Source organism: Mustelus asterias, chromosome 30 (genome assembly GCF_964213995.1).
Source record: "Mustelus asterias chromosome 30, sMusAst1.hap1.1, whole genome shotgun sequence".
Taxonomy (NCBI): Eukaryota; Metazoa; Chordata; class Chondrichthyes; order Carcharhiniformes; family Triakidae; genus Mustelus; species Mustelus asterias.
In genome coordinates, this window is record NC_135830.1 from 2024452 (window position 1) to 2078044 (window position 53593).

Consider the following 53593-nt stretch of genomic DNA (forward strand, 5'->3'; position numbering starts at 1 on the left):
TGAATGACTCGAATCGTTAAATCGTGTTGGATGACAGCCTTTGGAAATATATTTCTGTTCACTGAAAGTGCAACTCACAGAATCATTGATGCAAATTTCAAATTGAACGGATTCCGGTTAATTCTGCGCTTGAACACACGGCCCCATTTTGCAGCCCTGGCTGCCAGACTTCCAGATGGAGCAAATATTCCTCAAATGGCAATGCATCCAGTGTGCAATATGGCAACATGTTGACAATATTCCGACTGGATTTCGCACCATATTTTACTATTTTAGCAGAAAACAATATTTCAAATAAAACCGGGGGAGGTGAACATCAAATGCACGTTGTGATTGCCCCAGCCAAATCCCATGAATGTCATTTAAAAAGAAAATGCCATTCCATCAGGTTGAAGATGCGCGATCAGTCAGCAGTGAAAAATTTAAACTTCTGCACTGAATGATGCAACTCAATAGAAAAAAGCAGTTGCTCATCGTGGGCTTCGCTTGCGACGTCGGCCGGTTAGCTCAGGTGGTTAGAGCGTGGTGCTAATAACGCCAAGGTCGCGAGTTCAATCCCCGTACTGGCCACATGCGATTACCCGTGTGGGCAGTTTCTCTTGTCTTTTCGTCGGCAGAGGCTGATTCGCTTCGCGTTCTTCCACACCGGCTTTTTTCCTCCTTGACAACTTTTAAACTGGGACAATTTCTTCCAACCGTTCTGACAAATTGCCCATCTTTTCAAACTTCTGTGCCACAAACCGGACGGACGAGTCTGGAAGGTTACTCGGCGGGAAAGGCGTCTTCTTTGCAAAGAGTGGACCGGCGGAGAAAGATTGAGCTTCATCTAATTAAATTCACAACGGAGTGTTGACATAATGTCCTTCATTTGGTTACGAAATCGTTTATAAAAGCACTGGGATCATGCTCAGGTGGTCACATCTGCAGTTTGACCTCAGTACGGAGCCTTACGGCTGATGCTGGCTGGTCACCACTCTTCAGAAAAGACATTAGGAAGGGGACAGGTGACACTGCCTGGGAGGTTTACAATGATAAAATAAGTCCGTTATGAGGCGGTGTTGGAGACGTTCGGGTAGTTCCAAGTCGAACATAGAAACTTCGAAGATGTCCCAAATGTGATTTTCAAGATGATACGGGATTTCGACAGAGTGAACAGTCAAAATACTCCCTCTCCGCGCAGGAGGATAACTGAAGTTGTCAGGTGCAAATTTGTTGAGAAAACATCTGGAGAGGACAGGCGGATCGGCATCAACTTCACGCAAATTGGTGGGATCCGTAACCATTCCACAGGGAATAAGGATTGAAGATGCCATCCTTTCCATCGAGTCGTCGTGAAATGGAAATGAGGAGTCAGCAGGCGTCGAACCTGAGCGGGGATACCCCAATGGACTTCTAGTCCATCGCCTTAACCACTCGGCCATAGCTACACTGTCAAACGCGTCAGAAATCATACTGATACCCACTCAATAATTCTTATAGCCGGCCTCCTTGAAGTGATGCTGACCTCTTGTGTTGGATACAAATGCGATTAATTTCTCTGCTGATGTCATGCGTCTGTCTTCTTTCCCCATGTCGGCTCAATTTCATCTGTCGTCTAACGTCCTTTTCATTCGGATACAGCACATGGGTGGATTGAAACAAACATTTGCAAACATTCGATATCTGTCCATACACTCAGAACTGGATGGAACACAAACTTTACATCCCAAAATAGCTCCCTTCAAGGCGCCTGAGGAAAACGAGCTCTTGAATGAGCAAAACTAATGCAGATATATAGAGTATGTGCGGATTCGGAATCCAATCCGGCTCTCCCACATGGTGGTGACATTTGCCGTTTCTGAATCACCAGTGGACAAATTTGAATTGAGCCCTTCGAGAATATCTTTCTGTTCACTGAAGATGCAACTCCCGCAATCATTGATCCAAAATTTAAGATGAACTGGGGCCGGTTAGTTTATACGGCTGGAGCATGTTGCTAATAACGCTGCGACTGAGGCTTCAATCCTCGTACTGTCCAAATGCGGTAACCTCTGTCTGTGGAGCCCGGGTTCACGTTATGCTCAGTGGCAATGGCTTTTTCGAACAGCCTGAGTCGCTTCGCGTACTTCTGTACACTCACGATGCCGTTGACAAGTTTTCAACTAGGAAAAAGTCTGCCTCCCGTCCTGACAAATTGTCCATCTTTTCACACTTCTGTGCCACAAATCGGTCGATGACATTTGAACAAACCTTGACCGCTCTACAGCGAAACACATACGGACGACCGGTCAGCTGGATGTCAACTGTGATCATTCCTCTCATTCGCTTCAATGCTTTGTCAATATTCACGTCAGCCAACCTTGTTGCAAGAAATCATACCAGCTTACTTTGACGCACTGCATTCAACCGATCAACACATCGCTTCACACGAATTGATAATGCGCTTCACACCTAATTTCCGCAAATACTGAGTTTTTTCAGAAGAACAGCTATTCGTCTGGAAATCTCGAAACTGGCGGTTAGTTGGTCGTCACGCTCAACACATTAACCGCTAATCATTGTCTTTAAGATGTGGCAGAAGGGTGTCTAATGTGTTGCTGATGACAGCGAAAAAGTCGGGATCGGAAGGAAATTCCTTCAGCAAGCATGGATGGAAACTTCATTGAGGAGCCGCCGTGAGGCAACGTATAATATCCCTCGCAACGAGCACGATGCTTTCTCCACATTTTTATGTCATTCCAATTCCCACTGTGTGCCTCGTTATGAAGCGTCGCACGAGAGAGTAAGCAAAAGATAAAATACCAATTGGCTCTCCCCAGTGTGAAGCGGGACCTGTGACATGGGGCTGCTGTGTGACTGTTACTGACAGAAAGAGTTGGATCACAAGGGCAGTTGGGCTGTGTTTTGTTCAGCCTTACAAATCTTGATGAATTACTCGAACAGTTAAATCGTGTTGAATGACAGCCGTTGGAAATATATTTCTGTTCACTGAAGGTGCAACTCACAGAATCATTGATGCAAAAATCAAATTGAACGGATTCCGGTTCATTCTGCGCTTGAACACACGCCCCCATTTTGCAGCCCTGGCTGCCAGTCTTCCAGGCGGAGCAAATATTCCACCAATGGCAAATGCATCCAGTCTGCAAAATGGCAACATGAAGACAATATTCCGACTGAATTTCGCAACATATTTTACGATTTTAGCAGAAAACAATATTTCAAATAAAACCGGGGCGGGGCGGGGGGGGGGGGGGTGAACATCAAATGCACGTTGTTATTGCCCCAGCCAAATCCCATGAAAGTTATTTAACAAGAAAATGCCATTCCATCAGGTTGAAGATGCGCGATCAGTCAGCAGTGAAAAATGGAAACTTCTGCACTTAATGATGGAACTCAATAGAAACAAGCAGTGGCTCATCGTGGGGTTTGCAGGCGGCGTCGGCCGGTTAGCTCAGGTGGTTAGAGCGTGGTGTTAATAATGCCAAGGTCGCGTGTTTAATCCCCGTACTGGCCGCATGCGATTACCCGTGTGGGCGGTTTCTGCCGTCTTTTCGTCGACGCAGGGTGATTAACTTCGCGTACTGGCATGGTGCAGCTTTTTTTCTCCTTGATAACTTTTAACGTGGGAAATTTCCTTCCAACCATTCTGGCAAATTGCCCATCTTTTCAAAGTTCAGTGCCAAAAACCGGGAGGACGAATGTGGAAGGTTACGAATGTGGAAGGCGGGAAAGGCGTTTTCTTTGCAAAGAGTGGACTGGGGAGAAAGATTGAGCTCCATCGAATTAAATTCACAACGGAGTGCTGACATAATGTTCTTCATTTGGCTACGAAATCGTTTATGAAAGCACTGGGATCATGCTCAGGTGGTAACATCTGCAGTTTGACCTCAGTACGGAGCTTTACGGCTGATGCTGGCTGGTCACCACTCTTCAGAAAAGACATGAGGAACGGGACAGGTGACACTGCCTGGGAGGTTTACAATGAAAAAATAATTCCGTTATGAGGCGGTGTTGGAGAAGTTCGGGTAGTTCCACGAAGAACATAGAAAATCGAAGATGTCCCAACTGTTATTTTCAAGCTGATACGGGATTTCGACAGAGTAAACAGTCAAAATACTCACTCTCCGCGCAGGTGAAGAACTGAAGTTGTCAGATGCAAATTTGTTGAGAAAACATCGGGAGAGGACAGGCGGATCGGCATCAACTTCACGCATAGTTGGTGGGATATGTAACCATTCCACAGGGAAAAACGAGTGAAGGTGCCATCCTTTCCAACGAGGGGCAGGGAAACGGAAATGAGAAAGACGTAGTCATCAGGATTCGAACCGACGCAGGAATACCCCAATGGATTTCTAGTCCATCGCCTTAACCACTCGGCCATGACAACACGGCCGCACTCGTCAAAAATCATAGTGATACCCACTCAATAATTCTTACAGCCGGCCTCCTTGATGTGATATTGACCTCTTGTGATGGATACAAATGCGATTAATTTCTTTGCTGATGTCATGCGTCTGTGTTCTTTCCCCATGTCGGCACAATTTCATCTGTCGTCTAACGTCCTTTTCATTCGGATACAGCAGATGGGTGGATTGAATCAAACATTTGCAAGCATTCTATATGTTTCCATAAACTCAGAACGAGATGGAACACAAACATTCCATCCCAAAATAGCTCCCTTCAAGGCGCGTTCGGAAAACAAGCTTTTCAATGCGCATAACTAATGCAGATATATTAGAGTATGTGCGGATTCGGAATCCAATCCGGCTCTCCCACATGGTGGTGACATTTGCCGTTTCTGAATCACCAGTGGGCAAATTTGAATTGCGCCCTTCGGGAATATCTTTCTGTTCACTGAAGATGCAACTCCCGCAATCATTGATCCAAAATTTAAGATGAGCTGGGGCCGGTTGGTTTATACGGCTGGAACGTGTTGCTATGAACGGTGCGACTGAGAGTTCAATCCTCGTACTGTCCAAATGCGGTTACCTCTGTCTGTGGAGCCCGGTTTACGTTCTGCTCAATGGCAATGGCTTTTTCGAACAGGCTGAGTCGCTTCGCGTACTTCTGTACAGTCACGATGCCGTTGACAATTTTTCAACTGGGAAAAAGTCTGCCTCCCATCCTGACAAATTGTCCATCTTTTCACACTTCTGTGCCACAAATTTGTCGGCAACATTTGAGCAAACCGTGGCCGCTCTACAGCGATTCACATACGGACGACCAGTCACCTGGATGTCAACTGTGATCATTCCTCCCATTCGCTTCAATGTTTTGTCAATATTCACGTCAGCCAACCTTGTTACAACAAATCATACCAGCTTACTTTGAAGCACTGTATTCAACCGATCAACACATCGCTTCACACGAATTAATAATGCGTTTCACACCAAATTTACGCAAATACTGAGTCTTTTCAGAAGAACACCTGTTCGTCTGGAAATTTCGAAACTGGCAGTTAGTTGGTCGTCACGCTCAACACATTAACCGCTCAACATTGTCTTTAAGATGTGGCAGAAGGGTGTCTCATGTGGTACTGATGACAGCGAAACACGTCTGGATCGGAAGAAAATTCCTTCAGCAAGCATGGATGGAAACTTCATTGAGGAGCCGCCGTGAGGCAACGTATAATATCCCTCGCAACGAGCACGATGCTTTCTCCACATTTTTATGTCATTCCAATTCCCACAGTGTGCCTCGTTATGAAGTCTCGCACGAGACAGTAAGCAAAAGATAAAATACCAATTCGCTCTCCCCAGTGTGAAGCGGGACCTGTGACATGGGGCTGTGTGACTGTTACTGATAGAAAGAGTTGGATCACAAGGGCAGTTGGGCTGTGTTTTGTTCAGCCTTTCAAATCTTGATGAATGACTCGAATCGTTAAATCGTGTTGGATGACAGCCTTTGGAAATATATTTCTGTTCACTGAAAGTGCAACTCACAGAATCATTGATGCAAATTTCAAATTGAACGGATTCCGGTTAATTCTGCGCTTGAACACACGGCCCCATTTTGCAGCCCTGGCTGCCAGACTTCCAGATGGAGCAAATATTCCTCAAATGGCAATGCATCCAGTGTGCAATATGGCAACATGTTGACAATATTCCGACTGGATTTCGCACCATATTTTACTATTTTAGCAGAAAACAATATTTCAAATAAAACCGGGGGAGGTGAACATCAAATGCACGTTGTGATTGCCCCAGCCAAATCCCATGAATGTCATTTAAAAAGAAAATGCCATTCCATCAGGTTGAAGATGCGCGATCAGTCAGCAGTGAAAAATTTAAACTTCTGCACTGAATGATGCAACTCAATAGAAAAAAGCAGTTGCTCATCGTGGGCTTCGCTTGCGACGTCGGCCGGTTAGCTCAGGTGGTTAGAGCGTGGTGCTAATAACGCCAAGGTCGCGGGTTCAATCCCCGTACTGGCCACATGCGATTACCCGTGTGGGCAGTTTCTCTTGTCTTTTCGTCGGCAGAGGCTGATTCGCTTCGCGTTCTTCCACACCGGCTTTTTTCCTCCTTGACAACTTTTAAACTGGGACAATTTCTTCCAACCGTTCTGACAAATTGCCCATCTTTTCAAACTTCTGTGCCACAAACCGGACGGACGAGTCTGGAAGGTTACTCGGCGGGAAAGGCGTTTTCTTTGCAAAGAGTGGACCGGCGGAGAAAGATTGAGCTTCATCTAATTAAATTCACAACGGAGTGTTGACATAATGTCCTTCATTTGGTTACGAAATCGTTTATAAAAGCACTGGGATCATGCTCAGGTGGTCACATCTGCAGTTTGACCTCAGTACGGAGCCTTACGGCTGATGCTGGCTGGTCACCACTCTTCAGAAAAGACATTAGGAAGGGGACAGGTGACACTGCCTGGGAGGTTTACAATGATAAAATAAGTCCGTTATGAGGCGGTGTTGGAGACGTTCGGGTAGTTCCAAGTCGAACATAGAAACTTCGAAGATGTCCCAAATGTGATTTTCAAGATGATACGGGATTTCGACAGAGTGAACAGTCAAAATACTCCCTCTCCGCGCAGGAGGATAACTGAAGTTGTCAGGTGCAAATTTGTTGAGAAAACATCTGGAGAGGACAGGCGGATCGGCATCAACTTCACGCAAATTGGTGGGATATGTAACCATTCCACAGGGAAAAATGATTGAAGATGCCACCCTTTCCAACGAGTCGCCGTGACACGGCAATGAGAAATGCGTCGTCAGCAGCATTCGAAACTGCGCGGGGCCGGTTAGTTTGTACGGCTGGAGCATGTTGTTCATAACGCTGCGACTGAGGGTTCAATCCTCGTACTGTCCAAATGCGGTTACCTCTGTCTGTGGAGCCCGGTTTACGTTACGCTCAGTGGCAATGGCTTTTTCGAACAGCCTGAGTCGCTTCGCGTACTTCTGTACACTCACGATGCCGTTGACAATTTTTCAACTGGGAAAAAGTCTGCCTCCCATCCTGACAAATTGTCCATCTTTTCACACTTCTGTGCCACAAATCGGTCGGTGACATTTGAGCAAACCTTGACCGCTCTACAGCGAAACACATACGGACGACCGGTCAGCTGGATGTCAACTGTGATCATTCCTCTCATTCGCTTCAATGTTTTGTCAATATTCACGTCAGCCAACCTTGTTGCAAGAAATCATACCAGCTTACTTTGACGCACTGCATTCAACCGATGAACACTTCGCTTCACACGAATTGATAATGCGCTTCACACCTAATTTACGCAAATACTGAGTTTTTTCGGAAGAACAGCTATTCGTCTGGAAATCTCGAAACTGGCAGTAAGTTGGTCGTCACGCTCAACACATTAACCGCTAAACATTGTCTTTAAGATGTGGCAGAAGGGTGTCTAATGTGTTGCTTTTGACAGCGAAACTGGGATCGGAAGAAAATTCCTTCAGCAAGCATGGATGGAAACTTCATTGAGGAGCCGCCGTGAGGCAACGTATAATATCCCTCGCAACGAGCACGATGCTTTCTCCACATTTGTATCTCATTCCAATTCCCACAGTGTGCCTCGTTATGAAGCGTCGCACGAGAGAGTAAGCAAAAGATAAAATACCAATTCGCTCTCCCCAGTGTGAAGCGGGACCTGTGACATGGGGCTGCTGTGTGACTGTTACTGATAGAAAGAGTTGGATCACAAGGGCAGTTGGGCTGTGTTTTGTTCAGCCTTTCAAATCTTGATGAATTACTCGAACCGTTAAATCGTGTTGAATGACAGCCTTTGGAAATATATTTCTGTTCTCTGAAGGTGCAACTCAGAATTATTGATGCCAAAATTAAATTGAACGGATTCCGGTTAATTCTGCGCTTGAACACACGCCCCCATTTTGCAGCCCTGGCTGACAGACTTCCAGATGGAGCAAATATTCCACAAATGGCAAATGCATCCAGTCTGCAAAATGGCAACATGTTGACAATATTCCGACTGAATTTCGCAACATATTTTACTATTTTAGCAGAAAAAAATATTTCAAATAAAACAGCGGGGGGGAGGGGGGGGGGCGGTGAACATCAAGTGCACGTTGTGATTGCCCCAACCAAATCCCATGAAAGTCATTTAAAACGAAAATGCCAGTCCATCAGGTTGAAGATGCGTGATCAGTCAGCAGTCAAAAATTTCAACTTCAGCACTTAATGATGCAACTCAGTAGAAAAACGCAGTTGCTCATCGTGGGCCACGTTAGTGACGTCGGTCGGTTAGCTCAGGTGGTTAGAGCGTGGTGCTCATAACGCACAGGTCGCGGGTTCAATCCCCGTGCTGGCCGCATGCGATTACCCGTGTGGGCAGAACCTGCCGTCTTTTCGTCGGCAGAGGCTGATCCGCTTCGCGTTCTTCCACACCGGCCAAGTGCAGTTGTCCTTGACAACTTTTAAACTGGGAAAATTTCTTCCAACTGTTCTGACACATTGCCCATCTTTTCAAACTTCTGTGCCACAAACCGAAAGGGCGAATGTGGAAGGTTACGAGACGGGAAAGGAGTTTTCATTGCAAAGAGTAGACTGGCGGAGAAAGATCTAATTAAATTCACAACGGAGTGCTGACATAATGTCCTTCATTTGGCGACGAAATTGTTGAGAAAACATCTGGAGAGGACAGGCGGACCGGCATCAACTTCACGCAATTGGTGGGATATGAAAGTATTCCACATGGAAAAACGAATGAAGATGCCATCCTTTCCAGCGAGTCGTCGTGAAAGGGCAATGAGTCGCCAGCAGGATTCGAACCTGCGCGGGAAAACCCCAGTGGATTTCTAATCCACCGCCTTAACCACTCGGCCATGACTACACAGTCAAGCGCGTCAGAAATCATACTGATACCCACTCAATAATTCTTATAGCCGGCCTCCTTGAAGTGATGCTGACCTCTTGTGATGGATACGAATGCGATTAATTTCTCTGCTGATGTCATGCTTCTGTCTTCTTTCCCCATGTCGGCTCAATTCCATCTGCCGTCTAACGTCCTTTTCATTCGGATACAGCACATGGGTGGATTGAAACAAACATTTGCAAGCATTCTATATCTGTCCATACACTCAGAACTGGATGGAACACAAACTTTACATCCCAAAATAGCTCCCTTCAATGCGCCTTAGGAAAACATAGAACATAGAACATAGAACATTACAGCGCAGAACAGGCCCTTCGGCCCACGATGTTGCACCGACCAGTTAAAAAAAAAACTGTGACCCTCCAACCTAAACCAATTTCTTTTCGTCCATGAACCTATCTACGGATCTCTTAAACGCCCCCAAACTAGGCGCATTTACAACTGATGCTGGCAGGGCATTCCAAACCCTCACCACCCTCTGGGTAAAGAACCTACCCCTGACATCGGTTCTATAACTCCCCCCCCTCAATTTAAAGCCATGCCCCCTCGTGCTGGATTTCTCCATCAGAGGAAAAAGGCTATCACTATCCACCCTATCTAAACCTCTAATCATCTTATATGTTTCAATAAGATCCCCTCTTAGCCGCCGCCTTTCCAGCGAAAACAATCCCAAATCCCTCAGCCTCTCCTCATAGGATCTCCCCTCCATACCAGGCAACATCCTGGTAAACCTCCTCTGCACCCTCTCCAAAGCCTCCACATCCTTCCTGTAATGTGGGGACCAGAACTGCACACAGTACTCCAAGTGCGGCCGCACCAGAGTTGTGTACAGTTGCAACATAACGCTACGACTCCTAAATTCAATCCCCCTACCAATAAACGCCAAGACACCATATGCCTTCTTAACAACCTTATCTACTTGATTCCCAACTTTCAGGGATCTATGCACACATACACCTAGATCCCTCTGCTCCTCCACACTATTCAAAGTCCTCCCGTTAGCCCTATACTCAACACATCTGTTATTCCTACCAAAGTGAATTACCTCACACTTCTCCGCATTAAACTCCATCCGCCACCTCTCGGCCCAACTTTGCAACCTGTCTAAGTCTTCCTGCAAACTACGACACCCTTCCTCACTGTCTACCACACCACCGACTTTGGTGTCATCAGCAAATTTGCTAATCCACCCAACTATACCCTCATCCAGATCATTAATAAATATTACAAACAGCAGTGGCCCCAAAACAGATCCCTGAGGTACACCACTTGTAACCGCACTCCATGATGAATATTTACTATCAACCACCACCCTCTGTTTCCTATCCGCTAGCCAATTCCTGATCCAATTTCCTAGATCACCCCCAATCCCATACATCTGCATTTTCTGCAGAAGCCTACCATGGTGAACCTTATCAAACGCCTTACTAAAATCCATATATACCACGTCCACTGCCTTGCCCCCATCCACCTCCTTGGTCACTTTCTCAAAAAACTCAATAAGGTTAGTAAGGCACGACCTACCTGCCACAAAACCATGCTGACTATCACCTATCAATTCATTACTCTCCAAATAACTATAAATCCTATCCCTTATAATTTTTTCCAACATCTTGCCGACAACAGAAGTGAGACTCACCGGTCTATAATTCCCGGGGAAGTCTCTGTTCCCCTTCTTAAACAATGGGACAACATTCGCTAACCTCCAATCTTCTGGTACTATACCAGAGGCCAACGACGACCTGAAGATCAGAGCCAGAGGCTCTGCAATCACTTCTCTTGCCTCCCAGAGAATCCTTGGATAAATCCCATCCGGACCAGGGGATTTATCTATTTTCAGACCCTCCAGAATATCCTGCACATCCTCCTTATCAACTGTAATACTGTCTATTCTAGATAACGAGCTCTTGAATGCGCAAAACTAATGCAGATATATTAGAGTATGTGCGGAATCGGAATCCAACCCGGCTCTCCCACATTGTGGTGACATTTGCCGTTTCTGAATCACCAGTGGACAAATTTGAATTGAGTCCTTCGAGAATATCTTTCTGTTCACTGAAGATGCAACTCCCGCAATCATTGATCCAAAATTTAAGATGCACTGGGGCCGGTTAGTTTATACGGCTGGAGCATGTTGCTAATAACGCTGCGACTGAGGGTTCAATCCTCGTACTGTCCAAATGCTGTTACCTCTGTCTGTGGAGCCCGGTTTACGTTATGCTCAGTGGCAATGGCTTTTTCGAACAGCCTGAGTCGCTTCGCGTACTTCTGTACACTCACGATGCCGTTGACAATTTTTCAACTGGGAAAAAGTCTGCCTCCCATCCTGACAAATTGTCCATCTTTTCACACTTCTGTGCCACAAATCGGTCGGTGACATTTGAGCAAACCTTGACCGCTCTACAGCGAAACACAGACGGACGACCGGTCAGCTGGATGTCAACTGTGATCATTCCTATCATTCGCTTCAATGTTTTGTCAATATTCACGTCAGCCAAACTTGTTGCAAGAAATCATAACAGCTTACTTTGACGCACTGCATTCAACCGATCAACACATCGCTTCACACGAATTGATAATGCGCTTCACACCTAATTTCCGCAAATACTGAGTTTTTTCAGAAGAACAGCTATTCGTCTGGAAATCTCGAAACTGGCAGTTAGTTGGTCGTCACGCTCAACACATTAACCGCTAAACATTGTCTTTAAGATGTGGCAGAAGGGTGTCTAATGTGTTGCTGATGACAGCGAAAAAGTCGGGATCGGAAGGAAATTCCTTCAGCAAGCATGGATGGAAACTTCATTGAGGAGCCGCCGTGAGGCAACCTATAATATCCCTCGCAACGAGCACGATGCTTTCTCCACATTTTTATGTCATTCCAATTCCCACAGTGTGCCTCGTTATGAAGCGTCGCACGAGAGAGGAAGCAAAAGATAAAATACCAATTCGCTCTCCCCAGTGTGAAGCGGGACCTGTGACATGGGGCTGCTGTGTGACTGTTACTGATAGAAAGAGTTGGATCACAAGCGCAGTTGGGCTGTGTTTTGTTCAGCCTTTCAAATCTTGATGAATTACTCGAACCGTTAAATCGTGTTGAATGACAGCCGTTGTAAATATATTTCTGTTCACTGAAGGTGCAGCTCACAGAATCATTGATGCAAAAATCAAATTGAACGGATTCCGGTTAATTCTGCGCTTGAACACAGGCCCCCATTTTGGAGCCCTGGCTGCCAGACTTCCAGGTGGAGCAAATATTCCACCAATGGCAAATGCATCCAGTCTGCAAAATGGCAACATGAAGACAATATTCCGACTGAATTTCGCAACATATTTTACGATTTTAGCAGAACAAAATATTTCAAATAAAACCGGGGGGGCGGGGGGGGGGCGGGGGGGGGGGGGTGAACATCAAATGCACGTTGTGATTTCCCCAGCCAAATCCCATGAAAGTTATTTAACAAGAAAATGCCATTCCATCAGGTTGAAGATGCGCGATCAGTCAGCAGTGAAAAATGGAAACTTCTGCACTTAATGATGGAACTCAATAGAAACAAGCAGTGGCTCATCGTGGGGTTGGCAGGCGGCGTCGGCCGGTTAGCTCAGGTGGTTAGAGCGTGGTGTTAATAACGCCAAGGTCGCGTGTTCAATCCCCGTACTGGCCGCATGCGATTACCCGTGTGGGTGGTTTCTGCCGTCTTTTCGTCGACACAGGGTGATTAACTTCGCATGGTGCAGCTTTTTTTCTCCTTGATAACTTTTAACGTGGGAAATTTCCTTCCAACCATTCTGGCAAATTGCCCATCTTTTCAAAGTTCAGTGCCAAAAACCGGGAGGACGAATGTGGAAGGTTACGAATGTGGAAGGCGGGAAAGGCGTTTTCTTTGCAAAGAGTGGACTGGGGAGAAAGATTGAGCTTCATCTAATTAAATTCACAACGGAGTGCTGACATAATGTCCTTCATTTGGCTACGAAATCGTTTATGAAAGCACTGGGATCATGCTCAGGTGGTAACATCTGCAGTTTGACCTCAGGACGGAGCTTTACGGCTGATGCTGGTTGGTCACCACTCTTCAGAAAAGACATGAGGAACGGGACAGGTGACACTGCCTGGGAGGTTTACAATGAAAAAATAATTCCGTTATGAGGCGGTGTTGGAGAAGTTCGGGTAGTTCCACGAAGAACATAGAAAATCGAAGATGTCCCAACTGTGATTTTGCAGCTGATACGGGATTTCGAAAGAGTAAACAGTCAAAATACTCCCTCTCCGCGCAGGTGAAGAAATGAAGTTGTCAGATGCAAATCTGTTGAGAAAACATCTGGAGTGGACAGGCGTATCGGCATCAACTTCACGTATAGTTGGTAGGAGATGTAACCATTCCACAGGGAAAAACGATTGAAGGTGCCATCCTTTCCAACGAGGGGTAGTGAAACGGAAATGAGAAATACGTAGTCAGCAAGATTCGAACCTGCGCGGGGATACCCCAATGGGTTTCTAGTCCATCGCCTTAACCACTCGGCCATGACGACACGGCTGCGCTCGTCAAAAATCATACTGATATCCACTCAATAACTCTTACACGCGGCCTCCTTGATGTGCTATTGACCTCTTGTGATGGATACAAATGCGATTAATTTCTTTGCTGATGTCATGCGTCTGTCTTCTTTCCCCATGTCGGCTCAATTTCATCTGTGGTCTAAAGTCCTTTTCATTCGGATACAGCAGATGGGTGTATTGAATCAAACATTTGCAAGCATTCTATATATATCCATACACTCAGAACTCGATGGAACACAAACTTTCCATCTCAAAATAGCTCACTTCAAGGCGCGTTAGGAAAACAAGCTTTTGAATGCGCATAACTAATGTAGATATATTAGAGTATGTGCGGATTCGGAATCCAATCCGGCTCTCCACATGGTGGTGACATTTGCCGTTTCTGAATCACCAATGGACAAATTTGAATTGAGCCCTTCGGGAATATCTTTCTGTTCACTGAAGGTGCAACTCCCGCAATTATTGATCCAAAATTTAAGATGAGCTGGGGCCGATTTGTTTATACGGCTGGAACGTGTTGCTATTAACGCTGCGACTGAGAGTTCAATCCTCGAACTGTCCAAATGAGCTTACCTCTGTCTGTGGAGCCCGGGTTTACGTTATGCTCAGTGGCAATGGCTGTATCGAACAGCCTGAGTCGCTTCGCGTACTTCTGCACGGTCATGATGCCGTTGACAATTTTTCAACTGGGAAAAAGTCGGCCTCCCATCCTGACGAATTGTCCATCTGTTCACACTTCTGTTCCACAAATCTGTCGGGAAGATTTGAGCAAACTTTGGCAGCTCTACAGCGAAACATATACGGACGACCAGTCACCTGTACGTCAACTGTGATCCTTCCTCTCATTCGCTTCAATGTTTTGTCAATATTCACGTCTGCCAACCTTGTTACAGCAAATCATACCAGCTTACTTTGAAGCACTGTATTCAACCGATCAACACATCGCTTCACACGAATTAATCATGCGCTTCACACCTAATTTACGCAAATACTGAGTTTTTTCAGAAGAACAGCTATTCGTCTGGAAATTTCGAAACTGGCAGTTAGCTGGTCGTCACGCTCAACACATGCACTGCTAAACATTGTTTTTAAGATGTGGCAGAATGATGTCTCATGTGTTGCTGCTGACAGCGAAACACGTCTGGATCGGAAGAAAATTCCTTCAGCGAGCATGGATGGAAACTTCATTGAGGAGCCGCGGTGAGGCAACGCATAATATCCCTGGCAACGAGCACGATGCTTTCTTCAAATTTATTCTCATTCCAATTCCCACAGAGAGCCTCGTTATGAAGTCACGCACGAGAGAATAAGCAAAAGATTAAATACCAATTCGCTCTCCCCAGTGTTCACCGGGACCTGTGACATGGGGCTGCTGTGTGACTGTTACTGATAGAAAGAGGTGGATCCCAAGGGCAGTTGGGCTGTGTTTTGTTCAGCCTTTCAAAACTTGATGAATTACTCGAACCGTTCAATCGTGTTGAATGACAGCCTTTCGGGAATATATTTCTGTTCACTGAAGGTGGAATTCACAGAATCATTGATCCAAATTTCAAATTGAAAGGATTCCGGTTAATTCTGCGCTGAAACACACGCCCCCATTTTGCAGCCCTGGCTGCCAGACTTCCAGATGGAACAAATATTCCACAAATGGCAAATGCATCCAGTCTGCAAAACGGTACCACGTTGACAATATTCCGACTGAATTTCGCAACATATTTTACGATTTTAGCAGAACAAAATATTTCAAATAAAACCGGGGGGTGCACATCAAATGCACGTTGTGATTGCCCCAGCCAGATCCCATGAATGTCATTTAAAAAGAATATGCCATTCCATCAGGTTGAAGATGCGCGATCAGTCAGCAGTGAAAAATGTAAACTTCTGCACTGAATGATGGAACTGAATAGAAACAAGCAGTGGCTCATCGTGGGGTCTGCTTGCGACGTCGGCCGGTTAGCTCAGGTGGTTAGAGCGTCGTGCTCATAACGCCAAGTTCGCGGGTGCAATCCCAGTACTGGCCGCATGCGATTCCCCGTGTGGGCAGTTTCTGCCGTCTTGTCGTCGACACGGGCTGATTCACTTCGCGTACTTGCACAATGGCAAGGTGCAGCTTTTTTTCTCCTTGATAACTTTTAAAGTGGGAAAATTTCTTCCAACCATTCTGGCAAATTGCCCATCTTTTCAAACTTCTGTGCCACAAACCGGGAGGACGAATGTGGGAGGTTACGAATGTGGAAGGCGGGAAAGGAGTTTTCTTTGCAAAGAGTGGACTGGGGAGAAAGATTGAGCTTCATCTCATTAAATTCACAACGGAGTGCTGATATAATGTTCTTCATTTGGCTAAGAAATCTTCTATGAAAGCACTGGGATCATGCTCAGGTGGTAACATCTACAGTTTGACCTCAGTACGGAGCGTTACGGCTGATGCTGGCTGGTCACCACTCTTCAGAAAAGATATGAGGAACTGGACAGGTGACACTGCCTGGGAGGTTTACAATGAAAAAGTAATTCCGTTATGAGGCGGTGTCGGAGAAGTTCGGTTATTTCCACGAACAACAGAGAAAATCGAAGATGTCCCAACTGTGATTTCGCAGCTGATACGGGATTTCGACAGAGTAAACAGTCAAAATACTCCCTCTCCGCGCAGGTGAAGAAATGAAGTTGTCAGATGCAAATTTGTTGAGAAAACATCTGGAGAGGACAGGCGGATCGGTATCAACCTCACGCATAGTTGGTGGGATATGTAACCATTCCACAGGGAAAAACGATTGAAGGTGCCATCCTTTCCAACGAGGCGTTTTGAAACGGAAATGAGAAATACGTAGAGAAACCTCATTCAGGAGCCGCCGTGTGGCAACGTATAATATCCCTCGCAACGAGCACGATGCATTCTCCACATTTTTTATCTCATTCCAATTCCCACAGTGTGCCTCGTTATGAAGTCTCGCACCAGAGAGGAAACAAAAGATAAAAGCAAAAGCTCTCCCCAGTGTGAAGCGGGACCTGTGACATGGGGCTGCTGTGTGACTGTTACTGATAGAAAGAGTTGGATCACAAGGGCAGTTGGGCTGTGTTTTGTTCAGTCTTTCAAATCTTGATTAATTACTCGAACCGTTAAATCGAGTTGAATGACAGCCTTTGGAAATATATTTCTGTTCACTGAAGGTGCAACTCACAGAATCATTGATCCAAATTTCAAATTGAACGGATTCCGGTTAATTCCGCGCTTGAACACACACCCCCATTTTGCAGCCCTGGCTGCCAGACTTCCAGATGGAGCAAATATTCCACAAATGGCAAATGCATCCAGTCTGCAAAATGGCACCGTGTTGACAATATCCCGACTGACTTTCGCAACAGATTTTACTATTTTAGCAGAACAAAATATTTCAAATAAAACCGGGGGGTGAACATCAAATGCACGTTGTGATTGCCCCAGCAAAATCCCATGAACGTCATTTAAATAGAAAACGCCATTCCATCAGGTTGAAGATGCGCGATCAGTCACCAATTAAAAACGTAAACCTCTGCACTTAATGATGGAACTCAATAGACACAAGCAGTGGCTCATCGTTGGGTGTGCTTGCGACGTCGGCAGGTTAGCTCAGGTGGTTAGAGCGTGGTGTTAGTAACGCCAAGGTGGCGGGTTCAATCCCCGTACTGGCCACATGTTGTTACTCGTGTGGGCAGTTTCTGCCGTCTTTTCGTCGGCAGAGGCTGATTCGCTTCGCGTTCTTCCGCAACGGCAAAGTGCAGCTTTTTTTTTTCTCCTTGACAACTTTTAAACTGGGAAAATTTCTTCCAACCGTTCTGACAAATTGCCCATCTTTTCAAACTTCTGTGCCACAAACCGGAAGGACGAATGTGGAAGGTTACTGGGCGGGAAAGGAGTTTTCATTGCAAAGAGTGGACCGGCGGAGAAAGATTGAGCTTCATCTAATTAAATTCACAACGGAGTGCTGACATAATGTCCTTCATTTGGCTACGAAATCGTTTATAAAAGCACTGTGATCATGCTCAGGTGGTCACATCTGCAGTTTGACCTCAGTACGGAGCCTTACGGCTGATGCTGGCTGGTCACCACTCTTCAGAAAAGACATTAGGAAGGGGACAGGTGACACTGCCTGGAAGGTTTGCAATGATAAATTCAGTCCGTGATGAGGCGGTGTTGGAGAAGTTCGGGTAGTTCAACGTCGAACATAGAAAATTCGAAGATGTCCCAACTTTGATTTTCCAGCTAATATGGGATTTCGACAGAGTAAACAGTCAAAATACTCCCTCTCCGCGCAGGTGAATAACTGAAGTTGTCAGGTGCAAATTTGTTGAGAAAACATCTGGAGAGGACAGGCGGATCGGCATCAACTTCACGCAAATTGGTGGGATATGCAACCATTCCACAGGAAAATATAATGGAAGGTGCCATCCTTTCCAGCGAGTCGGAGTGAAACGGAAATGAGTAGTCAACAGGATTAGAACCTGCGCGGAGAAATCCCGATGGATTTCTCGTCCATCGCCTTAACCACTCGGCCATGACTACACGGCCAAACGCATCAGAAATCATACTGATACCCACTCAATAATTCTTACAGCCGGCCTCCTTGAAGTGATGCTGACTTCTTGTGATGGATACAAATGCGATTAATTTCTCTGCTGATGTCATGCGTCTGTCTTCTTTCCCCATGTCGGCTCAATTTCATCTGTCGTCTAACGTCCCTTTCATTCGGATACAGCACATGGGTGGATTGAAACAAACATTTGCAAGCATTCTATATATATATCCATACACTCAGAACTGGATGTAACACAAACTTTACATCCCAAAATAGCACCCTTCAAGGCGCGTTAGGAAAACGAGCTTTTGAATGCGCAAAACTAAAACAGATATATTAGAGTATGTGCGGATTCGGAATCCAATCCGGCTCTCCCACATGGTGGTGACATTTCCCGTTTCTGAGTCACCAGTGGACAAATTAGAATTGAGCCCTTCGGGAGTATCTTTCTGTTCACTGAAGATGCAACTCCCGCAATCATTGATCCAAAATTTAAGATGAGCTGGGGCCGGTTGGTTTATACGGCTGGAGCATGTTGTTAATAACGCTGCGACTGAGGGTTCAATCCTCGTACTGTCCAAATGCGGTTACCTCTGTCTGTGGAGCCCGGGATACGTTATGCTCAATGGCAATGGCTTTTTCGAACAGCCTGAATCGCTTCGCGGACTTCTGTACACTCACGATGCCGTTGACAATTTTTCAACTGGGAAAAAGTCTGCCTCCCATCCTGACAAATTGTCCATCTTTTCACACTTCTGTGCCACAAATCGGTCGGTGACATTTGAGCAAACCTTGACCGCTCCACAGCGAAACACATACGGACGACCGGTCAGCTGGATGTCAACTGTGATCATTCCTCTCATTCGCTTCAATGTTTTGTCAATATTCACGTCAGCCAACCTTGTTGCAAGAAATCATACCAGCTTACTTTGACGCACTGCATTCAACCGATCAACACATCGCTTCACACGAATTGATAATGCGCTTCACACCTAATTGACGCAAATACTGAGTTTTTTCAGAAGAACAGCTATTCGTCTGGAAATCTCGAAACTGGCAGTTAGTTGGTCGTCACGCTCAACACATGAACCGCTAAACATTGTCTTTAAGATGTGGCAGAAGGGTGTCTAATGTGTTGCTGATGACAGCGAAAAGTCGGGATCGGAAGGAAATTCCTTCAGCAAGCATGGATGGAAACTTCATTGAGGTGCCGCCGTGAGGCAACGTATAATATCCCTCGCAACGAGCACGATGCTTTCTAAACATTTTTATGTCATTCCAATTCCCACAGTGTGCCTCGTTATGAAGCGTCGCACGAGAGAGTAAGTAAAAGATAAAATACCAATTCGCTCTCCCAGTGTGAAGCGGGACCTGTGACATGGGGCTGCTGTGTGACTGTTACTGATAGAAAGAGTTGGATCACAAGGGCAGTTGGGCTGTGTTTTGTTCAGCCTTTCAAATCTTGATGAATTACTCGAACCGTTAAATCGTGTTGAATGACAGCCTTTGGAAATATATTTCTGTTCACTGAAGGTGCAACTTACAGAATCATTGATGCAAAAAATCAAATTGAACGGATTCCGGTTAATTCTGCGCTTGAACACACGCCCCCATTTTGCAGTCCTGGCTGCCAGACTTCCAGATGGAGCAAATATTCCACAAATGGCAAATGCATCCAGTCTGCAAAATGGCAACATGTTGACAATATTCCGACTGAATTTCGCAACATATTTTACTATTTTAGCAGAAAAAAATATTTCAAATATTACGGGGGGGGGGGGGGGTAGTGGGTGGGGGTGACCATCAAATGCACGTTGTGATTGCCCCAGCCAAATCCCATGAAAGTCATTTAAAACGAAAATGCCATTCCATCAGGTTGAAGATGCGCGATAAGTCAGCAGTGAAAAATTGAAACTTCTGCACTTCATGATGCAACTCAATAGAAAAACGCAGTTGCTCATCGTGGGCTTCATTCCCGACGTCGGCCGGTTCGCTCCGGTGGTTAGAGCGTGGCGCTCATAACGCCAAGATCGCGGGTTCCATCCCCGTACTAGCCACATGCGATTACCCGTGTGGGCCGAACCTGTCCTCTTTTCGTCGGCAGACGCTCATCCGCTTCGCGTTCTTCCACACCGGCAAAGTGCAGCTTTTTTTTCTCCTTGACAACTTTTAAACTGGGAAAATTTCCTCCAACCTTTCTGACAAATTGCCCATCTTTTCAAACTTCTGTGCCACAAACCGAAAGGGCGAATGTGGAAGGTTCCGAGACGGGAAAGGAGTTTTCATTGCAAAGAGTAGACCGTCCGGAGAAAGATTGAGCGTCATCTAACTAAATTCACAACGGAGTGCTGACATAATGTCCTTCATTTGGCTACGAAATCGTTTATAAAAGCACTGGGATCATGCTCAGGTGGTCACATCTGCATTTTGACCTCAGTACGGAGCCTTACGGCTGATGTTGGCTGGTCACCACTCTTCAGAAAAGACATTAGGAAGAGGACAGGTGACACTGCCTGGGAGGTTTACAATGATAAAATAAGTCCGTTATGAGGCGGTGTTGGAGACGTTCGGGTAGTTCTACGTCGAACATAGAAAATTCGAAGATGTCCCCACTCTGATATTCCAGCTGATACGGGATTTCGACAGAGTAAACAGTCAAAATACTCCCTCACGGCGCAGGTCAGTAACTGAAGTTGTCAGGTGCAAATTTGTTGAGAAAACTTCTGGAGAGGACAGGCGGACCGGCATCAACTTCACGCAAATTGGTGGGATCTGGAACCATTCCTCAGGGAAAAATGATTGAAGATGCCATCCTTTCCAGCGAGTCGTAGTGAAACGGAAATGAGAAATGCGGAGTCAGCAGCATTCGAACCTGCGCGGGGAAACACCAATGGACTTGTAGTCCATCGCCTTAACCACTCGGCTATGACTGCACGGTTCACTGTGTCAGAAATCATACTGATACCCACTCAATCATTCTTATCGCCGGCCTCCTTGAAGTGATGCTGACCTCTTGTGATGGATACGAATGCGATTAATTTCTCTGCTGATGTCATGCGTCTGTCTTCTTTCTCCATGTCGGCTCAATTTCATCTGTCGTCTAACGTCCTTTTCATTCGGATACAGCACATGGGTGGATTGAAACAAACATTTGCAAACATTCTATATATGTCCATACACACAGAACTGGATGGAACACAAACTTTCCATCCCAAAATAGCTCCCTTCAAGGTGCCTTAGGAAAACGAGCTCTTGAATGCGCAAAGCTAATGCAGATATATTAGAGTATGTGCGGATTCGGAATCCAATCCGGCTCTCCCACATGGTGGTGACATTTGCCGTTTCTGAATCACCAGTGGACAAATTTGAATTGAGCCCTTCGAGAATATGTTTCTGTTCACTGAAGATGCAACTCCCGCAATCATTGATCCAAAATTTAAGATGAACTGGGGCCGGTTATTTTATACGGCTGGAGCTTGTTGCTGATAAAACTGCGACTGAGGGTTCAATCCTCGTACTGTCCAAATGCGGTTTCCTCTGTCGGTGGAGCCCGGTTTACGTTATGCTCAATGGCAATGGCTTTTTCGAACAGCCTGAGTCGCTTCGCGTACTTCTGTACACTCACGATGCCGTTGACAATTTTTCAACTGGGAAAATGTCTGCCTCCCATCCTGACAAATTGTCCATCTTTTCACACTTCTGTGCCACAAATCGGTCGGTGACATTTGAGCAAACCTTGACCGCTCTACAGCGAAACACATACGGACGACCGGTCAGCTGGTCATTCCTCTCATTCGCTTCAATGTTTTGTCAATATTCACGTCAGCCAACCTTGTTGCAAGAAATCATACCAGCTTACTTTGACGCACTGCATTCAACGGATCAACAGATCGCTTCACACGAATTTATAATGCGCTTCACACCTAATTTACGCAAATACTGAGTTTTTTCAGAAAAACAGCTATTGGTCTGGGAATTTCGAAACTGGCAGTTAGTTGGTCGTCACGCTCAACAGATTAACGGCTAAACATTGTCTTTAAGATGTGGCAGAAGGGTGTCTAATGTGTTGCTGATGACAGCGAAAAAGTCGGGATCGGAAGGAAATTCCTTCAGCAAGCATGGATGGAAACTTCATTGAGGAGCCGCCGTGAGGCAACCTATAATATCCCTCGCAACGAGCACGATGCTTTCTCCACATTTTTATGTCATTCCAATTCCCACAGTGTGCCTCGTTATGAAGCGTCGCACGAGAGAGTAAGCAAAAGATAAAAGACCAATTCGCTCTCCCCAGTGTGAAGCGGGACCTGTGACATGGGGCTGCTGTGTGACTGTTACTCATAGAAAGAGTTGGATCACAAGGGCAGTTGGGCTGTGTTTTGTTCAGCCTTTCAAATCTTGATGAATTACTCGAAACGTTAAATCGTGTTGAATGACAGCCTTTGGAAATATATTTCTGTTCACTGAAGGTGCAATTCACAGAATCATTGATGCAAAAATTAAATTGAACGGATTCCGGTTAATTCTGCGCTTGAACACACGCCCCCATTTTGCAGCCCTGGCTGCCAGACTTCCAGATGGAGCAAATATTCCACAAATGGCAAATGCATCCAGTCTGCAAAATGGCAACATGTTGACAATATTCCGAGTGAATTTCGCAACATATTTTACTATTTTAGCAGAAAAAAATATTTCAAATAAAAACGGGGGGGGGGGGGGGGCGGGTGTGAACATCAAATGCACGTTGTGATTGCCCCAGCCAAATCCCATGAAAGTCATTTAAAACGAAAATGCCATTCCATCAGGTTGAAGATGCGCGATCAGTCAGCAGTGAAAAATTTAAACTTCTGCACTTAATGATGCAACTCAATAGAAAAACGCAGTTGCTCTTCGTGGGCTTTGTTTGCGACGTCGGCCGGTTAGCTCAGGTGGTTAGAGCGTGGTGCTAATAACGCCAAAGTCGCGGGTTCAATCCCCGTACTGGCCACATGCGATTCCCCGTGTGGGCAAAACCTGTCATCTTTTCGTCGGCAGATGCTGATCCGCTTCGCGTTCTTTTCAAACTTCTGTGCCACAAACCGAAAGGGCGAATGTGGAAGGTTACGAGACGGGAAAGGAGTTTTCATTGCAAAGAGTGGACCGCCGGAGAAAGATTGAGCTTCATCTCATTAAATTCACAACGGAATGCTGACATAATGTCCTTCATTTGGCTCCGAAATCGTTTATAAAAGCACTGGGATCATGCTCAGGTGGTCACATCTGCAGTTTGACCTCAGTCCGGAGCCTGACGGCTGATGCTGTCTGATCACCACTCTTCAGAAAAGACATTAGGAAGAGGACAGGTGACACTGCCTGGGAGGTTTACAATGATAAAATAAGTCCGTTATGAGGCGGTGTTTGAGACGTTCGGGTCGTTCCACGTCGAACATAGAAAATTCGAAGTTGTCCCAACTCTGATATTCCAGCTGATACGGGATTTCGACAGAGTAAACAGTCAAAATACTCCCTCTCCGCGCAGGTCAATAACTGAAGTTGTCAGGTGCAAATTTGTTGAGAAAACATCTGGAGAGGACAGGCGGAATGGCATCAACTTCACGCAAATTGGTGGGATATGTCACCATTCCACAGGGAAAAGTGATTGAAGATGCCATCCTTTCCAGCGAGTCGTAGTGAAACGGAAATGAGAAATGCGTAGTCAGCAGGATTCGAATCTGCGCGGGGAAACCCCAATGGATTTCTCGTCCATCGCCTTTACCACTCGGCCATGACTACAGGGTCAAACGCGTCAGAAATCATGCTGATACTGCCGTGGTTCCCCGTGGACGGCCAGAAGAGCTCATCAATCAGAATGGAGAGTCTGAGTCTTGATCTTCCAGGCAGCAAGGCTTTATAAGCTAACACATTTCAATAAAGCCGGGATTTCCAGATGAATCCAAAAAACCAGTGCTCTGACAGTCCTTTTTATCCACATTTAGCTTCATATTTCATCATTCTTATCTTACAGTCAAGGTTTTTTTGTTGCAGACCCCAAGGCCACTTTTCGTTTGCCACCATGGTTTACTAGACCTACGTTATCTGCCTTCTTTCTGATTGGTCACTAATGAATGTGCTATGATATCACTGTGGTTACATCTTGCCTTCGTATCTGAAGTTTATTGTCTAATCAGCCAAGTTTGTTGTTTGTTCAACTATTGTAGGGCATCCTGCTATGCCAAGTCTTTTTTCCCGTTGTCTGACTTTCTCACGTTTATTTAAGAAATTCCTTTCAGTTTCTGTGTGTTTGCTTGACTTCTTTCAGCCTTTATGTTCATTTATGTGAGTATCCATGTGTACTGACCTGGTAAGGTATTGTGCACTTAAAAGGGTACAGGTGTATGCTTAATAAGATATGTGATATATGAGAGCTTCTCAAGTAGTGATTATCTCTTCTCTGTTAATTATTATCTCCCACATGTCCTAATAATTATTCCTTCCAATATATGTTGTCTTAATGATTATTCCTTACATATCCCCTCTTTGAGACATCATTGTCTCACTAAACTATTTCTTGATATATTTTCCCAATATATGTCTTAGTTAGAAGGGCAAAAAGAGGGCACGAGATGTTCTTGGCAGGCAGGATTAAGGAGAATCCTCAGGCATTCTATTCATACGTTAGGAACAAAAGAGTTGTCAGGGAGAAAATCGGACCTCTCAGGGACAAAGGAGGGGAATTATGCTTAGAACCCAAGGGAATAGGGGAGATCCTAAATGAATACTTTGCATCGGTATTCACGAAGGAGAGGGGCGTGTTAACCGGGAGTGTCTCGGAGGGAGGTGTTGACCCGTTAGAAAAAATCTCCATTACGAGAGAGGAAGTGTTAGGTTTTTTAGGGAACATTAAAACTGACAAAGCCCCAGGGCCTGATGGCATCTATCCTCGACTGCTCAGGGAGACGAGAGGTGAAATTGCTGGGCCTCTGACGGAAATCTTTGTCGCTTCCTTGGACACGGGTGAGGTCCCTGAGGATTGGAGGATAGCGAATGTGGTCCCGTTGTTTAAGAAGGGTAGCAGGGATAACCCAGGAAATTATAGGCCGGTGAGCTTGACGTCCGTGGTAGGGAAGTTGTTGGAGAGGATTCTTAGAGACAGGATGTATGTGCATTTAGAACGGAACAATCTCATTAGCGACAGACAGCATAGTTTTGTAAGAGGGAGGTCGTGCCTTACAAATTTGGTGAAGTTTTTTGAGGAAGTGACAAAAACGGTTGATGAAGGAAGGGCCGTGGATGTCGTCTATATGGATTTCAGTAAGGCATTTGACAAAGTCCCACATGGCAGGTTGGTGAAGAAGGTTAAGGCTCATGGGATACAAGGAGAAGTGGCTCGATGGGTGGAGAACTGGCTTGGCCATAGGAGACAGAGGGTAGTGGTTGAAGGGTCTTTTTCCGGCTGGAGGTCTGTGACCAGTGGTGTTCCGCAGGGCTCTGTACTGGGACCTCTGCTATTTGTGATATATATAAATGATTTGGAAGAAGGTGTAACTGGTGTAATCAGCAAGTTTGCGGATGACACAAAGATGGCTGGAATTGCGGATAGCGAAGAGCATTGTCAGGCAATACAGCAGGATATAGATAGGCTGGAAAATTGGGCGGAGAGGTGGCAGATGGAATTTAATCCGGATAAATGCGAAGTGATGCATTTTGGAAGAAATAATGTAGGGAGGAGTTATACAATAAATGGCAGAGTCATCAGGAGTATAGAAACACAGAGGGACCTAGGTGTGCAAGTCCACAAATCCTTGAAGGTGGCAACACAGGTGGAGAAGGTGGTGAAGAAGGCATATGGTATGCTTGCCTTTATAGGACGGGGTATAGAGTATAAAAGCTGGAGTCTGATGATGCAGCTGTATAGAACGCTGGTTAGGCCGCATTTGGAGTACTGCGTCCAGTTCTGGTCGCCGCACTACCAGAAGGACGTGGAGGCATTGGAGAGAGTGCAGAGAAGGTTTACCAGGATGTTGCCTGGTATGGAGGGTCTTAGCTCTGAGGAGAGATTGGGTAGACTGGGGTTGTTCTCCTTGGAAAGACGGAGAATGAGGGGAGATCTAATAGAGGTATACAAGATTATGAAGGGTATAGATAGGGTGAACAGTGGGAAGCTTTTTCCCAGGTCGGAGGTGACGATCACGAGGGGTCACGGGCTCAAGCTGAGAGGGGCGAAGTATAACTCAGACATCAGAGGGACGTTTTTTACACAGAGGGTGGTGGGGGCCTGGAATGCGCTGCCAAGTAGTGTGGTGGAGGCAGGCACGCTGACATCGTTTAAGACTTACCTGGATAGTCACATGAGCAGCCTGGGAATGGAGGGATACAAACGATTGGTCTAGTTGGACCAAGGAGCGGCACAGGCTTGGAGGGCCGAAGGGCCTGTTTCCTGTGCTGTACTGTTCTTTATGTTTGGTTTCACGAAATGTGGAGGAGCTTAAGTGTAGGATCAATATCCCTTTTTGTTTATTAATAGCCTAATTGCGAACTGCTCCTCCAGATTTCCCTTACCTGATAGTTCATTAAAATACATTTTTGCATTAATACATTTCATACACTTTGTACTAACACATCTCTCCCTCCTTGATTTTGCTTGATCATTTAAGTATTTCCCTCTATGCGTATGGTATCTAGGTTCATATTATCTCCTCTTATTTTCAAACTTATGATAATGGTACATGCTGTCCATTGCCCTGTTAATTACACATCGACGTAAGCATCCTGCTAATGCTATCCCTACTATTATATGCAACAGTAACATAAATGATTTAAAAATCGAATCAAACATCCCATTTCCTGCCCATCCTAACCATCCAGGTGGGTTATAATCATGGAATTCGTGACCTATCTTTTGGAGTTGGTCTGCTTGTGCCTTGATATGCTTTGCAAGGTTAGTTATATTCTCAGATTTATCTGGTATGTAAGTACAGCATTCTTGTTAAATTATGGCACATGTTCCTCCCTGCGAGGCCAATAGATAGTCCAAAGCCAGTCTATTTTGCAGGGCTACTGTGCGGACTGCCATCAGTTCTGCTGATACTTCTGTCAAGGCTTGCCCTGTTTTTCGAGCTTCAGCTGCAGTGATATTAGCCAGTTGTTCCAGGGCTGTGGCCATCAGAATTAACTCGTCTGCCGTTCTTCCTGTCCCATGTAATGGAAAGGCCATCATAAAGAACCAGTCAGTCTTACTGATTGTTCGTTTTGCTCGCGAAGGGTAGCTTCGTAGGGAAGGCATGTGGTGCATGTAGGGCACTACATATCCCAGATAACAGGAGCCTGTCCAGTTCGCAGGAAGCCAGGGATATGCCTTTGTACCGCATATAAAGTAAGTTCCATCGTAGGCCGTAAAGTTATCAGCCAACGTCATCCAAGGTTGTACAGCTTTTCCTTCCCACACGTTGCTTGATGTGATGTTGCATATTTCAGTCCAGTCTATTTTGAACATACCAGCTGTACTTAAATCATTCACAGGTGGTTGCCATTCTACAGTTTGCTGACATTTACTTTCTCCAACTCTTGCTCCATCCACATTTTTCTTTAAACAGAAGGATCCTGGTCCATTTGATTTTAGGACCGTCGGTACAGGTGGGAACTGGGAATGGTCGTAGGTTGGTTGGTACCATGTAGCAAACCTGGTCATTCTATACCCAGCTGACTCCCACATTGTCATGTTTCCTCCTTCCCCTGTCTTATTTTGTCTCAATATCCATTCTATAGTTTCTGATTCTGAAAGGGGAGAGACTGGAGTGGTAGGCCTTCTTGGGAATGGCTTGGGACATGAGTGCAGACCCAACATTTGCTTATGTTCAATCTTTCTGCATACATATATGACATAGAGAGGTAAGTATTTATATGCGATCTGTCTTCTTCCTGTTCATTTTTACTCTTGCCACCCCCCATACTAAGTACTAGTATTATCCCTATACATCCTACCCCTACTTTTCCCATGCTATCACAAGGAGGGAGAGTACAATTCATCACAGTTTACACAATTATTTTCCCGCGCTTAGTCGCCGCTACTACTATTTAGTTTATACAGTCTTTCAGCTTCAATTTCAGTGATTTCTCTTGTTTTGTCAGTTCAGATGATAGCTCAGTTTCCTGGGTCGAATTCGGTGAACCATGAACTTGAGCGGTAGAGTTTGTGTCAACAGTCCTTGTTCCTGAGGAAGGAAAATACTGATCACTGGTATACAAATCAAATTTCCATCTTCTTTTAACGCATTGAAACAGATCTTCCCCTCTTTTGCAGTCTTTAGTGCTACATTGCAAAACAAGGAGCGTCAGTCTCAATCAAAGTTATCATGAGTCTATTCGGTGGGGGTAATTCAACTTGAACCCATTCCTGGACTTCTTGTTCGGGGATTTGTTCATTCTCTATTCGCACTACCATTTGTCGCATCATTAGTCTGGTAATTAAAGATCTCAAAGCAGGCAGTAAACAACAAAAGATTAGTCCAATTATGATTATTACTACTACCATTATAACCCCTGCCTTTGCAAACCATGCTCCCCATTGTCCGAATACATTATCAAGCCAATTCCAAATATTATGGCCAAATCCAGCATTGTCATGCATTTTTTCCTTAGATTTTGTAAGTTGGTCATAGCTTTAGTGAATGATCCTTTTGGATCAGTGTTGTTAGGGATGAATGTACAGCATTGATCGCCAAACATAACACATACACCCCCTTTTTCTGCTAATAGCCAATCTAGTGTTTGCCTATTCTGCCAAGCCATTTTGCTAGTTGCATCTAACTGCTCACCTAGTGCAGTAAGAGCTTCATCAGTGCAGTTAATGAATCTCTGCTGATTGTAATAAATGTAATTAATCCATTCAGTGTTTTTGTTGGGGGTAATCCAGATTAGAATGGATTCAAACCCCGCAGCTATCTCATTTCTCGCTTTAAATTCATTGGGGATTCCACGAGGTTGTCCTATTGCATCTAACTTTATTTCTGGATTAGGTGTGTATGACCTTCTCACTCTTCGAACTTCCATTTCATGTTCCATCGGTAGCAGGACAGTATTTTGTGCCAGCATGACCCTAGCACACAATCCAATCCAATCCACCGGCAGTTTTGCCATTAACCCCTTTTTGGGATCACACAGCCACCATAGATCAGCTTGCTGATTTATTTGTAAATCCAGTACTCGCGGAGGAGGTGGTTCTCCCCCTTGCTTTGAGACGTATAGGCTATGGATATCAGTTATATTCCAAACCTTTTTGCATTTTCCTGTGTAATTTCCTAATTTAGTTCCCTCACGACTTTCTCTCCAATAGCAATCTTGGATCTGTAAGTCGGGTTTTATCCTCCATTCTTTTGGGGTCGCGTCCATTGCCGTTTCTGGCCACTTTGGACATTCTCGGGCCAAATTTTGCGTGCCACTTCCTACCCCAGCATATAAAATGCAGTGGTATTGACACACTGGCATTGTCCCATTACAGAGATCACTACATGAGGGTTCCGAGCAGTTTACTATTTGGATAGTAACTGTCTGATTTCCTGTAGTGTATGTGTGTGGATATGTTGTATATTTACCTTGGCACTTTTCCTTTTTCCAGTTTTTATACCAGGTCCTGCATTCCCCTGATCCCCACGATATGTCAATTACCTGAGTGCGAGGTTTTTCTGACGCACAAATTACGCACTCCTTTCCATTATTATTTTTGTATCCTGTGTATTCAGCCCATTTCCACCACTCATTTCTCTGTGCTTTTTCCCAAATTGTATCTGCTGCTACTGACCGCTTGTGATTTCTTTTTCTTAGTTGATAATAGGTAGAATCCCGATTACCTTCCTTACTCGTCTTGCTGTTTGCTAATTCCTTAGTTTTTATTTTCCACATTTTTCTTCCTTCTCGGACTTTTAGTGTTGTGTCTGCTATAAATTGCTCTTTTCTATTATTCACCCAGGAAGTCTTTGGTGGCAATGGTTTCCAAGTCCCAAGTCGGGAAGGGGGCGGGAGCTGCTGCCCCTTCTTCCCCACTTCCCGTACTAGGACCAGGAACATCATCTGGCCCATCATCCAAATCAAACTCAATGTTATCCTCACTATCCTCCCTCTCTGCATCTCTATTTTGATCTGGCACAGAACTATTGGAACTTTCTCCTGTGTTTTCTTCGTCCCCACTACTACTTCTCTCCGGGCTTTCAACTGCGACAGCCTCTCTATCTTCCCCTATACCTGGTATTGTCCTAGTACAATGATTTAAATGGTACCACAGTGTACTGCCTTCTACTTGTAAGGCTGTGGGTGAAACTCTGGTAACATCGAAAGGTCCTTCTCTTCTTGGTTCGTCCCAGCGCCTTCGGAATTTCTTGATGTATACTCGATCTCCAGGTCTGATTCGGTGGTCAGCCGCTGGGCTTTCTTCCTCTTTGGCTTTTTCCTGTTCAAATATAGTTCTATGTATAACAGTTAATGGCTGCATGTACTCTTTAGTGTCCTGATCTAAATATTCTAATGTAGGGCCTCCCGTTCCCCTAATCTTTGGCACGGGCATTAGTCTCCCCATCATCATCTCATGTGGACTTAAGTGTGTTATTCTATTCTCCTGACTTCGGCGTTGCATTAAGGCTAGTGGTAGGGCATCAATCCAGTTTTTCCCTGTATCGCTACAGATCTTGCTTATTTTGGCCTTAAGAACTCCATTTGCCCTTTCTACCATTCCCTGTGACTGAGGATGGTAGACACAGTCAAATTTCTGTTTCACTCGGAGCACTGAGAGGGTTTCTCTCAGTACTCTTCCTACAAATGCAGATCCATTGTCTGAACTTAATTTGGCTGGTATGCCAAATCTTGGAATGACTTCTTTTGTCAGGAAGTTGATCACTGTTCCTGACCCTTGATCTTTAGATGGTGTTGCTTCTATCCATCTGCTGAATCTGTCAATGATTACTAACATATATCTTTTCCCGTTTATCTTTTTCACCATGTCCACATAATCCATACACAGGTGTTTAAATGGTCCCTCAGGAATGGGTATATGTCCTATTGGGGCAGTTATGCTTTTCCTGATATTGTTCTGCGCACACACCTCACATTGACTTAACATGTAATCAATGGAACTCTGTAAGTATGGTGACCAAAACCCTTCCTTCTTAATCTTCCTGATCACTTCTCCTCTTGCACAGTGGTCAACTCCATGTGCCTCACTTATCAGTAAGGTTAGTAATGCTGTGGGTGCTATTACCATCCCCTCTCCATTTCGCCACAGTCTATCCTGCTGTCCTTGTATCGCTCCCCTTTCTTTCCACATGGTCTTCTCAGCTATTCCAGCGTCCTCCTGTAATTGTATTACGTCATCTAACGTGGGCTGGGGAATGATACTCCCTACCCCTGGTCCTGGATGTGGTTCTGCTATTTCTACTGGAGCTATTGTAGTTAATGCACATCCTGCTACTTCTTTGGCTGCTTTGTCAGCATTTGCATTTCCTTTAGTCACATTATCTTTTCCTTTCTTGTGTGCCTGACATTTGATTATGGCCAATTCTTTTGGGCCCATCATAGCTTGTATTAAGGCTTTTATTTGACTTTCATGCTGTATTCGTCCCCCACTACTTTTCATAAAGCCTCTCTGTTTCCAGATTGATCCAAACAGATGACACACTCCATGTGCATAAGCCGAATCTGTATACACTTCTACTGCCTCCCCTTTTGCTAATTCACATGCTCTGGTTAGTGCCTTAAGTTCTGCTAGTTGGGCCGAACAGGGCTGTTCACATTTTTCTGCTTCTATAACTTCAAGGCCTCCTGGTCTTTGTTCAACTATGGCATAGCCTGCGTGGTTTCCCAAGTGATCCCTGTAACATGAGCCATCTACATACAGTGTCCTCTTCTCTTCTGTCACTAGTCCCTCTGCTCTTAAGTCTTCTCTCAGTTTCATAAATGTTTTTGCTTCTCTTAAGCATTCATGTTCTTCTCCTTCATGAGGTAATGGCATGTAATCAGCTGGATTTACTCTGTTGCACTTTATTATTGTGATATCTGGAAATGTGGTTAGCATTCGATAATGATGGATCCTCGCAGGTGTCAGCACAAATTTTCCTTGCTCAATCAATTCAGCTACTTTGTGGTGTACATGTATGTTTATTAAATATCCCATTGTGATGGTAGCTGCTTTTTCGTAAGCCCACCAAGCAGCTGCCAAACCCTGATAACATGGAGGGTACCCCAGGGCCACATCATCTAACTTGGTGCTATAATAAGCTATTGCTTGTTTCTTTCTTCCTTTACACCTGTCCTGCATTAACACAGCAGTTGCGAATCCTGTTTCTCTGTTGCTAACAAAAAGGTCAAAGGGTTTATCATACGAAGGCAGCATCAGTGCTGGTGCTTGCACCATCTCTTGTTTCACGTTATCAAATGCCTCTGAGGCCTCCCTGTCCCATATCAAGATGGCTTTTAACTCCTCACATCCGGCCTCTTTCATTATTTTCCTTAACGCTTGTGTTTTTTCTGCATAGTTTTCTATCCATTCTGAACTAAATCCTGTCATTCCTAAGAATGTCATCGTCTGTCTCACTGTCTGTGGTTTTGGGATTTTCAATACTGCTTCTATCTGCCGGTGAGCTATTCTTTTTTGTCCAACAGTTATTTCCCTTCCAAGGTATTCTACTTTTCTTTGACAGAACTGTAATTTCTTTCTTGACACTTTATGTCCTCCTTTCGCCAGTTTTTCCAGCAGTTTTAATCTTTCTTCCCTACATTGTTCCTTTGTTTCTGTGCACAACAACAAGTCATCCACATATTGTATCAGTGTTCCTTCTAGTTGTATCCCTGCCAAATCTGCTCTCAACACTTGGTTGAATACATGTGGGGAGTGTTTGAATCCTTGTGGCATTCTATTGTATGTGTACTGTTTTCCCTCGTACTTGAAAGCAAATAAGTACTGACTCGCTTGTGCCAAGGGCACACTGAAAAACGCTGAGCATAAGTATATTACTGTAAACCATCTGCTTTCAGACGGTATGTTAGTCAATAAGGTGTAGGGGTTAGGGACTTCTACTGGCATATTTTCAACTACTTCATTAACTGCTCTCAGGTCGTGTACTAACCTCCACTTTTCCCCATCTGCCTTTTTAACTGGTAATAAGGATGTGTTACATTTACTTCGGGTTTCTTTTAACACCCCTGCGTCTCCTAATCCTCTGATTGTTTCTCTTATGCCTTTTACTGCTTCTGCCTTGATTGGATATTGTGGTTTATAAGGTCCTTGACATCCTGGCTTCAATTTTACTTCGACTGGGGTAGCTGTTTTAACTTTGCCGACATCTGTGTCGTTCTTTGACCACCATTCCTCAGGGAGAGAATCTAAATCTTTTTCTAACTTTGCTCTCCATTCTTGCTCTACTTCTTTATCTTTTAACTCTATTTTTACCTCTTTTGGTCTTCCAGTCATCCTTGCATTAACAGATATTTTCACCATTTGTCCGTCAGTCGACATCCAAATATTCTCATTGTTTGCTTTAATAAATTCCAGTTCCTGTGCCCTAAACGTCATAAGTCCCAAATCCTTTGGTCTGTAATCAGGATTCACCTTTAGCGTTACATGTGGTTCTGTCTCAGGCACTGAGAACCATTTTCTGACCCATTCATTCTTTCTAATTGTGAGGGCTGCTCCCTCTGGTCCGATTAAAATGCTGTCTGAATTTATTTCCTGTTCTTGTCCTGCCTCTTTATTCCACTTCTCCTGTATCTCTGACTGTTGCATTTTATCAAAAATCATTGTGCTATGTAGTTCAGTTTTCGGCCATTCGGCGTCTGGAATCTGGGCCTCTACAAATGTCCCCCAAATTTCCCATACCTGCTTTTTAATTTGTTCTTCTATGTCCCCTAGCCAATATACATTGGCCCACTCTTCTCCCCTTACCCTAATTACGTACATGCCCGTCAGATTAATTCCTTGAGTTATACACTCTAATTTTAACCCTAACCCTAAGATTGCATCCCGGCCTAACAAATTCAGTGGTGTTTTATTGCATACTAACACAGGCACATGAGTGGTTTTGTTTCCAACGGTGATAGGCACCGGCATCGTCATTTGAGTCAATACTGCTTTCCCCGAGAACCCCATAGTTTTTACAAACTGACCTGACAATGGTAGGTGTCCTGCATATTTTTCTTGTATGCACGTACAAGTAGCTCCTGTATCTATCATCATAGGGATCTCAACCCCCCCTATTCTAACATTGATTACAGGTTCTTGATTTGCTGTGTCCGTTATTTGTACATACTGGCCTACCATTTCGGGGTTCTCTGGGCCTCCCTATAGGAAACTCTGGTGATTTACTGGCCCCTGACTCATTGGGCAGTCACTGGTTGGCACTTGCATCATTTGCTGACTCATTTGTTGTTGACCTCCTTGTCTATAGCTGTTTTGGGGACAATTCCTTTTTATGTGTCCTGTTTCCCCACATCCCCAGCATACCCCTGGAGGGCCAGGTGGTCCTCCCTGCCTGGGGCCTTGATTATATCCTTGGTTTTGTCCCCTCTGGTTCTGATAGGGTGCTTTTCCCTGTCCCTGTCCTTTTCCGTTCCAATTATTCTGATTTTGAGGTAGATATGTGGTCTGATAATTTGGATTGAATCCCCCTTGGTTCATGGGCATCGGGAAACCAGAGATGTTATAGGTTATAATAGGCTGACATCCCTCTCCCCCCCTCTCTGGTGTTGGGTTGGGGGTTTCTTCAGTAATCACTTCAGTTATTATGGGTGCCATTTTCTTGGGGGTGGGGTCCTCTTTTGACTTTTGTTTAGCTTTTATTTCTTCTAACTGCGCCTGCAGGAGCTTACGGTGTACTTCTTTTAATTGTTTATCTGCATTCTTCTCCTCTTTACGGTGTCTCTCTACTGCGTGGATAACATAGTCCAGAAATTCCCTGTAAATTTGTGATTCCAGGCCGACTACTTCATCCAATCTGGACTTAGCTGAAGCTGGTAGGCCTTCTAAGATGGCTGCTCGGAACATGGCATTAGTTAGGGGGTCTGTCAGGATGTCTCTTTCTGTGTCCCTTCTCCACCTTTTTAACTGATTTTCAACATATGTTGCAGCATTTTCCTCCTCTCCCAGTGGGTCTCCTTTTAGTGATTTCAGATCTACACGGTTAGGGTACAATCCCCTTAGTGCTCGCCAAATTAGTGGGCGGTATTCATCTATGAGCACTCCATCCACATTTGGATCGAGTGCTGCAGTAGGAATTCCAGCAAGTCTCATGACTTCAGCCATTTGATTCATTCCCAGTACTTTTGTTAGGAGAGCTTTGATATCTCCTAGGGCCATTCTTTTTCCTACCATTCCTGCCTCCAGCTGTCCAATCCACCTCCCAGCCCCATCCATGATATTTGGTAATTCACTAATTAAATTGGGTAGGTCGTGTCCTGCCCACGGAATGTATTGTGTCCTATTTCCATTTACAACTACGGGGAATGCTTTTGGGTCTTCCCATTCTATTTCTCCAAACTTGGTAGGTGGTCTCCTTCTTCGATTTGACTTTCTTAACTTTCTTAAGTTTCTTACCTTTTCTTCGTCCTCCTCACTCAAACTGGTGGAGTCTTTCTCGTCCAATTCTTCACATATAAGTTTCATCGGGGGTACCCATTGTATCCCTGTCTTGCTTCTTTTCTTCCTGCACTTCCCTTGCTATATTTACATTTTTCATCCCATTCTTCCTTACCCTCCTCCTCTTCACACCTTGCCTCACTGTCCACTGCCTCCTCACCTTTTTTACTCTGTTCTTCCTCCATTTTTCTATTTGCCCATTTTAACACCATTACCCGAACCAACTCTTCCTCTAACTCTTGCCTCATACGGCGTATGTTATCCAGTTCTCCTTCCACTTTAGCACCTTCGTCTTCCCTTTTTACCTTTCTTTCCACCTCCTGCTTTGCCCATTGTTCGCGGGTCATGTCCCTTTCTTCATATTCCCCCTCAAAATTCACTGTCCCCTTTATTACTGGATACAGCCCAGCAAAATCTTGGTTTTCCTTATAAGGGGGCGGGGCTATATTTGGGTCTTTCAATTTTTCCTTTTCCTGAATCTGAACTGGCATTTGCATTTTCCATATGCGCTTTTTCTCTTTTCCTTCCTTTTCAAATAGTGTTAGTATCTCCAATTCTTTTCTTCTTTTCTGATTTCTCTTTTGTGATTTATCCCTTAGTTTATAGTTCTTTACCAGTCCTTTCTGATCCTCACATCTTTCTGTACACCAGGTGCCTCCCTCTGGCCACTGTGTGTTTAATTTACTTGTTCTTTTGGTCCATTTTTGGGAGATATGGGCTATGTCTCCTTTCAGGGCTGGGTACTTTTCTCCCAGAATTTCCACCGGTGTCTTAATTTGATATGGCATGTTCTGTTTCTTTGCACTGCCTTGCGGCTTAATATTTTCTGATATGTTGGTATTTGGCACTATTGTTATTTTTATGCGCTATACTGTTTTCCCTTTTTCTGTCCTTGGACTATCTTCCCACTGCACTTCCCTGACTGACAACTGTATTTCCAACCGTGGTCTCAGTATTTGCTTCCCTGTTCTTCCCTCTCCTGGTGATAATCCTTTTTCTTCTGCTAGTGGATAATATGCCTCCACTTGCTCACTGATTTCGAACAGAGCCTTACTTGGTCTGATTTCTTCTATTAATTCTGGCAATGTTTCTTCTACTGCTTCACTCGTCCAATTTTTGTATATTATTTCGTCCCAATTTACATATGGCCACTCCTTATTCACTTCCTCCAAATTAACTACTTCAGTTATTCTTCTTAGCAGGGCATTTCTCTCACCCTCATACCACTCCCTAAAACCTCCTCCATCTATTTTTACTAGATCTTCTCCAAAGAAATGTGTGTTAACACCACTACTTAAGAAATCTATTACTGCAATATTCCTACGTGATTCATCACTGTCGTGATCCTGCTTTACACTCCACATTTACCAACAGCTGCTTACACCGCTATTCCAGATCAACCTTTTCAGGCTTCTCCTTGTAGCCCCTTTACTTTATTTCACTACCTGTCCCCTCTCTTCTTCCGGCGATCAACGTAGGTCCTTAATTACTATATCAGGTAGGAGACCAATCTCTCCTAGATCTCTCCTTCCTCTCGGCTGACGTCTCTCTCTCCGAGGTCCTGGGTAGGTTTGGACTGGCAGGCTTGCCTACACTTACTCTCCTTGGGCAAGTCGTAACCTGGAAGCCCGCTCCAAACCGCTCGACTAACCTAATTGCATCAATTAGCGTTCGGTTTTTGTAGCGTCTCACTTTTTACCCATTCGTGGACAATACAGTACATAAAACTAAAGCGTGCTTTTTACATGCAAAATTTACCCTTCCGATCAGACTCAGTCTCTCAATATTTTACACAATTTTAACTTTACCAATGCAGGTTATCTTTTGGGCAGGTGAGATCCAGGACCAGTGGAGAACCGGGTGCGCCAGGCCTCGAAAACCCCTTTCTGACAACAAGGATTTACATGCATGCAAGTCTGCTTATCTTGTTGACAGAAGGCCAGCTGGGGACTTCTCGGTTCCGGTCGGACCACAGTCTCCCTCGATCCCTCCGGGGTTGAGTCACCGGACGACCTCAACTCTGCCCTGCTCGCAAGCGCCAGATTTGCCGTGGTTCCCCGTGGACGGCAAGAAGAGTTCATCAATCAGAATAGAGAGTCTGAGTCTTGATCTTCCAGGCAGCAAGGCTTTATTAGCTAATACATTTCAATAAAGCCGGGATTTCCAGATGAATCCAAAAAACCAGTGCTCTGACAGTCCTTTTTATCCACATGTAGCTTCATATTTCATCATTCTTATCTTACAGTCAAGGTTTTTTTGTTGCAGACCCCAAGGCCACTTTTCGTTAGCCACCATGGTTTACAAGACCTACGTTATCTGCCTTCTTTCTGATTGGTCACTAATGAATGTGCTATGATATCACTGTGGTTACATCTTGCCTTCTTATCTGAAGTTTATTGTCTAATCAGCCAAGGTTGTTGTTTGTTCAACCATTGTAAGGCATCCTGCTATGCCAAGTCTTTTTTCCCGTTGTCTGACTTTCTCACGTTTATTTAAGAAATTACTTTCAGCTTCTGTGTGTTTGCTTGACTTCTTTCAGCCTTTATGTTCATTTATGTGAGTATCCATGTGTACTGACCTGGTAAGGTATTGTGCACTTAAAAGGGTACAGGTGTATGCTTAATAATATATGTGATATATGAGAGCTTCTCAAGTAGTGATTATCTCTTCTATGTTAATTATTATCTCCTACTTGTCCTAATAATTATTCCTTCCAATATATGTTGTCTTAATGATTATTCCTTACAATACCCACTCAATAATTCTTATAGCCGGCCTCCTTGAAGTGATGCTGACCTCTTGTGATGGATACGAATGCGATTAATTTCTCTGCTGATGTCATGCGTCTGTCTTCTTTCCCCATGTCGGCTCAATTTCACCTGTCGTCTAACGTCCTTTTCATTCGGATACAGCACATGGGTGGATTGAAACAAACATTTGCATGCATTCTATATCTGTCCATACACTCAGAACTGGTTGAAACACAAACTTTACATCCCAAAAAAGCTGCCTTCAAGGCGCCTGAGGAAAACGAGCTCTTGAATGCGCAAAACTAATGCAGATATATTCGAGTATGTGCGGATTCGGAATCCAATCCGGCTCTCCCACATGGTGGTGACATTTGCCGTTTCTGAATCACCAGTGGACAAATTTGAATTGAGCCCTTCGGGAATATCTTTCTGTTCACTGAAGATGCAACTCCCGCAATCATTGATCCAAAATTTAAGATGAACTGGGGCCGGTTATTTTATACGGCTGGAGCATGTTGCTAATAACGCTGCGACTGAGGGTTCAATCCTCGTACTGTCCAAATGCGGTTACCTCTGTCTGTGGAGCCCGGTTTCCGTTATGCTCAGTGGCAATGGCTTTGTCGAACAGCCTGAGTCGCTTCGCGTACTTCTGTACACTCACAATGCCGTTGACAATTTTTCAACTGGGAAAAGGTCTGCCTCCCATCCTGACAAACTGTCCATCTTTTCACACTTCTGTGCCACAAATCGGTCGGTGACATTTGAGCAAACCTTGACCGCTCTACAGCGAAACACATACGGACGACCGGTCAGCTGGATGTCAACTGTGATCATTCCTCTCATTCGCTTCAATGTTTTGTCAATAATCACGTCAGCCAACCATGTTGCAAGAAATCATACCAGCTTACTTTGAAGCACCGTATTCAACCGATCAACACATCGCTTCACACGAATCAATCATGCGTTTCACACCTAATTTACGCAAATACTGAGTTTTTTCAGAAGAACAGCTATTCGTCTGGAAATTTCGAAACTGGCAGGTCGCTGGTCAACACATGAACCGCTAACCATTGTCTTTAAGATGTGGCAGAAGGGTGTCTCATGTGTTGCTGATGACAGCGAAACACGTCTGGATCGGAAGAAAATTCCTTCAGCAAGCATGGATGGAAATTTCATTGAGGAGCAGCGGTGAGGCAACGTATAATATCGCTGGCAACGAGCACGATGCTTTCTTCAAGTTTATTCTCGTTCCAATTCCCACAGGGTGCCTCGTTATGAAGTCACGCACGAGACTGTAGGCAAAAGATTAAATACCAATTCGCTCTCCCCAGTGTTTACCGGGACCTGTGACATGGGGCTGCTGTGTGACTGTTACTGATAGAAAGAGGTGGATCCCAAGGGCAGTTGGGCTGTGTTTTGTTCAGCCTTTCAAAACTTGATGAATTACTCGAACCGTTAAATCGTGTTGAATGACAGCCTTTCGGGAATATATTTCTGTTCACTGAAGGTGCAACTCACAGAATAATTGATTCAAATTTCAACTTGAAATGATTCAGGTTAATGCTGCGCTGAAACACACGCCCCCATTTTGCAGCCCTGGCTGCCAGACTTCAAGATGGAGCAAATATTCCACTAATGGCAAATGCATCCACTCTGCCAAACGGCTCCATGTTGACAATGTTCCGATTGAAATTCGCAACATATTTTACGACTTTAGCAGAACAAAATATTTCAAATAAAACCGCGGGGCTGAAAATCAAATGCACGTTGTGATTGCCCCAGCCAAATCTCATGAAAGCCACTTAAAAAGAAAATGCCATTCCATCAGGTTGAAGATGCGCGATCAGTCAGCAGTGAAATATGTAAACTTCTGCAGTTAATGATGGAACTCAATAGAAACAAGCAGTGGCTCATCGTGGGATCTGCTGGTGACGTCGGCCGGTTAGCTCAGGTGGTTAGACCGTGGTGCTCATAACGCCAAGTTTCTCGGGTTCAATCCCCGTACTGGCCACATGCGATTACCCGTGTGGGCAGTTTCAGCCGCCTTTTCGACGGCATGGGCTGATTCACTTTGCGAACTTGCACAATCGCAAGGTGCTGCTTTTTTTCTCCTTGTTAACTTTTAAACTGGGAAAATTTATTCCAACCTTTCTGGCAAATTGCCCATCTTTTCAAACTTCTATGCCACAAACCGGGAGGACGAGTGTGGAAGGTGACGAATGTGGGAAAGGCGTTTTCTTTGCAAAGAGTGGACTGGCGTAGAAAGATTGAGCTTCATCTGATTAAGTTCACAACGGAATGCTGACATAATGTTCTTCATTTGGCTACGAAAGCGTTTATAAAAGCACAGGGATCATGCTCAGGTGGTAACATCTGCAGTTTGACGTCAGTACGGACCTTACGGCTGATGATTGCTGGTCACCACTCTTCAGAAAAGGCATTAGGAACGGTACAGGTGACACTGCCTGGGAGGTTTACAATGATTAATTAATTCCGTGTTGGAGAATTTCGGATCGTTCCACGTCGAACATAGAAAATTCGATGATGTCCCAACTGTGATTTTCCAGCTGTTACGGGATTTCGAAAGTGTAAACAGTCAGAATACTCCCTCTCCGCGCAGGTGAATAACTGAAGTTGTCAGATGCAAGTTTGTTGAGAAAACATCTGGAGAGGACAGGCGGATCGGCATCAACTTCACGCATCGTTGGTGGGATATGTAACCATTCCACAGGGAAAAATGATTGAACGTGCCATTCTTTCCAACAAGTCGTCGCGAAGCGGAAATGAGAAATACGTAGTCAGCAAGATGCGAACCTGCGCGGGGAAATCCCAATGAATTTCTAGTCCATCGCCTTAACCACTCGGCCATGACTACACAGCTGCTCGCGTCAAAAATCATACTGATATCCACTCAATAACTGTTACAGCCGGCCTCCTTGATGTGATGTTAACCTCTTGTGATGGATACAAATGCGAATAATTTATTTGCTGATGTCATGCGTCTGTGTTCTTTTCCCATGTCGGCTCAGTTTCACCTGTCGTCTAACGTCATTTTCATTCGGATACAGCAGATGGGTGTATTTAATCAAACATTTGCAAGCATTCTATATATACCCATACCCTCAGAATGAGATGTAACACAAACTTTCCATCCCAGAATAGGCGCGTTAGGAAAACAAGTTTTTGAATGCGCAAAACTAATGCAGATGTATTAGAGTACGTGCGGATTCGAAATCCAATCCGGCTCTCCCACATGGTGGTGACATTTGCCGTTTCTGAATCACCAGTGGAGAAATTTGAATTGAGCCCTTCGGGAATATCTTTCTGTTCACTGAAGATGCAACTCCCGCAATCTTTGATCCAAAATTTAAGTTGAGCTGGGCCGGTTAGTTGACAAGGCTGGAGCGTGTTGCTAAGAACGCTGCGACTGAGAGTTCAATCCTCGTACTGTCCAAATGCGGTTACCTCTGTCTGTGGAGCCCGGGTTTACGTTATGCTCAGTGGCAATGGCTTTTACGAACAGGCTGAGTCGCTTCGCGTACTTCTGTGCACTCACGATGCCGTTGACAATTTTGAAACTGGGAAAACGTCTGCCTCCCATCCTGACAAATTGTCCATCTTTTCACACTTCTGTGCCACAAATCTGACGCTCACATTTGAGCAAACTTTGGCCGCTCTCCAGCGGAACACATACGGAGGACCGGTCATCTGGATGTGAACTGTGATCATTCCTCTCATTCGCTTCAATGTTTTGTCAATATTCACGTCAGCCAAGCTTGTTGCAACAAATCATACCAGCTTACTTTGAAGCACTGCATTCAACCGATCAACACATCGCTTCACACGAATTGATAATGCGCTTCACACCTAATTTACGCAAATACTGAGTTTTTTCAGAAGAACACCTATTCGTCTGGAAATCTCGAAACTGGCAGTTAGCTGTTCGTCACGCTCAACACATTAACCGCTCAATATTGTCTTTAAGATGAGGCAGAAGGGTGACTAATGTGTTTATGATGACAGCGAAACACGTCTGGATCGGAAGAGAATTCCTTCAGCAAGCATGGATGGAAACTTAATGGAGGAGCCGCCGTGAGGCAACGTATAATATCCCTGGCAACGAGCACGATGCTTTCTCCAAATTTTTATCTCATACCAATTCCCACAGTGTGCCTCGTTATGAAGTCTCGCCCGAGAGAGTAAGCAAAAGATAAAATACCAGTTCGCTCTGCCAATGTTAACCGGGACCTGTGAAATGGGGCTGCTGTGTGACTGTTACTGATAGAAAGAGTTGGATCACAAGGGCAGTTGGGCTGTGTTTTGTTCAGCCTTTCAAAACTTGATGAATTACTCGAACCGTTAAATCGTGTTGAATGACAGACTTTCGGGAATATATGGCAGTTCACTAAAGGTGCAACTCACAGAATCATTGATGCAAAAATTAAAGTGAACGGATTCCGGTTAATTCTGCGCTTGAACACACGCCCCCATTTTGCAGCCCTGGCTGCCAGACTTCCAGATGGAGCAAATATTCCACAAATGGCAAATGCATCCAGTCTGCAAAATGGCAACATGTTGACAATATTCCGAATGAATTTCGCAACATATTTTACTATTTTAGCAGAAAAAAATATTTCAAATAAAACGGGAGGGGGGGGGGGGGTGCGCTGGTGGGACGGGTGGGGGGGGGGGGGTGAACATCAAATGCACGTTGTGATTGCCGAGGCCAAATCCCATGAAAGTCGTTTAAAACGAAAATGCCATTCCATCAGGTTGAAGATGCGCGATCAGTCAGCAGTGAAAGATTTCAACTTCTGCACTGAATGATGCAACTCAATAGAAAAACGCAGTTGCTCATCGTGGGCATCGCTTGCGACGTTGGCTGGTTAGCTCAGGTGGTTAGAGCGTGATGCTAATAACGCCAAGGTCGCTTGTTCAATCCCCGTGCTGGCCACATGCGATTACCCGTGTGGGCCGAACTTTTCGTCGGCAGAGGCTGATCCGCTTCGCGTTCTTCCAGACCGGCAAAGTGCCCATTTTCTTTCTCCTTGACAACTTTTAAACTGGAAAAATTTCTTCCAACCGTTCTGACAAATTGCCCATCTTTTCAAACTTCTGTGCCACAAACCGAAAGGGCGAATGTGGAAGGTTACGAGACGGGAAAGGAGTTTTCATTGCAAAGAGTGGACCGGCGGAGAAAGATTGAGCTTCATCTAATTAAATTCACAACGGAGTGCTGACATAATGTCCTTCATTTGGCTACGAAATCGTTTATAAAAGCACTGGGATCATGCTCAGGTGGTCACATCTGCAGTTTGACCTCAGTACGGAGCCTTACGGCTGATGCTGGCTGGTCACCACTCTTCAGAAAAGACATTAGGAAGAGGACAGGTGACACTGCCTGGGAGGTTTACAATGATAAAATAAGTCCGTTATGAGGCGGTGTTGGAGACGTTCGGGGAGTTCCACGTCGAACATCGAAAATTCGAAGATGTCCCAACTCTGATATTTCAGCTGATCCGGGATTTCGACAGATAAACCGTCAAAATACTCCCTCTCCGCGCAGGTGAATAACTGAAGTTGTCAGGTGCAAATTTGTTGAGAAAACATCTGGAGAGAACAGGCGGACCGGCATCAACTTCATGCAAATTGGTGGGATATGTAACCATTCCACAGGGAAAAGCGATTGAAGACGCCATCCTTTCCAGCGAGTCGTAGTGAAACGGAAATGCGTAGTCAGCAGGATTCGAACCTGCGCGGGGGAACCCCAGTGGATTTCTAGTCCATCGCCTTAACCACTCGGCCATGACTACACGTTCAAACGCGTCACAAATCATACTGATACCCACTCAATAATTCTTATAGCTGGCCTCCTTGAAGTGATGCTGACCTCTTGTGATGGATACGAATGCGATTAATCTCTCTGCTGATGTCATGCGTCTGTCTTCTTTCCCCATGTCGGCTCAATTTCATCTGTCGTCTAACGTCCTTTTCATTCGGATCCAGCACATGGGTGGATTGAAACGAACATTTGCAAGCATTCTATATCTGTCCATACACTCAGAACTGGATAGAACACAACCTTTACATCCCAAAATAGCTCCCTTCAAGGCGCCTTAGGAAAACGAGCTCTTGAATGCGCAAAGCTAATGCAAATATATTAGAGTATGTGCGGATTCGGAATCCAATCCGGCTCTCCCACATGGTGGTGACATTTGCCGTTTCTGAATCACCAGTGGACAAATTTGAATTGAGCCCTTCGAGAATATCTTTCTGTTCACTGAAGATGCAACTCCCGCAATCATTGATCCAAAATTTAAGATGAACTGGGTCCGGTTAGTTTATACGGCTGGAGCATGTTGCTAATAACGCTGCGACTGAGGGTTCAATCCTCGTACTGTCCAAATGCGGTTACCTCTGTCTGTGGAGCCCGGTTTACGTGATGCTCAGTGGCAATGGCTTTTTCGAACAGCCTGAGTCGCTTCGCGTCCTTCTGTACACTCACGATGCCGTTGACAATTTTTCAACTGGGAAAAAGTCTGCCTCCCATCCTGTCAAATAGTCCATCTTTTCACACTTCTGTGCCACAAATCGGTCGGTGACATTTGAGCAAACCTTGACCGCTCTACAGCGAAACACATACGGACGACCGCTCAGCTGGATGTCAACTGTGATCATTCCTCTCATTCGCTTCAATGTTTTGTCAATATTCACGTCAGCCAACCTTGTTGCAAGAAATCATACCAGCTTACTTTGACGCACTGCGTTCAACCGATCAACACATCGCTTCACACGAATTGATAATGCGCTTCACACCTAATTTACGCAAATACTGAGTTTTTTTCAGAAGAACAGCTATTCGTCTGGAAATCTCGAAACTGGCGGTTAGTTGGTCGTCACGCTCAACCCATTAACCGCTAAACATTGTCTTTAAGATGTGGCAGAAGGGTGTCTAATGTGTTGCTGATGACAGCGAAAAAGTCGGGATCGAAAGGAAATTCCTTCAGCGAGCATGGATGGAAACATCATTGAGGAGCCGCCGTGAGGCAACGTATAATATCCCTCGCAACGAGCACGATGCTTTCTTTCTCCACATTTTTATGTCATTCCAATTCCCACAGTGTGCCTCGTTATGAAGCGTCGCACGAGAGAGTAAGCAAAAGATTGTTGTACCTGTTAATTCTCAGATACTTTCAACCAGTTTACTTACTCCAAGGTTTTACCCCGGTGCCCTTATTTGCAAGGTGGACAAAGGACAAACACAAGTAAAGATTCAACAAGTTTATTAATAATAACACTCTTAACCCTTAAATTAAGAGGATACCCCAGATTCAAGTATACTACCCGTAAAGATGGCTTGGTTAAACTGCAGGCCCGATTCTCTGAGTCCCTCTGGTCTGTCGTCACGAAGGTGAGTCTCGATGGCCGCTTCTTCCTTCCTTCCTTCCTTCTCTGGTCAGTCTTCCGAATGGTCACGGCCGCCTCCCCTGTCGAGTCTTCGCTCCTGTGTGCCTCTGAGCGTGTCCCTTTTTCCCCAGCCTGCTTGCCTTTCCAGAAACTTCTCTGGCTTCTGGCCAATGAGGTCCCAGGAGGGAGTTCCAATACCCAGTGGGTTTCTTGATGTCTGCCTGACAGGACACCAGGGTCCGCCCCCAGGTGTCCATCTCCATGTTGTTAAACTTGTTATCAGGTAAGGTTTCTACAGGATCTCTTGGTGACAGAAAGTCTGGCCCGATCTGGGCTTCTAACAATAGACCGATGCATTTCAATGAGGTGCCATGATCTCCTGCTAAGTCTCAAGTAGAGTGTAACGACCTTTGATGGGTGGTTGATGGGTCAGGCCCAGACACATTTGTGTATTGTACAATTGGCCTGCCTGCTGTTTGACTGTGTTTGATTTCAAAATGCCCAATTCTTTAATTTAGGATATCCAATTTTATCAGCCTTAAAACTAGGCCCTGTTTATATCACCACATTCCCTCCTCTTGATCCAATGAGCGTCAGCGAACCGGATCACACAATTCTCTCCAAACCATCTGAACAAGCAAGTACCCCGAATCTGGAGTTGACAGTGTCATCCCTAACCCACAATAGTACTAACAAATTTAAATGAAGTAAAATAATTTAAAAAAAACAATAAGCAATCGGGTGTATACAAAACAAAGCAATAAACAGTACAATATGAAGTAAAATAATTTTAAAAAACAACAAGAAACAATACGTCAATTGGGTATATACACAACAAAGCAATAGTAACACTGAGCATAGTAGGTCAACTGGGCATCAGCATAGTCATGCAGGCAACAAAGGTGATGAGCATGTGGACTGCTAATTCTTTCAAGCAAAAGTCTTGTGATCTCTGCCTGGCGATCAAATTCACTTTGTGTAATTCTCATTTCCTGTTCTGCTGCTGAACGGGCCTCTGAGACCTTGGCCTTCTTCAGTCTTGCTTTTGCTGCATCGAAATCAAGTCTTTTATTCTGCAAGAGTTTACGTTCTTTAGACATTGTTCCGTAGTCCCCTTCCAGAAAATTTCTAAGGGGTGCCAAAAGGTTGACCTCTGATGAGTGTACTTCCATCGGGCGTGGGGTGAACCACATATATCCGGGGTATCGTAGGCTGATCTTCTGGTCTTTGGTTGGTGTGGTGTCTCTGGTTCGGTCTGAGACAAGGAGTCCCAGATAACAGGGAAGTATGTAGTTCATTCTGGGAAAGATCAAGGTAGCACCTGTTAATTCTTATTAATATCTGATTCTCTTTTCCTTTTCTTTACTAGAATGTCGTATGACTCCTCTTTTTTTATAAAATAAAACCAAAGAAATAAGTAAAGGAATAATAAAGGCCCAATCGTGTCATACGAAGGGTCGTGGGGTAAGGAGTTTGCAGAGCGTGAAAATAAAATGTTGGGTATATGGCATGTGTCCTTGTTATTGGAGGACTATGGCACAGTATAACAATAGATTCTTCATCTCACAACCAAACTGTGGTGTGTCGGAAGATTATGACGCAGTATAATGTGGGCAGATAAGAAACCCTTCTCAATTGGGTGATGCGTGGAGTGGACGGATAAAGCTATTTACAATTTGGACAGTGATGTCCTGATTCTTTCTTAGTGGAGGGAACCTACGTGGGCGGGCTTTGGCTGCCAGGTACCCACTGCATTACCACCTCTGGTAGTGAGCGCCGGGTCAAACGGTTCTGGGAGTCCCGGTACCAGGGGCGCCACAGGGGGTAAGGTTTGTGGGTTCCCCATCCTTTCCATCGGGGTCCCCTGGGCCGGGGTTTTGCTGATTCCCCTGGCTCCTCCCCCATTTTGTTTTGGCAAAAATGGCCCCTTGGGGTCTTTTATTGCCGGAACCTGGCATTCATGGGGCTCCCTGCCGTAGGTTAGGTTGTCTGCCAGGAATGTGGGGGTTATAGATGCTTGTCGGGCCGGTCCTTCAAGGGGCATGGGTCGGGGTCCATCGTCGGGGAACCGCTGAGATGGTCATGCGGGGTAGTTGGGTGGTGCCCTACAGTTCCGGGCGAAATGGTTGGGTTGCCCGCAGGTATAACACTGTGCATGAGGGCATGGACCTCTGGGTTCAGCTCTATATCGTTCTCGGTGCCGGGGGTTGGGCCTATGTCCTATGCGGCCTTGTCCCCTGAAATTTGGTGGTGCCCTACAGTCCCGGGCAAAATGGTTGGGTTGCCCACAGTTATAACACTGTGCTTGTGGGGGTGCATATCTGGGGTTGGTTTTGTCTTGTTCCCTGTACCTGGGGTTGGGGATATATCGGGGTTCTGGGCGGGGCTGCGATTTTCTGTATCGATGATTGGCCGGGGTATATGGGGGTGAGTTTCCCAGTCCCCTGTTTCCACCTCCCCCTTCGTTACGCCAAACCGGGGCCAGGTCTGTGTGGATCGGGTTCATCTTTCCGTGTTTTGTGGGCTTGGGGGTGTCTGTTTGTCTGACTTCCCGTTCCCACACACGAGTCATTTTGCGGATGGCCCAGGCTTCTGTATGTGTATTATCATCAGGGTCAAAATTCTCACAGGCTTTCCGACTCGCCTCGGTGGCGTGTGCTATCAGGGTCCGGATCCATGTGGGCCGGTGGTGTGCATTTAATTGGACTCGATTTAATTGGCCAAAAACCGCAACAAATTGGTTCCATAGTCGGCCAGCATAGGCTGTCGGGTGCTCCCCTCTCTTTTGTTGGCGGTTGTTTAAGCCTTGTACCGGGTCATCCCTATTGTAGCCTATGGCGGCCAGAACGGCCGCCTTCATTTCTGGTAGGGTTCTCCCGGCCACGTTCTGGGGTTCGGGTAGGGCGGAACGGATGGCAGGACTTAAACATAACAGAATAAGTTTAACCTCTTCTGCCTCATCTAGACCGTTTAAAACACGATATTGGGAAACCTGGTCAAAGAGAGCATGTGGATCCCCGGAGGGTTCAAATATTCCAATCACTTTAGCTCTGTCAGTAAGCTGTGTCATGGTGTATGGAGTTACATAAGTCACATTGGTTCTGTCCGTCCTGTGGTTGGGTGGTGACCGGATTCATCGGTACAGGAACCGGATTAGTGACTGGGCGTTTTGGGATGGTACAAGGACTAGGAGCCGAGACTGAGTTTCCCCAGATGGGGGCCGGATTCGGTGGTGCCATTGGTTCCACTACCGGGAAGGGAGGTGGGGGTTCCCTGTCGGCAGTGACGCTTGCTGTTGCATAATGGCAGGCATCCTCTTCGAAATACCCCCACTCTACCCCTGGGTCACTATCCCCTGTTTCAGTCGTGTATGCACACATTACACCCCTTTTTATGGCTAGTTGTGCTTTTAAATCTTCAATCTCGCGCAGGCATTTGGAGTAGTCTGTTGCGCGGGCTGTATTTACTTTTCCTGCTTGGTGCAAAACTTTTACTGCAGCCTGTAGGTCGCTGCATTTACGTTTAACTTCCTCTAACTGTTGCAGCGCAGCCTCTCTCTCACGGACAGCACGCCGTGCCTTTAGGTAGGCTTTATCACATTGAGCCTGGAATTGACTCATGTGTATCACATTGATTTGGTTCCTTTCCTCTTGTGTGTTTACCTCCGCTTCCAATTGTTGTATGCGCGCGGTCTTCCATCGGGCGCACTTAAATGTGAGCATGCTTAGGTACACTATCATAAGTAGGATTCCTATTACGGCCAGTTGTGACAGAATGCGGACCCATGGGTGGATTTGGACATTTGAACCCCAATCCCAGAGGTCCTCCCATGCAGCATGACTGGCCATGGTTATTTCCTTTTATAAGACAGATTGAGTATAGGTAAGGGATCGGGGTAGGGGTCCGGTAGGGGTCCGGTTTTCACTAAATTCCCTCCCGTAGATTTTACCCAAATTCCCTAGACTGTTCTAGTTCTGACTACACAGTTTGTCCACCTTGTGTTACAGACACCAGGTTTATGGCCCAATTTACTGGTTGAATCTGTATTAGTCCTTCACTCACTTAAGACTGGCCGTCACGTGGGGCATCTGCCCTCTTAATTCAGGCTGAGACGGAGTGTTGGAGAATACTGGGTTGAAGGTTCGACTTCGGAGCAACGTATTACTTCTTATCGACGTCCCATCTGGTTCGGCACTGTTGTACCTGTCAATTCTCAGATACTTTCAACCAGTTTACTTACTCCAAGGTTTTACCCCGGTGCCCTTATTTGCAAGGTGGACAAAGGACAAACACAAGTAAAGATTCAACAAGTTTATTAAATAACACTATTAAACCTTTAATTACCCACATAAAACAAGAGGATACCCCAGCAGATTCAAGTATACTAACCGTAAAGATGGCTTGGTTAAACTGCAGGCCCGATTCTCTGAGTCCCCTCTGGTCTGTCGTCACGAAGGTGAGTCTCGATGGCCGCTTCTTCCTTCCTTCCTTCTCTGGTCAGTCTTCCGAATGGACACGGCTGTCTCCCATGTCGATTCTTCGCTGCTGTGTGCCTCTGAGTGTGTCCCTTTATCCCCAGCCTGCTGGCCTTTCCAGAAACTTCTCTGGCTTCCGGCCAATGAGGTCCCAGGAGGGGGTTCCGATACCCAGTGGGTTTCTTGATGTCTGCCTGACAGGGCACCAGGGTCCGCCCCCAGGTGTCCATCTCCATGTTGTTAAACTTGTTATCAGGTAAGGTTTCTACAGGATCTCTTGGTGACAGAAAGTCTGGCCTGATCTGGGCTTCTAACAATAGACCGATGCATTTCAGTGAGGTGCCATGATCTCCTGCTAAGTCTCAAGTAGAGTGTAACGACCTTTGATGGGTGGTTGATGGGTCAGGCCCAGACACATTTGTGTATTGTACAATTGGCCTGCCTGCGGTGTGACTGGGTTTGATTTCAGAATGCCCAATTCTTTAATTTAGGATATCCAATTTTATCAGCCTTAAAACTAGGCCCTATTTATATCACCACAAGATAAAATACCAATTCGCTCTCCCCAGTGTGAAGCGGGACCTGTGACATGGGGCTGCTGTGTGACTGTTACTGATAGAAAGAGTTGGATCACAAGGGCAGTTGGACTGTGTTTTGTTCAGCCTTTCAAATCTTGATGAATTACTCGAACCGTTAAATCGTGTTGAATGACAGCCTTTGGAAATATATTTCTGTTCAGTGAAGGTGCAACTCACAGAATCATTGATGCAAAAATCAAATTGAACGGATTCCGGTTAATTCGTCGCTTGAACACACGCCCCCATTTTGCAGCCCTGCCTGCCAGACTTCCAGATGGAGCTAATATTCCACAAATGGCAAATGCATCCAGTCTGCAAAATGGCAACATGTTGACAATATTCCGACTGAATTTCGCAACATATTTTACTATTTTAGAAGAAAAAAATATTTCAAATAAAACCGGGGGGGAGGGGGGGGGGGTGAACATCAAATGCACGTTGTGATTGCCCCAGCCAAATCCCATGAAAGTCATTTAAAACGAAAATGCCATTCCATCAGTTTGAAGATGCGCGATCTGTCAGCAGTGAAAAATTTAGACTTCTGCACTTAATGATGCAACTCAATAGAAAAACGCAGTTGCTCATCGTGGGCTACGTTTGCGACGTCGGCCGGTTAGCTCAGGTGGTTAGAGCGTGGTCCTAATAACGCCAAGGTTGCGGGTTCAATCCCCGTACAGGCCGCACCCGTGTGGGCAGAACATTTCGTCGGCAGAGGCTGATCCGCTTTGCGTTCTTCCACACCGGCAAAGTGCAGCTTTTTTTTCTCCTTGACAACTTTGAAACTGGGAAAATTTCTCCCAACCGTTCTGACAAATTGCCCATCTTTTCAAACTTCTGTGCCACAAACCGAAAGGGCGAATGTGGAAGGTTACGAGACGGGAAAGAGCAGACCGTCCGGAGAAAGATTGAGCGTCATCTAATTAAATTCACAACGGAGTGCTGACATAATGTCCTTCATTTGGCTACGAAATCGTTTATAAAAGCACTGGGATCATGCTCAGGTGGTCACAACTGCAGTTTGACCTCAGTACGGAGCCTTACGGCTGATGCTGGCTGGTTACCACTCTTCAGAAAAGACATTAGGAAGAGGACAGTTGACACTGCCTGGGAGGTTTACAATGATAAAATAAGTCCGTTATGAGGCGGTGTTGGAGACGTTCGGGGAGTTCCACGTCGAACATAGAAAATTCGAAGATGTCCCAACTCTGATATTCCAGCTGATACGGGATGTCGACAGAGTAAACAGTCAAAATACTCCCTCTCCGCGCAGGTCAATAACTGAAGTTGCCAGGTGCAAATTTGTTGAGAAAACATCTGGAGAGGACAGGCGCACCGGCATCAACTTCACGGAAATTGGTGGGATATGTAACCATTCCACAGGGAAAAATGAATGAAGGTGCCATCCTTTCCAGCGAGTCGTAGTGAAACGGAAATGAGAAGTCAGCAGGATTCGAACTTGCGCGCGGAAACCCCAACGGATTTCTAGCCCATCGCCTTAACCACTCGGCCATGACTACACGGTCAAACGCGTCTGAAACCATGCTGATACCCACTCAATAATTCTTATGGCCGGCCTCCTTGAAGTGATGCTGACCTCTTGTGATGGATACGAATGCGATTAATTTCTCTGCTGATGTCATGCGTCTGTCTTCTTTCCCCATGTCGGCTCAATTTCATCTGTCGTCTAACGTCCTTTTCATTCGGATACAGCACATGGGTGGATTGAAACAAACATTTGCAAGCATTCTATATCTGTCCATACACTCAGAACTGGATGGAACACAAACTTTACATCCCAAAATAGCTCCCTTCAAGGCGCCTTAAGAAAACGAGCTCTTGAATGCGCAAAACTAATGCAGATATATTAGAGTATGTGCGGATTCGGAATCCAATCCGGCTCTCCCTCATGGTGGTGACATTTGCCGTATCTGAATCACCAGTGGACAAATTTGAATTGAGCCCTTCGAGAATATCTTTCTGTTCACTGAAGATGCAACTCCCGCAATCATTGATCCAAAATTTAAGATGAACTGGGGCCGGTTAGTTTATACGGCTGGAGCATGTTGCTAATAACGCTGCGACTGAGGGTTCAATCCTCGTACTGTCCAAATGCGGTTACATCTGTCTGTGGAGCCCGGTTTACGTTCTGCTCAGTCGCAATGGCTTTTTCGAACAGCCTGAGTCGCTTCGCGTACTTCTGTACTCTCACAATGCCGTTGACAATTTTTCAACTGGGAAAATGTCTGCCTCCCATCCTGACAAACTGTCCATCTTTTCACACTTCTGTGCCACAAATCGGTCGGTGACATTTGAGCAAACCTTGACCGCTCTACAGCGAAACACATACGGACGACCGGT

At 45.2% G+C, this 53593-nt stretch overlaps 17 non-coding genes across 17 annotated transcripts; 8 read left to right on the forward strand and 9 right to left on the reverse strand.

Moving 5' to 3' along the window:
- Nucleotides 1-496: 496 nt before the first annotated feature.
- trnai-aau (transfer RNA isoleucine (anticodon AAU)) lies at nucleotides 497-570 on the forward strand. Its single transcript has one exon. It is a non-coding gene; the product is annotated as a tRNA-Ile (tRNA).
- A 2849-nt stretch (nucleotides 571-3419) lies between these two features.
- On the forward strand, nucleotides 3420-3493 carry trnai-aau (transfer RNA isoleucine (anticodon AAU)). Its single transcript has one exon. It is a non-coding gene; the product is annotated as a tRNA-Ile (tRNA).
- Nucleotides 3494-4284: 791 nt separating this feature from the next.
- On the reverse strand, nucleotides 4285-4366 carry trnas-aga (transfer RNA serine (anticodon AGA)). The gene has a single exon. It is a non-coding gene; the product is annotated as a tRNA-Ser (tRNA).
- Nucleotides 4367-6339: 1973 nt separating this feature from the next.
- Nucleotides 6340-6413, forward strand: trnai-aau (transfer RNA isoleucine (anticodon AAU)). Its single transcript has one exon. It is a non-coding gene; the product is annotated as a tRNA-Ile (tRNA).
- A 2793-nt stretch (nucleotides 6414-9206) lies between these two features.
- trnas-aga (transfer RNA serine (anticodon AGA)) lies at nucleotides 9207-9288 on the reverse strand. The gene has a single exon. It is a non-coding gene; the product is annotated as a tRNA-Ser (tRNA).
- A 3630-nt stretch (nucleotides 9289-12918) lies between these two features.
- trnai-aau (transfer RNA isoleucine (anticodon AAU)) lies at nucleotides 12919-12992 on the forward strand. Its single transcript has one exon. It is a non-coding gene; the product is annotated as a tRNA-Ile (tRNA).
- Nucleotides 12993-13775: 783 nt separating this feature from the next.
- trnas-aga (transfer RNA serine (anticodon AGA)) lies at nucleotides 13776-13857 on the reverse strand. The gene has a single exon. It is a non-coding gene; the product is annotated as a tRNA-Ser (tRNA).
- A 3621-nt stretch (nucleotides 13858-17478) lies between these two features.
- Nucleotides 17479-17552, forward strand: trnat-agu (transfer RNA threonine (anticodon AGU)). Its single transcript has one exon. It is a non-coding gene; the product is annotated as a tRNA-Thr (tRNA).
- Nucleotides 17553-18340: 788 nt separating this feature from the next.
- Nucleotides 18341-18422, reverse strand: trnas-aga (transfer RNA serine (anticodon AGA)). The gene has a single exon. It is a non-coding gene; the product is annotated as a tRNA-Ser (tRNA).
- A 2862-nt stretch (nucleotides 18423-21284) lies between these two features.
- On the reverse strand, nucleotides 21285-21368 carry trnac-aca (transfer RNA cysteine (anticodon ACA)). The gene has a single exon. It is a non-coding gene; the product is annotated as a tRNA-Cys (tRNA).
- Nucleotides 21369-23345: 1977 nt separating this feature from the next.
- On the forward strand, nucleotides 23346-23419 carry trnai-aau (transfer RNA isoleucine (anticodon AAU)). The gene has a single exon. It is a non-coding gene; the product is annotated as a tRNA-Ile (tRNA).
- Nucleotides 23420-24122: 703 nt separating this feature from the next.
- Nucleotides 24123-24204, reverse strand: trnas-aga (transfer RNA serine (anticodon AGA)). Its single transcript has one exon. It is a non-coding gene; the product is annotated as a tRNA-Ser (tRNA).
- A 16507-nt stretch (nucleotides 24205-40711) lies between these two features.
- trnam-cau (transfer RNA methionine (anticodon CAU)) lies at nucleotides 40712-40786 on the forward strand. Its single transcript has one exon. It is a non-coding gene; the product is annotated as a tRNA-Met (tRNA).
- Nucleotides 40787-41568: 782 nt separating this feature from the next.
- On the reverse strand, nucleotides 41569-41650 carry trnas-aga (transfer RNA serine (anticodon AGA)). The gene has a single exon. It is a non-coding gene; the product is annotated as a tRNA-Ser (tRNA).
- A 2856-nt stretch (nucleotides 41651-44506) lies between these two features.
- Nucleotides 44507-44588, reverse strand: trnas-aga (transfer RNA serine (anticodon AGA)). The gene has a single exon. It is a non-coding gene; the product is annotated as a tRNA-Ser (tRNA).
- Nucleotides 44589-51842: 7254 nt separating this feature from the next.
- Nucleotides 51843-51916, forward strand: trnai-aau (transfer RNA isoleucine (anticodon AAU)). The gene has a single exon. It is a non-coding gene; the product is annotated as a tRNA-Ile (tRNA).
- A 754-nt stretch (nucleotides 51917-52670) lies between these two features.
- Nucleotides 52671-52752, reverse strand: trnas-aga (transfer RNA serine (anticodon AGA)). Its single transcript has one exon. It is a non-coding gene; the product is annotated as a tRNA-Ser (tRNA).
- Nucleotides 52753-53593: the final 841 nt, after the last annotated feature.